The 72,089-nt window shown below is 42.4% G+C and overlaps 1 protein-coding gene and 1 long non-coding RNA gene across 3 annotated transcripts; one reads left to right on the top strand and one right to left on the bottom strand.

The window, feature by feature from the left end:
- Nucleotides 1-25,554: 25,554 nt before the first annotated feature.
- LOC117871021 lies at nt 25,555-30,160 on the bottom strand. Of its 2 annotated transcripts, none has more exons than XR_004644125.1 (3): nt 28,828-30,160; nt 28,257-28,490; nt 25,555-27,929 (listed from the first exon to the last, which is right to left on the bottom strand). It is a non-coding gene; the product is annotated as an uncharacterized LOC117871021 (long non-coding RNA). The 2 variants fall into 2 exon arrangements; XR_004644124.1 differs by having other exon boundaries at nt 25,555-27,908.
- An 11,657-nt stretch (nt 30,161-41,817) lies between these two features.
- Nucleotides 41,818-68,283, top strand: UFM1 (ubiquitin fold modifier 1). The gene is made up of 6 exons (XM_034758575.1): nt 41,818-41,893; nt 41,986-42,042; nt 45,402-45,459; nt 57,998-58,037; nt 58,472-58,504; nt 67,028-68,283. Coding segments are annotated over exons 1-6 (258 nt in total). The 5' UTR covers nt 41,818-41,891; the 3' UTR covers nt 67,096-68,283.
- The last annotated feature ends 3,806 nt before the right edge of the window (nt 68,284-72,089 follow it).

Below are 72,089 nucleotides of genomic sequence, written 5' to 3'. Positions count from 1 at the left end.
TCTCTCTCAATAGTGGAGGAACATAAGGGTCACCTAGTGAAGCAACTACCCTATCATGTGCTGAACTTCTCCCCTTCAAAATGCAAATTGTTTCAAAGATCTGTCAAGTTTTTGGAACATACAAACTCAGAAGACAGGATAAACAAAACAGCTGTGACAGAGGAACGGCTAAGGTTTATTATGTCCAGGATCTACTCTCCTTCTTGGGATTTGCCAGACACTACCTGTATTTTGCCCTGAAGTCTCCTACCATTGCAAAGCTGCTGAATGCCCTGCTGGAGGGACTAAGCTGTAAAACAAAAGGAAAAGGCCTGAGGAAGTGCATCAAGAAAGACATCATAGGTTTCTGGACAGTGGAATGCTAGCAGGCTTTCAATAAATACCTGGAAAATGAAGTTAATCTCTACACTAGCACAGGCATTTGGAAGTTGCCTTATCCTGCATACTGAGGCAAGTTTCCCAAGATTGGAAGCAGCATTTCTGTCAGATTCAAGAAAGCAAGTTTGCAAGTGTAAGACATGGGCTGATCTGAAGTGAGAAATTATACTGTCCAAAAGTTCAATTTCTTGCACAGAAATGGGGAGAGAAATTTCATGTCTTACCTATCTTATATGGTGTAGGATTTGAAGTAACCACTGACAACAGTTCACTAATATAAGTTCTCACGATAGTTGAGTCAGATGCAGTGTGCCATTAATCGCTAGCAGCATTCTCAGTTTTGTTTTGACATCCAATGAAAGGTTGGGATCCAGAATGGTGATTCAGAGAGTTTGTCAAAGATCCCACAGGGGATGTATGAAGATGACTATGACTCAAGAAAAGTGAAAGAGAGGCTATGAAGGATGATCACCACAGCTTGACGACACCAGGAGAACTATAAGACTATAATACCATCACCTTTTGTGGTTCTCATAGATTTAAGTGTGGTACGGGACAAAGTTTTGAGAGTGACAACCTAGGATCAGGGTTAGAAGAATTTCCCTGAAGGAAATACTATGCTAGAAGAATACTAAGCTCCAGAGAATAGCCAGATATCCTCTTTAGTTTACCTGAGACTCCATCTATTGAGTGAAGGCAATTCCAAAGGAAGGACAAATACATCTTAATTTTCAGTAATCTTGTTATTCTTGAAGTCCGGAAACAGATGAGAAATATGAACCCCGTGACATGCTCTTGTAGTGGAATGAGAGATGTTATACTGGATAGTCAGTGAGGTCCAACAATTTGGTCCAGCCAGTTGTGGTGCCTCCATATGCATTATAAACAAACCTTTTATGGAATCCATGATGCCACAGGCCATTAGTGGGTATCTCTTATCACCAAGAATTGTTGAGGTGAGGTTCTCTGAAATTCCACCCCCAATCTCAGTTTGGGGGTAATAAATGTTCAATCCAATGAGCCATTCTCCTTCAGTCAGCCAGGGAGGATCCTGCTTTTTGAAACCATTCCATTATTGTTGATTGCTATACAAGACAATCAGAGAGGATGGAGTCTGAGAGTCCACCACTGGCAGGGCTTCACAGAGACCAAGGCTAGAAGGGACTACTTTGATCATCTCTAGTCTAACCTAAGTATAACACAGGCTAGAGTATTTCCCCAAAAATAATTCCTTTTGAACTACTATCTTTTAGCAAAACATCTAATCTTGATTTTAAAAATGTCTGTTGGAGAATCAACCATGACCCTTGGCCAATTGTTCCAATGGTTAATTATCCTCACTGTTACAAAATTGCACTTTATTTCTAGTCTGAATCTGTCTAGTTTCAACTTCCAGCCATTGGATCATGTTCATAGAATCATAGGACTGGAAGGGATCTTGAGAGGTCATACAGGCCAGCCCCTGCCTCATGGCAGAACTAAGTATTATCTAGACCATTCCTGACAGGTGTTTGTCTAACCTGCTCTTAAAAATCTCCAATGATGGAGATTCCACAACCTCTCTGGGAAATTTATTCCAGTGCTTAACCACCCTGACAGTTAGGAAGTTTTTCCTAATTTCCAACCTAAACCTCCCTTGGTGCAATTTAAGCTTCTTGTCCTATCTTCAGAGGTTAAGAAAAACAATTTGTCTCCCTCCTCGTTGTAACAACCTTTTACGTACTTGAAAACTGTTATCATGTCCAGAGGCGTAGCGAGCGCCCTCCGTACCCTCCGACCGGAGGGGGCCCCGCAAGGAAGGGGGCCCCTAAAAGTTGCAAAAAAATGTAAGGTATAACTAGGTAAGTGGCATTTATTGACGCTATTGCACAATCCATGTCGGTTTTACTGACAAAACCGTGAAGTCATTATGATACATCATAATGCTATTGGCTACATCAATTGTCTGTCGGTCAGTTTCGAATTTTAGTTGGACCCATTCAAAGAATGTGTATTTGCGTTCATAATGGCGGTCGGTAGATAAATGTTATTAATTTAGTTGTTTAATTTTTTATTGTTTGAAACAATTCGTTTCCAACGCAGAAGTGTGCTTTGTGATGTCTAAGAGAACGTATAAGAGTGGACCTAGTAAATGAAAGGCAGCAAAAGATTCCGAGAAGGAACTTGAGAAAATTCCAAAGTTGTCAACGTATTTTGTGCTACAATCGTACAACATACAGGTACAGGCACGTGAAACGGACAGCGCTAGCAGCAACGAATCGTATCCAGAAGTATCCAGAAGTGCTTCAAGTGAGGTCGAAGGTGAAGCCAGTTGTTCTACCAAACAAACTGTGACAGATATTCCAGCTGCTGCCGGAAAAGAAGTATCTGAATCTGAACCACTGACTGATGATCCAGGAGATTGGCCATCTATAATATCGGACAGGCAAGTGTGTGACATTATTGCACGTGGCCCACCGCAGCAGAATGAACGTTACGAATTTCCATTTAACGAGGAAAGATGGAGGTTCACAAGTACTCATTTCTATCGAACCATGGCAAATGGCAAGAAAATAAGACGTTCATGGTTAATGTACTCAGTTCAGAAAGATGCCATTTTTTGTTTTTGTTGTAAATTATTTGGCACTGGCGACATACCGCTACATCGTGGAACATCTGCTTGGAAAGCACTGTCAAAAAGACTTCAGCAGCATGAAACAGGCAAAGGTCATCAAGACTGTATGGTGAAATGGTTTGACCTTCGGTCAGGCATAGTAAACCGTACATCTATTGACCAACTCGAATTGCAGGCTTTTCTGAAAGAAAGAGATTTCTGGAGAAATGTTGTCAAACGCATGGTTGATGTCGTTATTTTCTTGTCCGAAAGAAACTTGGCATTTTGAGGAAGTAATGAAAAGCTCGGCGATCCTTCAAATGGCAATTTTTTGGGACTGTTTGAATTGCTTGCAAAGTATGATACTGTCCTCAGCGAACTTTTACAGAGGATTAAGAAGGCAGAGACACATGTTCAGTACCTCAGTCCACAGATCCAAAACGAGCTGATTCAACTTGTTGCCAGTAACATTCAAGAGGCCAACATAGCGCAGCTTAAAAAAGCAAAATATTATTCAGTTATTTTGGACTGTACTCCCGACGTGTCACATGAAGAACAGATGTCTGTGGTGTTACACTTTGTTGAATGCAACAGTGAAGATGGTGTCAATATTCGTGAAGCGTTTGTTGGTTTTCTTAATGTTCATGATACAACTGGCGAGGGCTTATTGGAAGCATTTCTTGAAAAGGCAAACAACTTAGGAATAGACATTGCTGACATGAGAGGCCAAGCTTATGATAACAGCGCAAGTATGAGAGGAAAGAATGAAGGAGTTCAAGCCCGCAGGCTAGAAATAAATGGCCGTGCCTTGTATGTACCATGTGGAGCTCACACTTAAAATCTTGTGATCTCAGACGCGGCAAAGTCATCGAAATATGCCGTTGACATTTTCGGTCTGATTAACAGAATATACGTTATCTTTTCTTCTTCACCTTCACGTTGGGATATACTTCAAGAACATATGCCAATATCTGTTAAAGGGTTAGCGGACACTCGTTGGGAGTCGAGAATTGATGCTGTGAAGCCATTGCATTATCACCTTGAAGAATTGTGCAATGCTTTGTCATCTGTGCGAGAATATGCGCTCAAAAAGAAAGATGGCAATACAGCAACAGAAGCTGGTGCGCTTTTAGACCATGTTACTACGTGGCCTTTTGTTCTGACTGTGTACACGTGGTATGATATACTATTTCACGTCAATAAAAACAGCAAATTAATTCAGTCACCAGATGTGTCAATTGACGTACTGCAGGCAGAGGTCGGTGCTACAAAGAAGTTTTTGGAAGACTGTCGAAATACAGGATATATCTCTGTGGTCACAAATGCACGTGAAATAGCAGAGCATATGGGTATTGAGCAGGTGTTTCCAGAAACCAGGGTGCAACATAAGAAGAGAATGTTTGATTACAAATGTGCTGATGATTCGAGTCGTCTTTCTGCCGAAGAAAAATTCAAATCGCAGTTCTTTCTTGTTCTCACTGATCAGGCCATATCTTCTGTTTCGTCGCGATTTGACCAACTCGTGGAGTGGTATAAGTTGTTTGGATTTCTGTACAACGCTAACAGCCTGAAGCAGTGTCAGAGAGAAAATGAACTGGAGAATCACAGCAAAAATTTTGAAAGAAAAATGGGAGACATTGATGCCAACGAACTCATAATGGAATTGAATCGTTTTATTTATGTCCTCGAGAAAGAGAGAGGACTTGTCACGGCAAACAATTTTTAACGTACATATACAAGAACAGCCTTCAGGAGATATATCTGAATCTTTGCATTTGCATCAGAATTCTTCTGACCACACCAGTTACTGTCGCTGGTGCTGAAAGGAGCTTCAGAAGAATGAAACTGATCAAGAATATCCTGCGCTTAACCATGACAGATGACAGGCTTTCTGCACTTGCAGTTATCTCAATTGAAAACAAGATTGCCAGATGTCTGGACTATGATGCATTGATTAACCAATTTGCGGAGAACAAGGCTCAAAAGAAGCGCTTTGCGTAAATACGGAATACATGTACACTGTAGGCCTATGTATACATAATATGAACCCTGTATATTGTATAAAATAAATACCGCATTCCAGTTTCTGCATTGTAAGGGGCCCCGCCTGGACATATGTTCAGAGGGGGCCACGTTCTTTGTTGCTATGGCCCTGATCATGTCTCCCCTCAGTCTTCTCTTTTCCAGACTAAACAAACCCAACTTTTTCAATCTTCCCTCATAAATCATGTTTTCTAGACCTTTAATCATTTTTGTCGCTCTTCTCTGGACTTTTTCCAATTTGTCCACATCCTTCCTGAAATGTTATACATTTGTCTGTTACACTGAAGAGTCCATTATCAATTTTCAGTTCCCCATGTAGGTACTTATAGATTGTGATCTTAATCTTTTCTTTGTTAAACTAAATAAATTCAAGGTGCTCAATCTATCATAATAATGGAGGTTTTTCTAATCCTTTAATCATTCTCGTGGCTCTTTTTTGAACCCTCTCCAATCTATCAACATCCTTCTTGAATTGTGGATACCTGCCTCTGGAGATTTCCATTACTTGAAGAAGTGAGGTTCTTACCCACAAAAGCTTATGCTCCCAATACTTCTGTTAGTCTTAAAGGTGCCACAGGACCCTCTGTTGCTTTTTACAGTATTCCAGTAGTAGTCACACCAGTGCCAAATACAGAAGTTAAATAACCTCTCTACGCCTACTCGAGATTTCCCTGTTCATGCATCCAAAGATCACATTCGCCCTTTTCGCCACAGTGTTGCATTGGGAGCTCATGTTCAGTTACTTATCAACCATGATTCCCAAATCTCTTTCAGTCACTGCTTCACAGGATAGAGTCCTCCATCCTGTAAGTATGGCATACATTCTTTGTTCCTAGATGTATACATTTACTTTAGCCATATTAAAACATTGTTTGCTTGCACCCAGTTTACCAAGTGATCCAGATCGCTCCGTATCAGTGACCAACCCTCATTAATTGCCACTGTCCCAAGTTTTTTGTCATCTGCAAAATTTATTGGGGGTGATTTTATGTTTTCTTCCAGGTCATTGATAAAAAAGGCAAATAGGGTAGGGCCAAGAACTGTTCTCTGCAGGACCCCAATAGAAACATACCTGAAGTGAGTGACTTTGTAACGCTAAAATGTACCAATAATTAAGAAAATTTGCAGCCTCTTACATAGAGTTACATTTTAAAGAAAAATTTGTTGCACTATGAATAGCAATGTTATGACTGATGTAACTGATGCTTTAGTTGTCCTTCATATTTCTTACCCCCAAAACTAACTAGTGCATAAAATCTAATTCTCATTCAGCTAGATAAGGAAGTTAATGTAATAAGTCTTAGGTCTGGGTTGCGGAAGCATTGTTTAGCTTTCTCCTAAATTATGGTGCACCTACCATACTCACGCAATTGACACATACGTAACAGTATGAATCTAGGCTTAAATATATGGTTCTTGAGTTTGCAGAAGACGTAAGCAATGCCCCTGAGAGTAATACGTCACAAAACTGTGAGCCACAGTTTCTTGAACTCTTGTGATTAAATCCCATAAGGGTTCACAAGAACCCTTACTATAGTTGCCCCTTAGGTTAGTTCCTCACTGCACATCTCAAAACATCCATTAAAGAGCAAATATAAAATAAGCATCACAAAAAGAGTAATAATTCTGCAGATAAGGCTGCCTGGAGGGGAGGGAGAGAGAGCTTTTCCAACAGCCAGTAGAATTGTTGAAACTGAAAATAAGGTGAGTGGGGATGGGAGAACCAGTTCAGATAAAATAAGAACTGACCAGGACAGATTTTTTGAAGTTCAAAGAGGTCAGTAATGAACTTATTTTAAATTGATTTCCTTTTTGCATGCCTCAGCATTTCCTGGCTTCAGATGGAAATGAAAGTGCCAAAATTCCAACAAATAAATCTATTCTGGAGGTATAGCAGGAAGCAGGAAATCTAATGACTGAAAGCAGGAAATCTAATGATATAGCCAGTCTTCATGAGATTTTCATTTCAGTTTTGCATACCCAAAATGTTTATAGAAGCATGCAGGTCTTTATGTGCTTGAATGAACCAAACCTCTTGTGATACATACACACAGGAGGGCAGAGTGACATTGGGGCTTGTAATTGCCTTACTTTTGTGCACTTAATGCAACAAATGGGTGGTATTTGAATATAGATATGGCTGTTAACTTTGTTATCTAGGTCTTATTTAAGTTTTGCCTAAAAGGCATATGAAACTGTATGATGAATTCTAGAAAAAAGAGACTTATTATTATTAGACAGGAATGACAGTAATATACATTATAAAAAACGGTAAAGCAAAAAGACTTGCAGCATAAAAACTTTTACTATCTTTCATTTAATTGCATGTTTGGGGATCTGATCTTTCAATCATTTAAACATTAATATAGTAGTTGTGACTTAGATCTTCAGTGCCCACAGGGAGTTCAGTGTTCTCGCAAACCATCCCATATCTAAACATTCATCATTTGGAGTCATTACATGCTGCTGTATTATAAATGTGGACTGGAGAAAAGCCAAACTCCTACAGCAACTCACTTAAAGTCATCCCGGTTAACATTGTTTCATTGTTATGTTGCAGCTCAATTAGGGAACAAGCTCGTTTAAAGTTGTGCAATGCTCCCTTCTAACGTCGTTTGGCAGCTGCCTGCTTTGTCCACTGCTTGCAGGAAGAGCAGCCCATTGGAGCTAGCTGGTGGGGGGCTTGTAACCAGGGTGGACTGGCAGCCCCCCATCAGCTCCCCCATCAGCTCCCGCTCCTCTAAGTTCCCTGCGCTGCAGCCACGCAGCAGGCTAGCAATTGCCGGGCAGTTCAGCTGTCCCTCCCCACACTGCCGTGTGCTGCTCCTGCCCTCTGCCTTGAAGCTGCGCCCAGAGACTCCTGCTTGCTGTGCAGGGGAGGAAGGGGGGTTATGTTAGGGTGTCCCCCTCCCCCCTGTTCCTGCACCCTGCTTACCCCTCTCCATATAGACCAGGGAGGGGACACGGACGGAGAGAGACAGAGAGACCTTGGGGCAGCAGCTGCTGTCTCAACTTCCTGATCCACTTAAAAAGACAATGCACTTAAGAGTGGGTCAGCTTACTTAAAGGGGCAGTGTGCATCTCTCTGTCTCTCCCACACACAAGGTGTGTGTCTGTCTCTGTCTGCTATGCTGTCTCCCCTCCCTTGTGTTCATGCTGCCTTGATGAGAGGCTACATTAACAACGTGTTAACCCTTGAGTGCTCAGCCAAGTGCTAGTTCATCATTTAGCAGGAAGGCATTCCCTGGGAAATATCCCTCCCTCTTCCACCCTCTAACTTCACCACCTCAACCAAGCTTCACAATCATCATAGCTGTGAACAGTATTAAATTGTTTAAAATGTATATTGTGTGTATATCTATGTAATATATAGTTTTTTGTCTGGTGAAAAAAATTTCCGTAGAACCTAACCTCTCCCATTAACATTAATTCTTATGGGGAAATTGGATTCGCTTAACATCATTTCGCTTAAAGTCGCATTTTTCAGGAACATAACTACAATGTTAAGCGAGTAGTTACTGCATTTCCATTTTAGTAATGTGCACCTTTTAGATTAGCCCTCAACAAAATCGTGCCTCGTGCTTTAGTTATCTGAGAACTTTTTAAAATCTCTTAACCTAAACAAGTCTCTGAAATATCCAAACTAATAATCTTTCCTACTATTATTAACATTTATCCTCTAGTCAAATTAAATATTGTCAGTGATAAGGACACACCCATGTCGCTTTGTGGTTATATATTCAGCAAGCCTCTCAGCAGCATCATTTTTACTGATTCGTTCACAACTTAACACAACTGTCTTACCCATGTTCAGAAGTTTAGCCATAATCAAACTTTTTTAAAGGTACAAACAGCTCAATTCACTAAATGAATGGCTTTTGCCGCCACATTAAGAGTACAACTTCCACCTGCTTTTGTCTGTTTTGAACAGATGCATTTAATATTGTCACTTGCCAATCTATTTTGGATAAATCTAACTTGATGTGGGACACATTAATCCTTGTGTAGGAAGAAACCAGGTCTAAGAACCTAGTGGTCATACTTTTCAAAGTCTTAAAGGTAAATCCTGTAATGTTGAATTTGAGGTTGGAAGGATGCCAGTGAAGTTATGTATGAGACAGTGTCAGAGAAGAAGAATATTTTGGGTGCAATATTTTAAATAGACTGTAAAATTGAGAAATCACCATGGCATGGACCAGGATTGTAACCGATAAAACAAAGAGGAATGGGGTAGATTTTTATAATGTAAAGGTGCAGGATTTGGTGAGAGCTAGGACTACCAGGGAGGAGCAGTGAATGACAGAAAAGTCAGAGATGACCAAAGATGTGAATCTTCATGAGAGATAAGATAGTTCAATATTTAATGGTGACTGAGAAGGCATAGGAGATAAGGAAGCCCAGATTTGTTTTATTTAATCTGAAATAGCATTGGGTTATCAAAGCTGAGATACCTGAGAGGTGGCAAGTGCTGTGATAATGGTCAGATGCAGAACAATCCTAGGGAGAGCGCTAGATCCTTAAGTTGGCAGCAGGCTGTTGTAGTGGTAGAGGGGCTGAGATCATAGGAGTGGGCGAGATCACCAGAGGAATGGAGGTGAAAAGACAAGGATTGCCCCAACTTAAAATACAGTCCTAGTCTCACAAGTATCCCTAAAAATGTGGTGTTCCATATCTGCTATCCTCAGTGACTTCCATATTGAAATTTCTCAGCTGACAAGTAAAGAGATATTTAAAAAAATGTTCAACTCTTTGGTTAGCCTTATTTTGGTTGCATAGGTTTAACTGGGAGCATAATATGGTCTGCAGCAGCTTTATTCCTGATGATGATATGCAGGAATTAAAATGATAGTCATAAAAAATTTGACTTGCAGAGCCCAAGCCTAGTTTGCAAGGCTGGCATTTAAAATTATATTGTAAATTGAGAAAATTTGCTATGAAAATCATTGAGACACAACAAACATAGACTACCACAATACAAGTTTTATACACACTTTTGAGAGCCAGACTCTAATTTGTGTTACAGTTGTACACTGATGGCACACTACTCTTAAACTGAGTTTGATTCACTAATGTTGGTGAGTTCAGTGAAATAAAGTTATCATAAATTAGTAAGTCATTAGTCAGTACAATGCCTAGCAGTAACAGATCTGCCCCTCTGTATTCATAAGTGTCCAGCATGATTGAATATATGCAGTCTAGTACAACTAGATTAAAAATTAGAGTATTACATGTAATAAGCCTCCTGGGTAACTAATACATTTGCTAATGTTTGAGTCCTATTGTTTTAAATGACAGAATTTCCCAAAAGGTCTAATCCCCTGATGGATATTTAATTGGATGCCATTCATGGATTTTCTCAAAATATGTTGGACTATAATTTAATAACTGATTCTTGTGGGACTTAGTCTGACTCTCATAGAATACTAATTGTTATTTGCCGTGTAGCTGCAGCCATGTTAGTCCCAGAATATTAGAGAAACAAGGTGGGTGAGGGAATGTCTTTTATCAGACCAACTTCTGTCCGTGAAAGAGACAAGGTTTTGAGCTTATACAGAGCTCTTCTTCTTCAGAGTAAGCCCAAAAGCATGTCTCTTTCACCAAACAGAAGTTTGTTTAGTAAAAGATATTACCTCACCCAACTTTTCTCACAAATAGAATACTAAGTTTCTTGAAGATTTAGATGCTTTCTTTCAAGCAGATGTTTATCAAAGTGTTAGCCTGGAGTAGACTAAATAGCCTACTAATAATAATTATTTTATGTTATCATTCTATACAGTAGAACCTCAGAGTTCTGAACACCTCAGGAATAGAGGATGCCCATCACTCAGAAATGTTCATAACTCTGAACAAAACATTATGGTTGTTCTTTCAAAAGTTTACAACTAAACATTGACTTAATACAGCTTTGAAACTTTACTATATAGAAGAAAAATGTGACTTTCCCTTTATATTTTAGTAGTTTACATTTAATACAGTACTGTACTGTATTCACTTTTTCTTTTTTGTCTCTGCTGCTGCCTAATTGCATACTTCTGGCTCCAAATGAGGTGTGTGGATGACTGGTCAGTTTGTAACTCTGGTGTTTGTAACTCTGAGGTTCTACTGTATTGAGTTTCTGATACATTGACCCAAATTCATAAAAGAGGCAATTAGGTGTCTGAGGCCAGATTCTCAGCCCCTCTAATTCCTCTTTGCACCACTCCAGCAGTGCAAGGGAGACTTCAAGCTACTCTAAATGGGCAGTTGCAGAGACCCTGGAACGGGGAAATCCCCCAAATGGGATAAGGACAGTATAGCTGGCTCTGTGACACCCTATGGCACTGGCGTAGGGGATATGGGTGGAGTACACTTCACTTCAGCAATTGTCCCTCCTGTCATGGCCCTTAAAGAGCCATTAAAAGCAAGCACAACTTAATGCTGCTCTAAGTTGTAATGGGCCAAAAAGACACCTTTGCCCCAACCTACCAGTTCTGCTGATTGTGACTCTGATACAACTGATGAGCTGACGCGTGGCATTTGTGTCATGAGAATCAATACATGCCATTTCTACTTTCAGTTACTTTTGAATTTTCTTCTTTTATTTTACCAGCTATTGTAACACTAGGAATGCAAATCTCATGCTCAGTGACGTAAGTTAATATCCATTTATACTCAGTCACACCTACATATTTGCACAAATAAATATTTTGCTGTAGGTTTGACAGAACTCTTTTAATCCTCTCACAGGACTGCAAAATAACTTGGAAAAAACATAAGCTTAATCCCTCATCCAAAATAGAGTCGTCTCAGTAATATCCCACATATTCAATATCATCAAGTGGGAAAGGGGAAATTTCCAAATATAAAGATTTTGTTACGCGCTTAGGGGAGACTGATTCACTACTCATCCTGGAGTCTTAGAGCGAACTAACTTTTTATAGTCTTTAGTTTAAAATAAAGCAATGGAGGAAAAAAACCTGCAATTCCTACCTTATTTTTTAATATATTACAGTAAGGCTTAGAGACTACATGCAGGGTCTAGATCGTCATCATTCTAGGTGTCTAGAAACAGGTAGTGAAATAACAGTGCCTGCCCTAGAGCTTAGAATCTAGGTTATTGATGAAACCAAGAGGTAGGGGTGGGGATATGGAGGGGATAAGCATGACAAAGTAACAATCATATGACCACATTTTTAGGTAGACTAGCTGTGCACACACAATAGTCTACCATCTATCTAATTATCAACTGGCAGTGTTCTATAGGTATCAAAGTAGACATGAGTCTAAAGGAGGGATCTGATGGAAGATAAGGGCATGGCTTTATGGGGGAGGCTGTGCCTCACATAAGGGGCAGCATGGGAGAAAGCACAGAGATGTGTATAAGAGAAATGAGTCAATAGGCAGTAAAGGCTGGCAACACTGGCATATACAAACTAAATTAAAACAATAAAACACTAAAATAAAGCAAATAATTTTAAAGCTATTTCCCCTACCACTTTACGTAAGAATTAATAAACTGGACAACTCCCAAGTTTAAAAAGCTCAACTAGGGACATAATTAACTATATGAAAGTAATCTGTATAGTCAGTAAACTTGTACCTTGAGACTATAGAGTGACATTTTAAAAAAACTAAAGTGACAGTAAAAGCCACAGCTGCTGATTATGATTCAGAAGATCACTGCAACCAGATTCAAGTACCACAGACTAGAATGGGAGACTGGAATTGGCTATGTTGAGAGAAGGGTTGTTTGGCCTCAATTATTTTAAATTTCAGGCACCTGATATATTAGTTTGAAAAACTGCTGATATTGTATCTAAGCATTTTGACACAGTTTAGTATGAAAACACATTGTCTCATAATATAGCCAAATACGAAGCAGTGCTATAAAGCCCTTTTGGTGTGATGTGATGTGAAGACAGATGGAGAATGCTGTGTGCAGTTTTAGCCGGTGATATGCTATGCCCGCCAAAGTTCAGTAAGTAGCTTAGAACCATCGCAATAATAAATAAATCTCAGCGAGGCGAACAGCTTCCCCTCAGTCTTGTTATACCCCCTTCAACTTCTCAAATTTTAGAATGCCCCTTCCAACATTGTTTGATGTCCTCCATCCTGCAGCTCAGTAAAATAATCACAAAAAGGATTACTTGTTCCTCTTTACATTGAAATGTCGTCACTTGCTCTTTATTTTGACATTTTATTGAGCAATACAATGACATCACCAAAAGAAATTACTATCTTCATGTTTATTTCAGTTTATGTGTCAGAATTGTGAATAGTCTTGGTGAGAAGGTGGATCTAATAAGCTTAAGGCTGGGTGCATCAAACTTTTACTAGGAATTTGCTGGGTAGTGGAGTACACATTTGTCTTCTTTTTTTTTTTCCCCTAGCACCTCAACAGTGCTTTCCAACAGAAGGGACATAAAAATATATATAACTGCAAATTGGCACTGGCTCCGGTTTGGCTGATCACTTATTCCAACAACACATTTGTGTATGTCTTAGGACCCAGAGGGTAGTGTTCGGAAAGTGCATGTCTGCCCTCTGGGATCTCTTTTGGATAGCCAAAATGTCCTCTTATCTCATTGCTATGTAATGTATAATACAGGCATGATCAGTTGGCAAGAACAAATGGGACATATGCCCACTTTTGTCTAAAAAGTGGGGTATGGAGGAACGTGGGGGGGGGGCGAGCAGCAATGCCAGCCCCGCATGAGCGGGGGGGACAGCTTGAGTGGGGGGCAGGCAGGGCTCAGGCGAGCAGCAATGCTAGTCCTGTGCAGGGGGAGGGAGGGGCTCGGGCGAATGCTCGGGCCAGCCCCATGCGGTGTCCCATTTTTCCTTTGGGGTACATGGTCACCTTAGCTATGCCTTTCTCACCTCCAGCTTGGCTTACCATGATGGATTCTACTTCAGGCTACATTCAAAGACCATTTTGAAGTTTTAGGCAGCACAGGACATGGCTCCCCATTTTCAAACTGGGAGCATATAATATTTGTGCTCCATAGTCTGCACTGACTTCCAATTTCTATTTGTAAATTAAGATGTTAGTTTCCGTCTATAAATCTCTTTACAGTGTGAGTCCTGGGTACTTTTAGACACCAATCTTCTATCTGTGAGAAATGCATGATGTTGAAGTAAACCATGTGTGCCTAACCAATTGATGGTATTGTTCTCTAGCAGTTCAAAAATTGCTTCGCAATCCTGCCAAGGTCAGTGAGTCCTTAAAATATCTGCCAGTGAAGCCAGCCTGTAGATGAGGGGGAGGATACAACTCGATGTCTGAGATGACAGAATGGAAATCCAGTTCCTCTTGTAAAAATCTTTTACTCAAGCCCAATTAAAAAAAAAAAGCCAAATTGCACTCTCAAGACATTCAACTTTTTAAAATTTTGCATAATTGTGCTATATCTTTTCCCCCACCCTTGATCCATTGTCCTGCACTTTGTTTTCATTGTGTCTGTTCATAATATATATATATATATATATATATATACACACATAGCTATGCAAGACCCAAAGTTCAGGTTGCCATAGTCTCATTTTATCAGACAAGATGCATGTAATCTACTGCTTTTCCAATTTAACTATCTGTAAACAGAACATAAAATTCAGTCAGAATAAAGCCACAAAATTGTTATGCAGATAGTTGATTTAACTAGTCAGTATTTTTAAATGAATATTCACTACAATGGACGGTGGCACTGCATTGAGATGAGGCTTGCTTTGGGAAATGAGTGGTTGGAAGGAATTAGGTCCAATTAGAACAAATCTGCTTCCCTCTCCCACCCCCTTTGTTATGTGTCGTCTACACTTAATCTAGTAGGTAAATATTTTTTTTTGTTATATCCCCTGACCCAATGTTTTCCTTTCCTAGTGGTATGGTTTATATAGATGTTCAGCTCTTCCGGCTATCAGAGAAGTTACCATGCAGAAAACACAGTTTGTAGTAATGTGAAGAATCCATAATACAACGTTTCATTAAAATTCATATCAAAAGGCACATATTATGTTTGATTACCTTTCCATGTGTTAAAAATATCCTCAGGATGATTAATATGTTTTGGTTTAATCCAAAAAGGTTAGAATTAAAATCGTGTCCACATAAAATTAATCCCTTTCCCAAAATTCCCAGCTAAAGGTCCTTGCTTACAAGAAGAAAGACATGTTTTTGTCCAGTAGTTGGAGTAGTATCATTGGATAAATTTTATAGTAGTTAAACACACACTACTGTCCACTTATATGTAGGCATGTTTGGGAATCCCAAGTAGAACTGGGGAATTTCATTCTCTCTGGACATTTAACCTTGGCCCCTAATATGAAAGGAAAAGAAAGTTGGCAGGTAGGTTATGAATTGAATTACTCTGAATGAGATGTGAAAACTAGCCCAAGGATTTAGTGTCCATTAATTATATGCCAGGGTGTTGTCTCAAGGGGAAAGTCACAATGAATGGAATAAGATTAGGCACAAGAGGGAGTAATTTAAATGCCTAAGAATACATAACACTTACAAATGTTTAACTAGGCTATATCCACTTTATATACTCCTTTCCAATGTCAACAGCCAAGGAACTTTTTGAATAACAATACTATAAACTGCCACTTAGTTTGGGGCTAGATTGTACAGCCCTTATTCTCCTCCGTGCGCACTTACTCACACTGGAAACCCCACTGCCATCTTAAGTAAGGGATACACAATCTACTCCTCAGTGAACAGGAAATTAGCTATGCCATGTTTGGCTCTAGATTTACTTCAGGTCACGATTATGAGTGCAGTTACCAAATCTCTCTAGCTGCTTAATGATATTTCAACTGCACAGAATACAGAATGAGAATGGAAGGAAAAAATTATTTTTTTCTGATCATTCACCTAACGTGAAAGGGTAAATTCAAATTAGAAACAAAATTTGGCCCCTCTGTAGAGGAAATGAAATAATTTAGAGTAACATACAATAGTGTGAAGTTTTCCATCTAAATCATTTCTCCTTCAGAACATTAGCATTTACACAGTAATGCGTTTCATGAGCAAGCTGTTATATTGGTAAGCAGAGGCATGTGGTGAGATCAAAACAAATGAACATAGTCCATAAACACAGGAACATAGTAAATTGCTGCACAGGATGTTCAATCTCTCTTCTAAAATGTGGCACATTTTCCAAAATAAGCACAGTCCCTACCCTTCACTTTAAAATAGATACCGGTACTCAAAATTAAATAACAAATGTTTTGAAGCAGGGATGAAGGACCAGATTTTAAAAGGTATTTAGGTGCCTAAAAGATGAAGATAGGTGCCTACTGGGATTTTTAAAAGTGCCTAGGCACCCATTCACATCCTTAGGGACTGTGATGGGGTGTGCACCCCATACTGGCCCAGCAAGAACTGGGTGGGGCCAGATGGGCCCAAGCTACTAATTAGGCTGCAAGCCAGGAAGCTAGAGGAATGGGCTCACCTGGGCCAGAACAGGTGTGGTCTGTAGAAAGCCAGATATTTGGCTACAGGGCAAGGGGTGGATGCTAGGGAAGAACAGGCAATTCCTGGAAAGTAGGAGGAGTGTTTGAGGCTGCAGGAAGGCAGGTTGCACAGACTCCCTGAGAGGAGAAGCTGGTGAACCCAGACAGGGTGAGTCAGTTAGGTAAGGAAAAAAGCCCAGGGAAAACAGCAGCAAGGTCAAAGGCAGTATAGGCCTTGGCGGTGTGTTATAGGGTCCTTGGGCTGGAATCTAGTGTAGAGAGTGGGCCTGGATTCCCTTACCAGCCAGTGGGTCAAGATGCTGGAGGTGACAGCTGGTATGAAAAGACTGATTTCCCCAGAAGGTGAGGGACTTTGTGACCTGACTGGAGAGCCAAGCCATGGGCCAGAAGTGGCAAGAGCAGGAGAGGCCACATACACAGAGAAGATGGGTTGAGAGACTGAGCTAATCCCCAAAGTGACCAGGAGGAGGTGCTATGAATGGAGAGGAAACACCATCTCAGGTGCCCAAATATATTTACAAGCTTAGCCCCAGGTCTTTGTGTGTTTTTATACAGTGTCTAGCAGAATGAGGCCCTGATCCTTATTGGGACTTCTGAATGGCAAGATAATGTATTAAATTATTAAAATGTATTAAATAATTAAGAACATAAGAATGGCTATATTGAGTCAGAGCAACGTACCTGTCTTCTGACAATGGCCAATTCCAGGTGCTTCAGAGGGAATGAACAAACATGCAACCATCAAGTGATCCATTCCCTGTTGTTCACTCCCAGCTTCTGGCAAACAGAGGCTAGGGACACTCAGAGCATGGGGTTGCATCCCTACCCATCCTGTCTAATAGCCATTGATGGATCTAGCCTCCATGAATTTATCTAGTTCTTTTTTGAACCCTGTTATAGTTTTGGCCTTCGCAATATCCCCTAGCAATTGAGTTCCACAAGTTGACTGTGCATTGTGTGAAGAAATACTTCCTTTTATTTGTTTTAAACCTGCTGCCTATTAATTTCATTAGGTAATCCCTGGTTCTTGTGTTATATGAAGGAGTAAATAACACTTCCTTATTCACTTCCACCACACCAGTCATGATTGTATAGGCCTCTATCATATCTCCCATTAGTCGTCTCTTTTCCAAACTGAAAAGTCCTAGTCTTTTTAATCTCTCCTCATATGGAAGTTGTTCCATACCCCTAATCATTTTTGTGCCCTTCTCTGTACCTTTTCAATTCCAATATATCTTTTTTGAAGTAGGACAACCAGCTCTGCAATCAATATTCAAGATTTGGACATCAATCATGGATTTATACAGAGGCATTACGATATTTTCTGCATACACTCTATGCTGGCAGGAGAGAATTCTCCCACCAACATAATTAAAGCACCCCAATGAGCGGCAATATCTGTGTTGGTGGGAAAGCGTCTCCCGCTGACACACGAATATCCACACCAGCACTTGGGTCAGGGGGTGTATTTTTTTACACCCAACAGACAAAAGTTTTACTGACAAAATGCTAGTGTAGACAAAGCCTTAGGGTCTGATTTTCTGCTCCACTGCTGCACATTGACATAAGTGTTCTACCAGAGTGGAGAATCTGATTCTTACATTTAGCGAAGTACATTAGAGATCTTACATTTCAGCCCTTCTCAGTCTATTGTATTTCAGTACTTTTCTGTTATAGTGAAAGGTTCTTTTACTGAAATATGCAAGTTCTACAGTACTGTACAATACAATGCTAATATTCTGAAGAAAATAGTACAAAACAATGTATTACTGGATGGAGATACTTGGAATCAACTTGAAAATGTACATGTAATGGTAGATAATAGAGAACAAATAATTTACTCAACAATTTTAGACTGTTTTCAGTTCACAAAATGTCTACATGCAGATTGTGATGTCCTCTCATTTGTTCATTATTTGAATTAACTCAGATTTATTTTGAAAACTTATTTAATCTTATGGATCGGGTGTGTACAGGGTGTTGCCAGTAGTTAATATTTTATACTGTAAATTCAAATTGCGTTAATTGCAATTGGCCACATAAGACACGTGATGCCCTTTCTGTTTCCTGACTGGATGAATGTAATTCTTATAATCAAGACATCGCAACAAAGTCATGGGGCCTTTGTTTGGTGTATTCCTTACTCTCTCTCTAGTTGAGAAGTGTGTATATGTGGTTGCCTATATTGTAACTTAGAGGAATTCTTGGAGTTCTTGCAAATGTGTTCACAACCATTTTAATTGGGTATACCATACAAAAAAAGAAATCCGCCTTTCAAGCTGTACTCCAATAGAGGTATCTCACCCTCCCTGTTAGACAATGAACCCCGGCCTATTAGTTCCAAAAGAAGACAGGACAAAGCTATACCATTACTGTATGCTTTGATCTCACCAGGGAACCAGGTTTATAATTTATTTCCTGCTTTGATCAGCCAACCATTAAAAGGGGGCGGGGGGGACACGTTGTCTCTGAACAAGCATAGGAATCGTTATGGATATGGATGTTGAATACGCGTTGCAAAACTGAGCTGTTGCCAAAAGCAGGCTACAAAAAATAGTCCCCCCCCCCCCCCAAAAAAAAAGCAATTTGCAAATGTGAGGAGTACAGGATCAGTGTATTTTCAGTTTCTACTAAAACAGGCTGGTTGAACAGCACAGCTTAGCTTATGAAGCACAGTAATTTGAATTTCTTTTAAACTGAATTTACTACTATACGTGACTCAAAACTAAAAAGTATCTAGGGAAGCATCTCTCCCAGCTTAGTAAAGTCTATATTTAGCCTATCTTTCCCTCCTTCTAGCAAATGTTTGCTAGCTTGAAAATTAACTAAATGAATTCCCCCCTCCTGTACCTCTCTCACTCCTTTCTGTCAACCCTCATTATAAGCTATAGTGAGAAAAGTAATTGTGACTCTTTCATACTCTTCATTAGGTTACCATCAATTTTCTTACATTTGTCTTCTAGTATTACTGTCTGGCTTGAGGGTCTTTATTATACTGAGGCAGTAGAGACATCACATCTCACCTGTACTGAAGTGCTGAAGATTAGGAGTGATTTCACTGCAGAGTGTTGTGTGTGATCTCACTGTCAGTGTCTCTACTGGAATATGATGAAGTAATCTGTTTGAGAGGTGACATAGATGCCTATTATCTTTTTTTAAATCTGCTTAATGCTGTTCTCATTACATTAACACATACTGTTTAATCCTCTAAAAGTTCCATTCATACACTTCTGATTGCATAAGGGCTCTTCAAATGCAAACTTATTTTGAGCTTCTGGTCTGGTCCATAAAATGGGGACAACACACCATGAGGATTAATCTGCAAAGTGTACAAATCCCACCCCCACTCCCCAATGCCAAGCAGCTTCAGGAGAGATTGTGTTCCCTCTTTTTCCTTTATTTACAACTAAATCAGATTAGAAATACTCTTAATTGGAGATAAAATAAAAGGGCCCAATCTCATAAACCCTTAGTCAGTTCACCTATTCATTATCCTGGTAGGATGGGAGTGATTCAAGTGACATCTGCCTAACAAAACTGCAAACATGCTGAGAAAAACTACTATACTCAGTGGTAGAAATGCTTCAGCTCCTTATGCTTCTTCTCCTCCTTCCTCCATCCCCCAACGCAGAGGAGATGAATGGGACAGACATGCGGGATCACGTGCCTCCACAGATTTTCTGCTTGGCTTGTACTGAGCATGCTCAGTAACACCATTGAAGCCAGCCAGGGCCGGCTCCAGCTTTTTTGCCGCCCCAAGCAGCAAAGTGTGGGAAAAAAAAAAAGATAAAGCCGCGATCGGCGGCACTTCGGTGGCAGCTCAGCCACGCCGCTTCATTCTTCGGCGGCAATTTGGTGGCAGATCCTTTGCTCTGAGGGGGAATGAGGGACTCGCCGCCGAATTCCTGGATGTGCTGCCCCTTTCCATTGGCCGCCCCAAGCACCTGCTTCCTTTGCTGGTGCCTGGAGCCGGCCCTGAAGCCAGCTGCCCTCACTCTGCTCCCCCACTGCCCAACTGCTTTGCAGTCATTTCAATGAGATTAAGGCTGTGGCAAAGTACAGGTGAATGTGTTGCCCTGAAGAACACATGTATGCATTTCAATAACTGTGAATGCAGCTTCTCTTGCTTGAGCCTCACCATCTCTAGTCTTGTTAGGGGTGCAGTAGCTGTTAGCAACGTAGCTACAGTGAGAATGCATTGATAGGAACAACATTAACTTAAAGATCACATCTTTGGCTGATTCTTTTTACCTGTTATTTTTACAAGCAATGCCAAAGATTACCATAAAATGAACATAATCACAGAAGAGAAATTCTCTATTTTTCACCATTTTGTTTACTTTGTGCATCTGGCAATGTTGTGTATAGCAGTTTCACTCTTTCCCTCATGTAGATAGTTTTTGTTTCCATGGATTGATTATGGAACAGGTGACAGAAAAAATAAGAAAACTATATTGTAAATCCACAAATTGGGGCATCCAGAGCAGAGTTTCTTAAATGCGGCCACCAGGGGCTTTTCTTGCAACCACAGCCTTTTGGGTGGTTATTGGTGGGGGCGTGGCAAAGCAGTGGCCCCTCTCTGGGGATGCAAAAGCTGGAGGAACAGGCAGCCAGTGAGTTCTGCACCTTCCCAGAGGCAGTGTGATCAGGCTTCAGCCCTGGGGTGGCAAGTGGCAGGCTTCAGCCCCAGGGCTTTGGCCTCCGTTCCCCAAGCTCACCATCCCTCCCATCACTTCTGGCCCCTGCTGCCTTCCCTAGTGCCCCATTGCCCCTGGCTCCTGCTGCCTCCATATCCACCTCCCCATCCACAGCTCAATTTGTCCCCGGGGTTGCCAGGGCTGAGTTAGTCTGCTGTGAAAAGTGATATTAACAAACACACAAATATCACTTTTCACAGCAAACTTAGTAGCTAGCAAGTCTTTAAAAAAAGCAACCAAAAAAGTAAAAGAAACAATAAGAAAAAAGACATGAACGTGCTGGAAAAATTGTCTCAGGCCACCAAAATATGTGGTATGAGAACCCCTGAAAGAGTAGACACAGATAAAGGATAAAATGTGATGTAGCTTGAAAAAAAATAGGCATGGTGAACAAGAAAGGCAGCTGCCTGTATCCTGGGACTCAGAACTATGTTTATGCTTCAAGTGGGTGTTACTCCAAGAAGACCGCTAGAATTTCTAATCTAAATTTTAAAGTGTGTATGGCAAAGTTTGTACACAGACTTTGTTGAATCAGACTTGCAGTTTCACCTGAATTATTGTAGTTATCCAAAACAAGCTAATGTAGCCCAAGGTCGCAAATTCTCTCAATTATCTGATACCTTGCTTTTTCAGGACTTATTCATTGTCCTCTTTGTCAAAAAATGAAAATTACATCCCATTTTTTAATCAGATCTATAGTTCAATGAGAAAATTGAGGATGAACAATATCTTTTTGGTTAGACAATTCTGGCTTTTTAACCATTTTTACAGCCTCCTAAATATCAAGGGTGAAATCCTGGCTCTACTGAGGTCAATGGCAAAACTTCTATTGACTTCATTGGGGCCAGGATTCCTTCCTCTAGTCTCATGCAGTAGCACTGTCTTGAAGATTCTGTTTATATATGCAATGCTAACATATGATTTATGAGATTAAGAAGAATTTTCCTAAGTAACCTCTGGGCAATATCTATTCTGTTATAAAAATCACAAGTTTCTAAGCCCTGATAGATTAGAGAACCATTTAACAAAAGTAGAAAACTGCCCTACCATACACAATTTTTATCTAGCTCTTCAGTTTGCATCTTCTCTTCACCTTCCTACTGCCCTCTGGTTAATCATCCCAATTTTATTAATATGTTCAAGAATCTTTTGTGAATCTTTTTGCTTTCCTTAGTTACAGCAAACATTCTATTGAGACAAGCAGATATTTTAACAACATATATGCGCATATTGGAGTGTTCATAAACCACCTGTATGATTAAGAAAATTTAACAAATCTCTTCACTCAGCTAAAAATATATCCTCTAGGTCATAATTTTTGTTTTATATATGCTTCAAATGAGCTATAGTATACATTAATGTGTAAAATTCAGAGATATGTCTTATTACTGCTTCTCCTACAAATGACATGATTTATGGATATGAATAGAAGTGTTGCACATACTCAGTGTTGTTCCTTTGTATCACAATAACTCAGAGCATAAAGAACAGCAGCAATTAATTCTATAAATCTATAAAGAAAAATGAACAGTGCACAAGTAAGATCAATATAACATTTACTCCTCGGGGAATTCTGCACCCCAAAAAAAAAAAAATCTGTGCCAAAAAATTAAAAATAATGCAAAATTCTGCTGTATCTGTATCTCGGGGAATACCCTGCACCCCCATGTTCATCCTTATAATACAATTGTGTGGTATCCAATGCAAAGTTTGTCATGTTGGAAGTCTTTGGAAGGCTCATGATGCACTGAGCATTGTTGTTATAGTAATGTTATGTTATAGGTTGTAATTTCATGTATATAGTTATGAGGCTGAAAATGTCTCCTCATAGCTTAAAACAAACCCAAGCAAAACTCTCCGGGAACAGAGGGGCAGTTCACACCTCATCAGGACATGTATGGGACAAACCCAGCCCAGCCTCACAAGAACAAAAGACATTGGCCTAGGCAGTAACAAAGGATCTGTTGGACTCTCGAGTGAGTCACCCCCCTTCCTTTGGTTAGTTTAGGACTACGATGAGGTAATGCTCACCTGACCCTTAAGGGGAGGGAGTAAAACCAAGGGGGAAGAAAGAACATGATAAAAGGGAGAGACCTTTGCCATGCTCTTCCTCTCTCTTCTACGTACATCTACAAACACCACCACCAAGCGACTGAAGTGCTGATCAAAGGGAAGAGCCTGGCTGAAGGGCAACCAGCCAGCCTGTGGTGAGAAGCATCTAAGTTTGTAAGGGCACTGAAAGTGTTAAGATCAGCTTAGAATGCATTAATAAATTTGTTTGTTTATTCTACCTGAAGCAGTGCATTTGGTTTGAAGCATGTCAGAGACTTCTCTTGGGATAACAAGCCTGGTACATATCAATTTCTTTGTTAAATTGCTGAACTCATATAAGCTTGCAGCATCCAGCGGGCATAACTGGACACTGCAAGATGGAGGTTCCTAGGGTTGTGCTTGGGACTGGAGATATTGGCTAGTGTCATTCGGTTGCACAATCCAAGCAGCAGCTGGCCAAAAGTGCTCACTCACGTAGCTGGGAGCAGCTTACATGCCAGAGGCCCAGGAGTGGGGGTTCTCACAGTAGAGCAGGGTAAGGATGGCTCCCAGAGTCGAGGATTGGAGTGACCTAACAGATCACCGATCCAGATAACACCAGAGGGGAATGTCACATCTGCATATGTTGTCAAATAAAGCAATACAATCACGCCAGTCTCAATTATGTTGGTAATTTATTTACAAACAATACAGGAAAAAAAGGCACAATAACTATTTGGCATTTCCTAAACACATGAAAGTTAAGTTACAGATACTTGCTAGCCAATACCCTGCACTCCAGTTATAATCCTGGCTGGCTACTTTTGGAAGTGCTTGGTTCTACTGCCCTGACATTTTATCGATTGATTGATAAACATTTTATTTGCTCTCAAAGTCTTTTTTCTAATGGGTAAGTAAAATAGATCCTGAGCTGTAATCTAACCTCTTTGTGCCTCTCTGGCGCAGGAAAAATACAGGAAAGCACATAGATCATCCTAGCTGAGGATTCCCTTGCTGTCATTTACACCACTCTGGCAATGTAAAGGAACCCTAAAACTTTTAGACCTGTTTTATGCCCCTGGGGGAATTCACTAAGAATGGAAACAATTAACTAACAACAATAGGACCAATTAGACAGGCAGGCTGCTACATTTTCTGCTTTGCTTGCGGGGACAGAGCCTGCCTCGTGCTTACCTCCAAACACTGAAGCCCTACCGCTCCACGTTGGGTGCGCCACAATAGCGAGCAAGAGGGACAGTCTCTCTCGCTTACACATGCAGCTCCACCCCCAATGGTAACTGACATCTCCCCACGCACATCTCCACCAGCTATTGCGAGCACTCGAACAGACACGCCTGGGCTGCTGGGGAAGAGGCGCATGTCCTCCGCTGATTTCTTCGCTTCCCCATTTTTCTGTGGGGAAGCAAAGAAATATGTGGGGAAAGTGAATTCTGAGCACACTCAGTGGCGCAGAATTCCCCCAGGAGTAAACATTATGTCTACTATAATACACTGTAAATTACATGACTATTATATTCCCCAATTTACTCAGGATGAGAATGTTCCTTAAACACATTAGTATAATTCAACCTTCTAGTTCATGGCTAAAATGTTTAAGCTAATTTACTATGAAATCAAGAATTTTCATTGACACTTAAGGTTTTGTCTATAAAATTTAACAAAACAAGTTTTGGACTGTAACTACTTAACAGTGTCCCTGCAAGTTACACAGTGGTGGTAGTCTGCCAATCTATAGCTCTCATGCCTTGGATCATATTCAAATTAAGAGACAGTGGGGACACAGACAACAAAGGAGAGGTGATCCTGTAAAAATGAAAATCCATTGCCCAACAGAGAAAGTTTTATACATTCTCATGTCAAGAAGCTTTAAATTTTTAAGTTGATGCCCAGAGGTCACAACCAAGACCAGGGCCTCATTGTACTAGGCCCTGCACTAATACATGGTCCAAAGAACTTACCAGCCTACCTAGACAAGAGTGGGAGAAAGGAAGTGTCATTCCCACTATGCTGATGGAGAACAGAGGCACGGTGAGATTAAATGATTTGCCCAGGATCATATGGAAAGTCTGTGGCAGAGGCAAGAATTTAATCCAGAACTCCTGAATCCCAGTCCAGGGCCTAACCCCCAAACTTCTTTTCTAGCTTTTTGGAAATTGATTAGCCTAATTATTGTTTTCTGACTGCTGCCACATGAGCCTTTCTAATAAAAGCCATTGCCTCTAGTGTGGCAAATGGGGGCCATACTCTCAGCAACACTGACCCGAACAAATACTACACCCATGTGCCTATTATTTGCGGAAGCTTACCCCCACCAAATAGAACTCCTGGGTAAGGAGTTCCTAGCCATTAAGACATCCTTTGAGGAGTGGTGACATTATTAGGAAGGGGCTCACCATCCAGTCCAACTGTTCGCTGACCACAGAAACCTGGAATATGTGCTAAAGGCAAAGACATTAAATCAACGGCAACTCTGGTGGGCTCTATTCTTTTCATAGTTCAGCTTCACTATCATATGTTGCCCCAGAACTAGAAAAGCAAAGCTGACGCTTTGTCCAAGAGCTTTGATACTGAACCACATGGACCTAGCTGGGAACTGGCCCACATCCTCGAGCCCCACAACTTCCTGAATGCTGCTCCTTGCTAGGACCTAGTTGCACTGATTTGTTCTGCCTCTAACTCAGAAATTCTGTCCAGCGAACTAGCTGCCATCAACAGGGAATGACATAACACTCAGGAGGGGATCACGTCTGTGAATAATAGCATTTACATTCCTCCAGGTCAGGCTAGAGTGGCAGCCTTACAGTTATGACATGACTTCAACTGGCAGGACACGTGGGTTGCTTTGAAACTCAGCAATTGATACCTGGTCTTTTCTGGTGGCCTTAAATAAGCCCCAAAATACGGGCCATCATACCATCCTGTGATGTGGCTTGAGCCAAGATGTCATGCCACAAACCCTGCAGTATAAGTTTGACCTCTAGACACTCCATTCCGACCCTGGGCCACTATGGCATTGGAGATTATCGTGGAGCTCCCTGAGTCCAACAGGTTCATGATGATCTTGACAGTGGTAGACCACTTCAACACAATGGTCTATTGTGTGCCCTGCACCAGGTTACCTTCTACCAAAGAGACACCCAAGGTCACAATTTACAGCTCGAGTTTGGCGTGAGGCCCTACATTTTCTGGGGGTCCAGCCTCACTACTCCTCCACCTACTATCCTCAGTCTAATGGCCAGATGGAAAGGATCAATCAGATTTTAAAGCAATACCTACAATGTTATATTAACTACCATCAAGAGGATTGCTCCGCACTACTACCCTACGTGGAATTTGTGTACAATAACACAGATCACGCATCCACAGGAAAAAAAAACCCTTCTCTGCCAACTATGGGTTCCACCCCTGATTCTACCCACAATTACCTATGACCTCCCCTAACTCCATCACTTCAGATTTAGTGCAGATGATTCATCAAATTCAGGAAGTAAGGGGCCACCGTGAAAAAAAAAGTGAAAGCTAACTACAAGTGACATGCAGACCAATATCATCAACCAGGTCCCACCTATTCAGTGGTATAAAAAGTGTGGCTCTCAAAAGAACACCTCTGTATCAACAGACCCCCTCGCGCAAGTTGGACTTCCAGTACCTTGGCCCTTATGAAATCCATCAAGCTTATCAGGTCACCACTGAACTACACCTACCCCAATCTCTCAAGATTCACACGGTATTCCACATATCCCTCCTGAAACCCTATATCAAGAACTCATTTTCACACAGGACCCAACCACCTCCCTTGACAGTGTGTGTATAAGGCCTCAAAGAATGTCATACATGAGATCTTGGATTCTAAATGCCAGCAGGGTAAACTTTTACACCTTATTGATGGGAAGATTATGGTCCTGAGGAGCATATGTGGGAGCCAGGGAAATACATTCATACACCTGCTCTAATACAATAAGCCTTCAAGAAGAACCACCCTGAGAAGCCCAGACCCACAACACCCAGAGGGCACTCCTTGGAGGGAGGGGGTGATATCAGGCCCTGCAGGTCTGAAACCTGGGTGCATAGGTGTCCTGGGAGTCATCACATTCCAATTCTCCACCCAGCAGCTCACAGACAGCACCTAGGACTGAGGTCCATGAAGCCCAACTAGACCACAAGACTTGCCCCTACACTCTGATTGGGTGAGATCCAAAACTCCTTAATGGGCTGCAGCCTCTATTTAAGCCAGAGGAAGAAACGGGAAGTTTTCTGTACAACGGTCTCATCCTGCCATGGACTGCTAGTCTGGTGTTTACCTGTTCCTGCCTTCTGATCCTGACCTCCTGGATATTGACTGTCGATTCTGATCTCCTGATATTCCAACTTAGTCTCATTCCTGGTAATTGGCTTCTGGACCCTGAGCCCATGCCTGACACTAACCCCTAGGCCAGCCTGCCCATGCCCCAACCCTGACCACTAGATTAATAGATTATAAAGCCAGAGGTGACCAATGTGACCATCTAGTCTGACCACATGCAGAGAAGGTCTCTTTCTTCCCAGCAATCACTTTTTTCTTGATCCACAAAGAAGAGGAGTCTCCAGGTCCATCGCTGAGCTCCCAAAATATCAGTGTTCGCTCAGTGAGCTCTGAAGATGGTCACAGGGCTTACTTCGGAAGTGTCAACAGCAGGACACCCAGAGCATGAACCCTAATGTTAATAATGGTGCACCTGAGATTAATACATACTACATTTAGAAGTCCACACATTTTTAAAGCCTTGCCAAACCAAAGTGTGCAGAAAGTGGCAGAAAGTTGTCTTAACATGTAAACGTGTTATAGAAAGATTTCAGTTGAAAGCACGTACAAAATCAAAGGAATCATGTGGACTGAGTTTTAAACTAAAATATAATATAAAAATGCATATCTCAGGTTCTTCTCCGACATTAAAAGGCCACTTTCTACAGTTTTTTAGATATTATTTATTACCTTAAATTGTTTGTTACTCTTTAAAACTTAAAAAACATTCTCTGTGCCAGTATATTAAATTTCTACTTACCAAAAACATTTTAGCACTGTAGCATTGCATTAGAGGAGGTGACTCATTTGCAGACATGTTTCCCAATTCAGAACTTTTCCACTAAGCTTCTAACTCCTAATCCACAGAAAAGAGAGTTATGAGGAGTGGGTCTTGGCACTGTACTCAAAGAAATTAGAAGCTGAAGTCTGATAAATACACAGTCTTAAGAGTTTTTTTGATGTCTTCTGCTGCAACAGGTTAGAAAGACCTGTCCTGGATGAAGAAAATAAAAGATCATATTTATTTTGCTGCCAAACAAGGGCTTTAGCAATTGAAAACCTCAGATTTCACAAACACAATGCAGGTTTTCTCTGTAAATTGCAGACACATGCTCTATCCTATGCTGTCTCAGTAAATCTCTCTTTTACACTCTTCAGAAACACTAGATTACTGATCTGCATAACTTCACTTCCCTGACAGTGAAAACAGTCCTCCTGCAGCACCACTTGCAGACTTTACAAACCCTTTTCTGGGCTTGCCATCAAAGAACATAAAAAGAGGAATAGGAGAGTAATGAATGACAGAATAAAGGAAATGTACGCCCACTGACCTTTTTTAAAGTACTGTGATGGTTATTTTAACTGACATCTTGTATTCAGTCTGTCCTAATCAACCTTCCAGAAGCTGACATTAAATTCTTATTATATAGTCCAATTCCTGCTATTTCTTGAAGTAAGAAAATAAAACTAAATCAATATTAACTATGAAGTCATTACAATAAACTAAATTAACTGCAGTAGAAATGTAGTCCTAAAGCATAAGCACTTCATGAATAACTGAATTACAGCAACAGTAGAAATAGGGCCCATACTAGTTTCTCTATCATTGCCTTAGATTGAGAGTGAAATCTTGGTGCCACTGAAGTCAATGGCAAAATTCTCATGGACTGTGTGTTAGGGCCAGGATTTCACCCTGAATATACAGCAATGCTCTACCGAGAACCTGAAGTAGAAAAACTGTGAGAGGGTCCCATTAGTTAGTGTTAGAAATCAGGAAGCAACTTGGTCTGGAATAATGTTAATGTTTTCCAAAAACAGAAAGATACTCAGACTGCAATAAAAATGCACTCAGACTGAATTTAAATCTTTCTACCCTGTTTTGTTTTACTGTATGAGCCTGTAATGTCTGTGCACATTGCCTGATTCTCTGAGTCATCTTGTAAACAAGGTCATTTCATCTCCATTAACAAGCCAATCTACAATATTACAGTGTATAAATAAAGTCAATTATAGCATTACATGGCCTGATTATGGAAGTAGGGGAATCAACCCAGAGGCAAGCTTAATGGGTAAGGCATTCTGTATAACTGGATGAAACTACTTCCTTGAACTATGGAGTGTGATCATATAAGGATGATCTTTTGCATTTGCTGGTAACAGTAAATGACCCCAGCAGTAAAGAAATAAGCACCCATGCGATTAAATTGTACCAACAGAGCTACAATCATATCACAATTCAACAAAGCATGGGCACAAAGGGTAGGATTCATGAAAGGACTAAGGTGTTGCAATGCTGAGTGTCATGGCACCTAGAAAATTACAAGAACAGCACTGCAATCCACAAAGCCGAGTTAGGCGACTAGGTTCTCCATATAATGAATGAGGTGAGATAGGTGCCTAAAAATGTGATCCACAAAACCCAGCATCCTAGGCAGGAAGCCACCTAAGCCAGCCAATGGGGGATGCTGACAAGAGGTGGGTGTGCTAAGCCCTGATCCGCTCTTGGAGATAGGCACCTAAGTCTGGGCAGCAGGAAGATGCTTATCTCTGCTTAGCGATCCAGGAATAGGAACCTGATGCCTGGAGTCAGGCAGTTTAGGTCACTAAGGGGTTTCTTGTGAGACTTGGGGCTGGTCCACACTAACCCCCCACTTCAAACTAAGATACGCAACTTCAGCTACGTGAATAACTACGTGAGTATCTTAGTTTGAACTTACCGCGGGTCCACACACGGCAGGCAGGCTCCCCGGTCGACTCCGTGTACTCCTCTCGCGGAGCAGGAGTACCGGCGTCGACGGCGAGCACTTCTGGGATCGATCCGGGATCGATTTATCGCGTCTAGACAAGACATGATAAATCGATCCCAGAAGATCGATTGCTTAGTGCAGGACCAGGAGGTAAATATAGATGTACCCTAAGTAAGGAGCTAGCCATCAGTGGTTAACACATTCCCCTGGAATTTGAGAGACCTAGGTTCAATTTCCCTCTCTCTGTCAGAGGAGGAAAAAAGATTTGAACAGGGGTCTCCCACCTGTCAGGTGGCTACCCTGACTACAGAATCATTCATTCATATTCTCCCTTCCCCCATTCTTGACTACTTAAGTATTTACCAATTATGAAACAATCACTGGTGCCAGAGAGAAAATGACTGAGAGGTGGGAGATCTAGGATGCAGTCCCCCTGCTCCAATCATTCTTTCAATGTGCTTTTAATTAGGAATGCAATTCTACACTTGCATACAAAGTGGCATCCTTCATGTACATTCAGGAGCTGGACAGAATCACCCCACGGGCACAGCCAGCCCTGGGACATGCGAGGCATGCATTGTTTAGACAGATGGCACACCATTGCTCTTTCATTATGTATACACCGTGGAACAGTTTCAATAGGATTGAGGGAGCCCTCACATCAGCATATTCCATAGCTCAGTGATTAGAGCACTCTCCTGAGGTGGGAGATCCCCCTTTCTCTACCTTAGGTAGAAGCAGAAATTGAACCTGTGTCTCCCACATCCCAGGTGAGTGCTCTAACCACGGGAATAAAAGTTGTATAGTGAGCAGCAGCACCATCTCCTCCTCTGGCCTGATTTTGAATGACACCCAATCTGGTTGGCATGCCAGAGGTCACCTACCAGTTCGGGCCCTGCATGTGACTTAGGTGGCTAAATGCCTGTCTTTCCCTAGTTCATGAATTGCTCTGGGGCTTAGGTGGGAGACAGGCATCCAGATGCCGAGTGAGGCAGCAATGAGTATGCCCAGAGACAGAAACTGCGACACTGAAACCCCTTGGCAAAGAGTCTCCTGTTCTTTGCAAACTCCTCTCAGCTCATACCTGGCAAACTCACCACACCAAACATGTCTTACAGGATATTTATCCAGAAAGAGTATCATGTAAGGTATCTACAGAAATCTTGTAACTTGTCAAGATTCATAATCATTGTGAGGTGGAAGTACGGGCAATATTTAAGGAATTGTGTATTTATATTGAAGGTATGCTTTATGGACTTAGAATGAAAAATATTCACCAGGGATAATGTGTTTCACTGATGCCCAGCAAAGGAGAGTTGTCACCGCACCTTGGGGTTAGCCAGTGAAGTGTCTAGCCTTGCTTGCTCCCAAGATTATCAATTGAAAACCACCAGAAATAACTATAAATGATCGAAACCTCTAGGAGGTAAAAGAGGAACATTACAACAAGACAGGAGCTTGCCCTGTCTGTGAATAGAAACAAAAGATTGTTTTCAGTATAACATAGAGGAGGGAGAAGCACTCTGTATTCATTCACTCAGGAAAACCCCACATGGAGGGGGATGCTTTCATGAACTTTTGGATCCTGGTTTTTGTGAAACCAACCAGATCTGCAATAGCTGAATTTTGAGGGGAAAAAAAGCCTACTTTATTATATAGGAAAGGTAGGTATTGATAAGTGTAGAACCAGATTTACATTTTATGATTTTGTTTTGTTTTGTCATCAGTTGTTCCCATCACTTTCTCTCACTTCTAGGTAAAACTTTATTCTTAAAAAACCCACTTGTTTTATTATAAGTAAGGTTACAATTTAGTCATGGGTATTTTTAATAAAAGTCATGGGCAATAAACAAAAATTCACGGCCCATGACTTGTAATATAAATAAGCCTGACTAAATCTTAGCTGGGGGGCCACTGTCTGAAGGTTCTGGGGAGACGCTGCTGGGAGGGGACCCTGGGGGGAGCGGCTGCTCTGCGGGGCCTCAGAGGGACGCTGCTCGGGGGGGCGGGAGCTGATGCTCTGGACCATCCCCGGAAGCCACTGCTGGTGAGAAGGGGCTGCCCCTGGGACTGCTGCCAGGGGCCGTCAAGCTATGACTATTCCCGCTGCCCCCGAAGTCCCCAGGGCCAGCCACACCGGCCGTTGCTCAAGCGGTCCCCAGGGCTAATTACCTGGGGCCACCTGAGCAGTGGCTGAGCCATCTGGCCCTGAGGCAGCTCCAGCAGCAGCCAATGTGGCTGGCTGTGGGGCTGCCTGAGTGGCTGTCCCTGGGGCCTGCTGCTTGGGTGGCCCTGGGATCAGCCATGCTGGCCACTGCAGAAGCCATGGAGTTTGCGGAAAGCCATGGAATCCATGACTTCTGCAACCTCCATGACATGGAGACCTAATTATAAGTACTCACAAGTGCTGTTTAGTTTACAGTAGCCATGGTTTAATAATAAACTAGTAAGCAAGTATCCACTGCATCTCTGAGTGCAACAGATCTGGAATTTCTGTGAGTAGCCAGTGTCAGGAGCTTGATATCATAGGGGAAAGATTCAAAGGGACTTGAGTGTACCTACTGTTAACATGCCTGCCAGAGGAGAGTGCTTGAGCGGCTGAAGGGCTGGCAATGCCAGGGACCCGACACACAGATGTGACAAGAAAGCTTCCTTCTCCCTGGAAGCGGGGAGTAACAAGGTCACTGGCAGTCCTGGGCACCCCGAGAATTGTCTCAGAAACTCAGGCACCAAGTGACTTTAGGTGCCGACCACATTTGGCAAGAGTTTTGCATACCATTCATATGTTCATCTGTTTAAAAAACAAGCATTCATATATATATCAAAAGAAAATATTATGTACACTAAGTATCACTGTCAAAAATGTCATAGTGCTCATCATACATGAGAAAAGAAACATGAATCAATCTGGGACACCTGGAAAATTACACAAAATAAGTGACACTTCATAAAAATGCCCTGGTCCCTTTATACTCTTATGTTGGCTTTGTCCTTCCATTAGAGTTAAATTTCTGGTCCCAGGTCAAAGACATCACAAATGAGATCATAGGACTACAAGTTCCACTTGGTCCAGCCATTTTCCTTGTAGGATGCTAAATATCCTTCTGATTCATTTTTTAAAATCTCAGTAATCAACTTCTCTTAGCTAAAAAATGTTACTGGCCACATGTGGAAAAGAGGACCATCATCTACAACTGATGAATGCATTCAGTATTCTTGCTTTGGAAGAATGTAATTGTTTGCTTGGCAGCCAAGTATCAGAACTATATATCTATGTGGACCGCCCTTGTATCAATACATAGAAAAGAAATTTTGCAATGTATGAGACCTAGTCTATGGGTTTGTCTAACGCACAGCTGGCCTGTGGCAACTGACTTGGGGGCTGTTTAACTGCAATGTAGACATTCCACCTTGGGCTGCAGCCTGGGCTCTAGGGCCCGCAAGGGTCCCAGAGCTCAGGCTGCATCCCGAGCCTAAACATCTACACCACAACTGAACAGCCCCTTGGCCTGAATCCAGAGAGTCTAAATCAGATGGCATGAGCCACCACAGGTGTCTAATTGCAGTGCAGACACACACTAAGATTCTCCATTATGTGACCTTGGAAGGATTAGATTTTTATTGGTAAATGTCAGTTAACCTCGATTTCACTGTACGTGCACAAACCAATGAAAAAAACATTTTCATCAATAATTGAAATTTACAGATAAGCAAAGTAAGAAAAATGCTGCTTGATAACTTGTTAAAGTTTGATTTAAGGATATTTACTTTATATATTTTGACATGTGATGTCGACATTCTGTGTTTTAATGGTTATAAAGCTTTAATTTTTGAATCTTAATGTCTACTTTCATTAAATACTTGTCTGGCCCCTCTTACTGTCTGCCCCTACCATAATTTCCCACACCTATGAAAATGTAAATCAATGACCATAAAAATTCTTATAACCCCATTTTGCACAATTCTGTACATTTACATTGATAAAAATTAAAATAAATGTTCAAAAATAATTATTCATCAAAATAATTTAAAAAATTGAATTCTACCAACCCTAATTATGACTGATATGATCATTATGACTGTCTATTTTGTTTGATTTGACAAACTATTTTTGTACATTATTTCTAAATGGGAGAACTGTAAGGATAATTTTAATCATGTTTTGCTAAATAAAGATTACTGAGATGTATTCATTCATATAATTTTCCAAAATACGCAAATGAAACCATTGTGTTTGATCTTGTTTTGATTGTGTCTTATTTTGAAGAGACACAAACACTTTGTGCATGGCCATTTTTGTTTAACGTGCATATTTAAACATATATATACACACACTCACAGTTATATTGTATTTGCTGTGATCTTTCTCTGGAAGATGAGGGTAACGTTTTTGTCAACTGCGTCATCTTCTAGTACAGAAGAATGCCCAATTTTATAAAATAACTGGGGAATAAAATCAAACAGTTAATTAAACATCTCAGAAATACAGTAAATGTGGTGCATCACTTTCTTCTCGTCCTTCGAACCAATCCAAAGTGATTTAAGGCATCGAAATATGAGGAGATGTCGAGTTGTTCTTTAACCAACCTCACTTTCATTATGTGATTTATTTATTTTTCCATCAGGAAAAACAGTTCATATAACTGGTCATTCATAAGATTAGTGTTTGTAAAACTGAGGGTCTACTGTATAACAATGAATAAAATTAAAATTACACCCTTAAAAAAGGCATTTCTCATCAGCAACGGCAACAAAATATGAAGTTTCTAGGCCAATACATTTTAGACAGATCATGAGCTAAAAAACTGTTGGAAAACTTTTCAAAAAGAAAGCTACAGCTGCATTTTCAAAACTCCACACTATGGGCCAGATTCTTTCCTGTGGTCAAGCTCTGGTTAGTGCTAGAGTAATGGGGAGGAATTAGGGAGCTTATTATGACTTCCTGGTTCTGAAGATTGGTCTGCACCAGTCCTGACCTGAATTAGATCTTCTCTAATTTATGCCACTTGTGTAGCATTTTAAATGGACAACACACCAATGGACGATAGGTGTTGCAAAACTCTGCTACTCCATGTGTGATATGACTAATACACCCAGGTTGTGAAAGGAGATAGTGTAGCTGGTGCAGGTACAGCCTGTCAGTTTTGTGGGAGCATGGAGTTCTACACCAGGGAAATTCTCTGCTGGCCACTTACAGCTCAAATCTAGATCCATAATTAAAAAAACCCTTTAGGTGCAATTCTCCACTGCTTTGTACCTTGTGTAGACTTATTTCTGGGCAGCAAGTTTAAAATGCTACCAAATCAGAATAGTAACCTCTTACACCCACCTGGCACATGGGTAAATAATTAGTGGAGGATTGCAAACAAAGGATTGTTATAAGTTATGGGATTGGCTTCTGGCCTTAATGGCCAGCACGGAATTGCCTGAATGTAGGAGAAGGCCCGGGGGTCTGATTTATTGAACCAAACTTTCCAGAAAAAAATTTCACCCTGGGATGAGATGCAGCATGTAAAATTTCAGGAAGAACAGTTTCTTTTTGAGGGAGGGCGGGGCTGAAAATAATACAGCTCAGTGTAAGTTTTACATTAATAAGTAGATTTCAATAACGTAAAAACTTTGTACCTATCCTATTTTTATTCTACTTCCTTATTATCCTGTTTAATTTCCTTTTCAACACAGCAAAAACAGGCCTATTTGGGTGGATATCTTTATATTACAGACAAATTAGAAGAAAAGCGCCTTGTTTTGCAAGCTTTAGAAGTAGCCTCCCTCTTCCTGCTTATTTTTTCACACGTTAATTACAACTCCAATTATTATTTTAAAGTACTGCATTGTTTTTTTTTAATTCAAATATATTCACATCATGCTATTCAGAGGGGTATTTCTGTCGTTTTGTGGCGGGGTTTTTAAACTCTTCTGCCTAACACTTTCCAGTCTGCTGGTTTATTTCTATTTATTTGTTTGAATCTCTAATATTGCCTTCCAGTTGCTGTATTATAATTACACACTGCTAAAAATGATAGAAATGAGGCAGATAATTAACTATCACACAACACAGTCAATACCTCAATGGTGCGTAAATAAGAAATGCACAAAACAAATACAATAATGAACCCCCAAGTCTAGAATTGCTGCCCCAAGTCTCACTCATTTGGGGAAAGAGAGGAGACTTAGTTAGGGGTAGATTTTAGGAAGTTTTGTTTACATTATCTCTGGAAATGAGAAGGAATTTGCTGTGCATAATTAAATTAGACATGTAGCATTCAGCTCTAGTCCATCCCTTGCTGGATCTGTATATGGAACAACTCAATACTCCCTGGTTGGCAAATTCAGATAATATCCACAAGCACTTCTCTGAGAACACTTTAGGTCCTGAATCTAATTTTAAATATCCCAACTCTGGGGCTTGCAACAAATGAGAAGATTATGCCACAATATAATAGATTTCACTATGAAGTTATTTTGACATCTCAATGTTCCCTTTCTCAGTTTCACCCCATGAGCCCGGGTTCTTATACCTTTGTGTACCACAGTAAATTATCACCCCCTTGGTGTTTACATCTTTATAATCTGTTATCATGTCCCTCTCTTGTGTCACTGCTTAGCCAACTTGTACATATTTAACTCTTAATCTTTCCTTATACATCTCAGCCATGGTTAACCACCTCTCAAACAATTCATCCCAGTTTGTGCCAATGCTCCTGAAATACCCTTTCTCTTTAGTGGGATGCACTGTGAAAGCCATCTACCTTAAAATTGTGTATTACTGCCTACGACCATACCCAGTTGCCTTCTGAGCAAAATATATTAGCAATAGCAAGTTCATGGAATCTCTGGTTCTTAAATTTCCAGTTTATAGAAACTCTACTTGAGATAGGGGTTTTTTTGTTTTGTTTTGTTGATGTAGAGGGCGCAGAAAGGGACCACTTGATGCTATGAATGTTCTGGTTATGGTAGAAAAGATTTATAAACCAGAAAGCTTGCACAGTGTTTCCTAAAGGTGGTCAGATTTTAGAATCATCTAAATTCCTTCTCTGAAAGTTCATTCTCCATCCACAGTCTCTCAACTCTCTCTTATCTTGTTGAACCCTATCCTTGGCTGAAAACTTGAAGTGACCAGAGTGAATGAACAGTGGCAGAAAAAGATCATTTTAGTCTATAAACAGGCATGTAAAATTACTGTTGAAAACTCCCCCTAGGATGTAGTCAAACATATCAAACAGTTGTCTCAACTAAAAACTGACATTTAAGGGTTTTTTAGGCTTCAAGGGACGCTACAAAATGGTTTTACTAAAAGACAGAATTTTTTGAGGAAGTGTATATATAGATATGAACCACAAACTATTCTTTGGATGGGTTAATTTTGACAGGATAAAGTTGCCAACGTTTTTGGACAGGCTTTTCTGGGGAGCACCTAGTAACTTGTTTACACCTGGCAGGGAGCATTAGCCATCACCACATTTCTGATCCTGAAAGATTTTTTTCTTACCATCCAGACAAAGAGAAGGAATCAGAAGCCATTTCATGGCTGTGTCCTGAGCCACTCCTGAGATGTGAAGCTAGGGTCCATTTTTTCCACCTCCTCAACATGTCAGTTTCTTCTTTCACCTTATTTCTGCTACATCTCTTTTCTTTTTGCCTTCTAACTAATAAGATTACAATTCAGCAAGCTATGACAGATTTAATTTTGCAACACTTTTGCTGTGACCAGTTTGGAAAGCAATAAGCGATAACAAGCAGCCTAATCTGGAATGAAAAATGTACGTCTCATAAACCAGTGAGAGGAAAATAAAAGCAATTTAGCCAAAAATTTGCCACAAGAGAAAAGCCAAAATGCAGAAATGGCCAATTGGGTCCCAAGCTATAGCCTATGATCTTCTAACAACTGAACAACAAACACCAGAGACAAAAAAGCTGCATTTTCTTATGTTTTCCTACTCTTTCACAATTATTGTGTCAGTCTGTTTTGTCCCAAGAACAAAATGGATTGAATTTTTACAAACAAAAAAACCTGAGAGCTACTACCTAAAATTTATTCTCTTCTTCCAAGCAAGAGCATTTGAGACCATCCAGGAATGTCAGGCGAGGAGTTTACTTTTTCTATAGAGAGAACATGGGAATTGTTAAAATGAAGACTTAATTTTGAATTTTAAATGTTTTTAGTAGATTCTTTTTATTTTCTTCTCTTCTTTTGGGTTCATTTAATGAATGTTGAAAATTTATTTTTTGTTTGGGGAACAATCAAAACCAAGACCAAAGCAACCAAGACCAAATTACTGATAAAGTTTGCAAATGGCACAAAAATTTTAATGTTACCTGGGGTTCTTTCAACCCAAAGCTCTTGGTAACTTTTACTCTGTGCAAGGTGGTGTCAGGAAATAAATCAGGGGAGACACGGCTGGCCAACCGATAGATGGCTGGCACAAACAGGACAACACAAGAGTGGTTTCACTTAAAGCTCAACTTTACTTAGTCTCAAGCACTTACACACGTCCCCAACAGGTTAGTAAAACACCCCCAACCCTCAATAATTACTGAAGCTGAGCGTGGCTCTCGAGTGGCACAGCAGCAGCCTGTCTGACGGTGGGGAACACAAGATGCATCCAGAGGGAGTCCAGTCCCGAAGAGTCCCACTACTTCAAACTTTTCCCCGTTATTTAGTAATAGAATGCCATGTCCCTTAAAGAAAACTTGTTAAGCAAGCCATTTCAATGGTCAACCAGGAGGTTTTCTTCTGATTACTGATTAACCAGGTGTGTTTTTTTCCAGAGTTTGTAGCCTTCAGACCCTGTTAGACACATTCCTGAGGGCACATCCTGCTCTTCTAAAATGCATGCATCAGCAACTTCAACACAATTCTTATCAGGAAGGATGTGGGGTCAAGCTGCCCTTTCTGTGGCACCCAAAACCCCCTCCTCTCCTTCCTTGGATAAGCTAAGCCTGCTGACTTCGCTGCTTTTAGCAATAAGCAATAGTGGGTTCAGGCACTTTATTGGTTTGCTGACTTTTCCCCATACAGTAGTAGTAAATAATGAAGAGGAAATGTCACTGATTCAGAGCAATCTAGATTGCTTGGTAAACTGGGCACAAGCAAACAATACATCTTTTAATACAGCTAAATGTAAATGAATACATCTGAGAACAAAGAATGGAGGTCATACTTACAGGATGGGGAACTCTATGCTGGGAAGCATAAGAACAAGAGAACAACTATACTGGGTCAGACCAAAGGTCCATCTAACCCAGTATCCTGTTTTCCGACAGTGGCCAATGCCAGGTACCACAGAGGGAATGAACAGAATAAGGAATCATCAAGTGATCCATCCATTATCGCCCATTCCTAGCTTCTCTCAGAGGCTAGGGACACCATCCCTGTCCATCCTGGCTAATCTTCCACGTGTAGTGACTCTGAAAAAGATTTGGGGGTCATGGTGGATAATAAGCTGAACATCAGCTCCCAGCATGACACTGTGACCAAGAGCTAATGTGATCCTGGGATGATGAAACAAGGGAATCTCACGTAAAAGTAGGGAATCTCCATCACTTGGGATTTTTAAGAGCAGGTTGGACAAACACCTGTCAGGGATGGTCTAGATAATACTTAGTCTGGCCTTGAATGCAGGGGACTGGACTAGATGACCTCTCAAGGTCCCTTCCAGTTCTATGATTCTAATAGATAGAATATCAGGGTTGGAAGGGACCTCCAGAGGTCATCTAGTCCAACCCCCTGCTCAAAGCAGGACCATTCCCCAGACAGATTTTTTTCCCCAGATCCCTAAATGGCCCCCCTCAAAGACTCAACTCACAACCCTGGGTTCAGCAGGCCAATGCTCAAACCACTGAGCTATCCCTCCCCCTCCCTAAGTTATTCTGCAGCTCTATTTGGTACTGGTGCGACCGCTGCTGGAATACTGTGTCCAGTTCTGAAGTCCACAATTCAAGAAAGATGTTGATAAACTTCAACGGGTTCAGAGAAGAGCTATGAGAATGATTAAAGGATTAGAAAACATGCCACAGAGTGATAGATTGAGCTTCTTGAATCTATTTAGCTTAACAAAGAGAAGGTTAAGGGGTGACTTGATTACAGTCTAAAACTACCTATATAGGGAACAAATATTTAATTATGAGCTTAGCAAAAGAAGATATAGCATGATCCAATAGCTTGAAGCTAGACAAATTCAGACTGGAAATAAGCCACACATTTTTTAATGATAATAATAAAAACATGTGGATTCTCCCTCAGTACAATTTTAAAATCAAATTTGGATGTTTTTGTACAAGATATGTTCTAGGAATTATTTTGGGGAAGTTCTGTGACCTACATTATACAGTAGGTCAGACCAGATAAGCATAATGGTCCTTTCTGTCCTTGGAATTTATGAATTAATGTTGTGGAAGTGATAAGAGTAACAAGTAGGATAACAAGTTATAACATTCTTAGCTTTTTGTGAGGTTTTTTTTTTTAATTTATCTCCAATCTTGCAATATTCCTGCTATCCCTTCTTTCTGGAAATTAGCCTCTATTGAGGGCAAACACTGCCTGGTCCCCACCTCTCTCTCGGTTGGATCCTTTCAGACTCCTCTCTTCCTTTGCCAGGCTGCTAAATGAGCTATTGGGCTTCAGTCATCCTTTGATCTAGCCTTCCCGACTCTACACTACTTGGCCCATTGGTGGCTCCAGCTCTCACCTGCTTCTCTGCTCCACCATCCCCCCCCCGTGGACTCAGTCATAATCATAGAGCTTAAGGCCAGAAGGAACCACCCGTACAGAGGCCATTCGTCCAGTTATAAGCCAGACAGTCCAGAGTCCTCCTTTTGGGGTGGTTTGTCCCGCATGCGGTACCGAGATAAACCAGATGTGTGTTTGTCTGGTACCAGATGGGGCCCTCCATAAAGAGGGGCGCGCTGCCCCACCAGCACCTCACAGAGACCATGGTAGCGGCATGATCTGTGGTGCCCAATGGGGTCACACTGGCAGGGGCAGGCCCACCCCGTTCTGGAAGAACCAGACCGACCTCCCGCACCAGCACCTGCCCACTCAACCCCACGGCCAATTACAGCCAGGCGTCACCGCCCACAGGAGACAGACCCTTGTGCGCCACAGGCCGAGAACAGGCACCGAGGGGCCCCGCCGCCCCGGGCCCCGCCATGGCGCAGAAAGACTGAGACGCGCCCACAGCTGTCCCGGGCAAGAGACTCCCGCCCACAGGGAGGCGAAACCCCGCCCAAGGTCCCCGCCAGCCTGGGAAAGTCCTTCCCGCCCCCTCCGGGCGGCTCCTGCCGGTTCCTCGCCCCCCGCCCCGCGTGGCCTTGTCCCCAGTGCCGGGATTTGAACGGGCCCAGCAGCTCGGGCCCCCTGAGCCACCACGGGAACCGGGGAGGAGCCAGGCCCCGCCTCGCCTCCCAGCGGCAGGACCCAGGGTAGCTGCCCCGCCGCTGCCTGACGAGGACCCGCCCCTTGGCCCCGCCCCCGCCAGCGCAAGGTCTCGCTTGCTCCGTGGCGGTTTTGTTCAGGCGGCGGCCGGGCAGCTCGGGCGGGGCGGAAGCGGAGGCGAAGGACCCCCCGGCCGACCGGCCGGCCGGCGCAGCGGCGGCTGACGTGTGCCTAGGGGCGGCGGCGGCGGTTCCTGGGCCCAGACCGGATCATGTGAGTGACACGGACACTCTCCCCCCTCCCCTACGCGCCCGCGGCCTCGCCCTGCCCCGCCGGCTCTAACGCTCTGTCCTCTGCCTCCCCAGGTCGAAAGTCACCTTTAAAATCACGCTGACGTCGGACCCGCGGCTGCCCTACAAAGTGTGAGTGACACCCCCCCGCCGCCTTATGCCGTGTGCGCATGCGCTGCCACATTCATCCTCTCCCGCACCCACTGCGCGTCCTCCCAGGGGCACCACTGACTGCACGGGCACTGCCGCCCCACCCCACACACACCCTCTGCCCCCATCTACACTAGCCTCCTCCTGCTATCAACCCCCTATTAACTCCCCAGCTGCCCTACCCCTAGGCACTGACCCCTGTATGTCCCCATCCCGCCCATGGGCACCCCACACACCCTCTGACCCCATCCACCCCGCCCTGGGCACTGTCCTCTACACCAGCCTCCTCCTGCTACCAACCCCCCATTAATCCCCCAGCTGCCCCACCCCCAGGCACTGACCCCTGCATCCCAGCCCCCCTACCCTGCCCATGGGCATTGCCCCCCCCACCAGTCCCTTGCCACCGACCTCCCTGCTACCAACCCCTATGCCTTGTCCATGGGCACCACCCCACACCAGTCCTGCAATCACCCTGATGACGACAGGTACTGCTTTCCCACAGCAGCTCCTCCCACACCAAAGGCCACTGCTCCCTCACACGAGCCCCCTTGCCATTGACCCTCCCCACTCATGGGTATTGCCCCTCACCCCCCCCAACTCCTGCTGCCCTGCCCATGGGCGCTATGCCCCCTTTCACCGCCCTGTCCACAGACTGATCTGCCCCCGCCCACTGATACTGTGTGTAACACTCCCTGAGCTGTGCCCCAAACCCACCCATCTTGCCTACAGACACTGCCCATGAGCGCTGCTCCCTCCCACAGACTTTTCTGTCCAGACAGACACTGCCTCATGCCCATAGTCACAGAGTTTAAGGATAGAAGAGACAATCAGATCATGTAGTCTGATCTCGTCCTCATAGGTCACCAACACCACATACTAAACCCAACAACTGAAATTAGGTCAAAGTATTGCAGCCCACAGGAGACTAGACTAGACTGTTATATGCCACAGGCAGAGAACAGGAGGGACTGAACTGCACTGATGCCACAGGGCCCTGCAAAGGCAGAAAATTGATTGAGATATACCCAGGTAATCTCGGTAAGTGACCTGTACCCCATGCTGCACAGGAATGTGAAAACTCCCTAGATTCACTGATCTGGGGGGAAAATTCTTTCCCGACCCCATCTATGGTAGTCAGTTCAACCCTGAGTATGTGAGTATGTGAACAAGAGCAAGCCAGCAAAGCACATGAGAGTGAGTGCTCATGCCGCTTCAGCTTCCTTCTCTTTCCATGTGGGTATTGCCCCATGCTTATAGCTTCATTTTCATGTGGGCACTGCGCCTCATCTGCTGCTTCTTCTGTGGTTACTGCCCCACACCGACTCTTCTTGTGAACACTGCTCACCTAGCATGGCAAGATGAACTTGACAGGATGAGATTAAAATTAGTTAATGTATTGCTCTATAGAAAAGTCTAAAATAAATGATGCAGTCTATTACTCCTAGTCCAGAACTCTATACTAAAGATAGGGGCAAATGCAGTGATTTACAGCAATTCATAGGAAGTCCAATATAATCTGGAAATTTACAGCTCATATTTGGGCAAAATTTGGTGACACAGTGGGAGATTGATGAACCTCTTCCACATAAACTATTCCCAAAGAGCCTCTTGGCATTGTGTGAAATTCATTTTTTTAACATACATTTTTCTGTAATTTTGGTTTCAAGAACATTGGTTTCAAGTGTAGCACGGATAGAAATGGTATTCTTGTGGAGCTTGTTTGTTACATAGTTATTTTAATTGATGTTTTTGTGTAGTTTACTAAGGCCATATTCACACGACACAGTTTTGTCGATAAGACAGATGATGCTAAACTAACTACGGAGGTGTACACACTGCAGTGCTCCTGCCACTTTAACTTGCCTGCTACGCCTACATAATAAAACCACCTCGAGGAGAGACTAAAGCTTAGATTAACACAGTGTCAGTGTAAACACTGTGTTGCCTACGTCACCATAAATGGCCTCCAGGAGGCATCCCACAGTGCCCACCGTGACCGCTCTAGTCATCGTAGGTTACCAGGGCAGTTGAACAGCAGCTGGAAATCTAATAGGATGCCCATGGAATGATGGGTTTGTGAAACCTGCGTCATGTGATGCTGAACTTGCCACCATGAGGCATTGCAAACTCTTCCCCAAACACCCTGTGGTCAACAGCACAATGAGATAGCTACCCTCGATGTACTGCTTTCTGTGTCGATGTAAGAGCTGCTACTATGAATGCGCTCTGCTGACACAAGGAGCATCGTGTGGACATGCAACAGCGATTTAATTACAGCAGTGGCTGTACATTGACTTTGTAGTGTAGACATAGCCTAAGTAATAATAATTCATATATGGTCTAAAATGAGTGGTATTCCTTATAAATAAGTAAAGCTTTAAAATGTGCAGAATGAGGGTGTGGTTCAATGATACTTGGTTCTGATCTGGCTGAATTTAAATTGTTTTATTACTGTCACCTGGACAGTACTTTACAGATGCACAAAAGGGGAGCTCTTATCTTCCACATCATCCTGATGTGTTCTTTATAGATGGTATACAGCTTTATTCTGCTCCTGATCTATTTATCTAGGTATCATCACTATGGGCTGGAATGACACACAGGACTCCTCATTAATCTGTATGATGTAGCACTGAGGCCAGGTCTACACTACAAACTTACATGGGTATAACTACGTTATTCAGGGATGTGAAAAATGCACACCTCTCAGCAATATAGTTATACCGACTTAAACCCCAGTGTAGACAGCGCCCTTCGGTTGACATAGCTGCTGCCTCTTGAGGAGGTGGATTAACTATGCCAACAGGAGAAGCTCTTCCGTCAGTATAGTAGCGTCTTCACTAAAGCCCTGAGTTCGTAACTGTGGCCATATTGCTCATCGTGTTGGTACCACAATATGGTTTTTGAGGTCGTATCATTAAATCAGTGGTACTTCTCATGGTGTTAAACACCATCCCCCATAGTAAGCGTTTGCAAGATAAGGCTGTTGGTAGGGGAAAGTTGAATATGTAATCTCACATGCTCAAAAAGGTATGGAGACTAGATACTGGGAAGTCTTCCACAATTCTTATGTGGTAGACATGTTGACATCATTTCTTCTGGAATGCCTGTAATAATGTATTTAAAAATAAAAACTTCAGTTATTTTTTTGCAATGTACCAGTCTTTTTTCAGTGTTTTAGGCCCTGATCTAGCGGACCATATAAGTACATGCTTAACTTAAACTGCAGGAGCACTCCCATTGATTTCAGTGAAATTATAATCAATAACTTTAGGACCATTGGAATTGGTCTCTAATTTGGTCTAGAAATCATGTTTTCTATTAACTTTTCTTTGTTTCAGGTTAAGTGTGCCTGAAAATACACCTTTCACAGCCGTCTTGAAGTTTGCCGCAGAAGAAGTAAGTTTTGAATTGTGACAATGTTTACATCATTAACCAAAGAGTTAAATTACAAGACTCGTGTACATTTTTGTGTGAAATTATAGATGGCTGGGGCAAGAATGAATCAAGTTGGAAGTTTGTGTTTATTGAAAAAACTAATAGGAATTTCATCAAGGCAGTTACATATTTATTTAAAGTAATAAAAATATCTGATCCATACTTATAGCATGGGTGTAAAATGTGTGTGTGTATGATTTAAAAATATATAGAGATAGAAAATAGGAAGTAAACATTAAGTTAATGAAAGAGAGAAACCTGGAAAGCAGTAATGCTGAAATTCTGGTAGTGATTGTGGACGACAAAATTTTGGCTTTTTTGCTATAACACATTTAATTTGTTTTGGGCTGCATATGAGGAAGTGCCGCATCACAGTTTAGTGGGGAAATGGTGTATCTCTACTTGGCTTTGGTGAATCTATACCTGGAATATTATGATATTTTGAACATTTTCTTGTTCAAGGGAAAATGATAGTTTGGAAGGATTTCAGAGAAAGTAAAAATGACGAAGGGGCTGGAGGGATAAAAGAAGGAGCAAGAGAAATGTGTATAAATTGCTAAGTGATGACTAAGGTGGAGGCATAGCTTATAAATATTTGAAGGGTATAAATTACAAGGAGTAGTGAAGAAGGATGGTCCAGAGGTTAGGGTGTCAGGTTGAGATTTGGGAGACTTCTTGTATGATTTCGAGCAAGTTACTGATGGTTTGCCATTGTAGGAAAGTTTATACCAGTATAAAGTAAGATGTGAATTTAGGCTGTGTCTACACTGCCACTTTCAGTGCTAAAACTTTAGTCATTCAGGGGAGTGAAAAAATACTCCCCTAAGCAGCAAAAGTTTTAGGGCTGAAAAGCGCCAGTATGGATAGCGTTCCCAGCAATAAAGCTACCACCTCTCATTCGGGGTGTTTATTTTTTATTTCTGGGAGAGCTCTCCCCCTTAGACTAATATACCCTTAGGCCTGGTCCACACTAACCCCCCACTTCGAACTAAGATACGCAACTTCAGCTACGTGAATAACGTAGCTGAAGTCGAAGTACCTTAATTCGAACTTACCACGGGTCCAGATGCGGCAGGCAGGCTCCCCCGTCGATGCCGTGTACTCCTCTTGCTGAGCAGGAGTACCGGCATCGACGGCGAGCACTTCCAGGATCGATCCCAGAAGATCGATTGCTTACCGCCGGACCCGGAGGTAAGTATAGACCTATCCTTAGGGTACATCTACACTACAGCGGGGAGTCGATTTAAGATACGCAAATTCAGCTACGTGAATAGCGTAGCTGAATTCGACGTATTGCAGCCGACTTACTCCGTTGTGAGGACGGCGGCAAAATCGACTTCTGCCGCTTTTTGTCCGCGGCGCTTACTACCACCTCCGCTGGTGGAGTTAGAGCGCCGATTCGGGGATCGATTGTCGCGTCCCAACGGGACGCGATAAATCGATCCCCGAGAGGTCGATTTCTACCCGCCGATTCAGGCGGGTAGTATAGACCAGACCTTAGACTAATATAGTTATACCAGTATAACTCCCTGTGTGGACACTCTTATTTCTGAATAAGAGTGTCCACACAAGAAGCTATACTGGTATAATTATATCAGTTTAATTATACTGGTATAATTATATCAGTTTAATTATACTGGTAAAACATTCCTGTGTAGTCAAACCCTTATTCTCTCTCTATGTTAAATGGCTAAAAATAACAGTGTGGCTGCAGTGGCTCAGGCTAGCTGCTCAAGTACAATCCCACTTTACTCCTTGGAAAATGTACTAGAAGAAATAATAGTGTATTGGCAGAGGGAATGGACTTGATGACATAGGACGTTCCATATTAGAAAGGGTTTGCCAGTATAGCCGTTCAGGCAGATCCTCTTACTGGAGATGCAGTTTGCACCAGCAAAGAGTGCTTTTGCCAGTATAGCTTATACCAATTCCCCAATCAAAAAGCTATACTGGCAAAACGACTTTGTTGATGGTATAACTGCATCCAAAAAGTGTAGACCAGACTTTTATAGGTCTTTTCCATTTCTAAGGCTTTCATGTACCTAGCAGCCCATGCTTTAAAAACAGCCATGTTAGGAAAGGATTAGTTATTAAAATGGTCCCATTAAACAAGATACAGTTTCAACTAGTGTGTATTTATGTACTTTGGATCATGCTTTTTGAAATCAATGGGAGTCTTTCTGTTGACATCAGTGGGCTTTGAATCATCCCCTTTGTGTAGGTTTACAACCTAAAGGGATAATTATAGCTGTTTTCAGGAGGCTTAGTGGGAAAATGAAGAACAATTGTTGTAGTGGGCTCTTGTACCCCACATATCATTAGTGTTCAGTTATATAAATCCACTTAGCGCGCACACAAAAAAAACATTTTATTTTTAAAAGCTAGGTTATGATATTTTTATAGGGGTTTTTTTGGAGGCCAGCTATAATACAATATGACAATATTTAGCTCTTTCACACGCTGGTACAAGGATCTATTATGGGGAGGAGGAAATAGTGAAATGATCACTTTTCAAAATACTGCATTGTCTTTGGTTGTTGTTATTTATAATATTTATTTGTACTACAGTAGGGCCAACGAACTCTAGTCATGAAGACAAGACCCCAGTGTGCTAAGTGCTATACAAACATAGAATAAAAAGACTTTGCTTCCTTGCTTATTAGCTACATTCTTTGGGGAAGGGGAGAGGTGTAATTTAATTTTTAATTCAGACCACAGGTACTGCATGTATTTGGCATTGAAAAGAACAAGACCTGGTTTTTGGCTTTATAAATGGACTATACTCCTTGAACCACTTAGTTTAATGTTAACTCAATCATTTGAATAGATGAATCATTAATTTACTGTGGAGGGAATTTTTAAAGATAACATACAGAATATCTTGTAGCCCCTCAGAATAAACATGCTAGTGCTCTTTTAGAATGTAAAAAAAGCATTGTTTACGTGTTTCTAGAGGTAGAGAAGTAAATGATTTCTAAATTATGTTTTTACTTGGGCATGCCATCTGAAATATGTAGATATTTTGTTCAGTTTATTAAGATGTTATCAATTATTAAATATGGTATGAACAGGTTTCATATGAGTAATGTTTTTAATACTATACCTTTTAATATTATTACCCCTTTTGACTGAGCTGTTAGCCGAATTTGGGGTGTTGCAGGTAGGAGGAGAAATTGATGGCAGAGGCAGGTATTTTCTTTGATGCAAGCTTGTTTGTTTACAAAAAGTATACATAAAGTCCTTTTTTCCTGAATACAATAGGAATCAAACAGCAGGAGACAGTTTCTTTACTTGTACTTCCATACCTGTCTTGCCACCAGCACTCTGTGCCCAGATAGTTTTCTTTCTTAGCTTTCTATCAGGGCCACATTACCAGCACTTCTGTTACTTTTGGCTTTCTTGCTGCTTCGGTCTCTGTCCTACTTCTCACTCTCGCATGTGCACATACACACACACACACACACACACACACGCCCTTAAACAATGCCCAGCTGAGCCCCGGTCCACATAGTTCATGTTCTTTAGTAGCTTGGATGTGCCTTTGTTTTGGCTGGAGACATGGGCCTGTGTTTAGGGTGGAGTCAGCTTCATTGTTTCAGCCACCTGATTACAAAATAATTAAGTCCTAGGCCTGCGGTTGAAAAGGATCCTAAAAGGAGCAGGTAAGAACCCCTTGATAATCCTTCATGTAGGAACGAATGACACGGTTAGGTTCTCGTTAGAGAGAATCAAGGGAGATTATGCTAGGCTGGGGAAGACACTCAAGGAGATAGAGGCTCAGATTATCTTTAGTGGGATTCTGCCCGTTCCGAGGGAAGGGCAGCAAAGGGCTGATAGGATTGTGAGAATAAATAGTTGGCTAAGAGAGTGGTGCTATAAGGAGGGCTTTGGGATGTATGGCCACTGGGAGGCTTTCGGGGACAGAAACCTGTTCTCGCGGGATGGGCTTCACCTGAGTAGGGAAGGAAATAGACTTCTGGGAGGGAGGCTGGCTCATCTTATCAAAAGAGCTTTAAACTAGGAAGTTTGGGGAGAAGGTTGGGAGATGCACAGTTAATCTCCACGCCAGATTCCAGTATGGAAAAGGTGAGTAAAATGAGAGGAGACATAGCCAGGGAGATGAGATCGGACATAGGAAGGACAGGGGGGACGGACGCAAGGAGGCCCGCAACTTACAGTGCTACTAATGGGAGACAGGCTAAACGACATACATTAGGGTGTTTATACACCAATGCCAGAAGCCTAGGTAATAAAATGGAGGAATTGGAGCTCTTGGTCCAAGAGCTGAAACCAGATATCGTAGGAATAACAGAAACGTGGTGGAATGGCAGTCACGACTGGAACGCAGGTATGGAGGGGTATGCGCTGTTTAGGAAAGACCGGAACAAAGGTAAAGGTGGGGGGGTGGCATTGTATGTCAATAGTGAAATAAGCTGTAAAGAAATAATAGTTGATGGATTAGATAACACAGAGTCCGTCTGGGCAATACTCACACTGGGTAATAGGACTACTAGAGCCTCTCCGGGGATAGTGCTTGGAGTGTGCTATAGACCGCCGGGATCGACCCAGGATATGGATAAGGAACTATTTAATGTCTTTAGAGAAGTAATTACTAATAGAAACTGTGTAATTATGGGGGACTTTAACTTCCCGGATATAGATTGGGGCACAAACGCTAGTAGTAATAATAGGGCTCAGATGTTCCTAGATGTGCTTGCTGATCAATTCCTTCATCAAGTGGTAGCTGAACCGACGAGGGGGGAGGCCATTTTAGATTTGATTCTGGTAAGTAGTGAGGACCTCATTGAGGAAGTGGTAGTGGGGGACGATTTGGGCTCCAGTGATCATGAGCTAATTCGGTTTAAAATACATGGGAGGAGTAACAGAATTAAGTCAAAGACTAGGGTTTATAATTTTAAAAAGGCCAATTTTAACAAATTAAGGGGACTGGTAAGGGAAGTGGATTGGGCAAACGTATTAATGGATCTAAAGGCACAAGAAGCCTGGGATTACTTCAAGTTAAAGATGCATGAGCTGTCGGAGGCCTGCATTCCAAAAAAGGGAAAAAGATTACAAAGCAGGAGATTTAGACCGAGCTGGATGAGCGACCGACTCAAAGGGGCGATTAGGAAAAAACAGAAAGCGTACAAAGAGTGGAAGAGGGGAGGGATTAGTAAAGAAACTTACCTTAGCGAAGTCAGAGAATGTAGAGATAGAGTGAGAAAGGCCAAAGGCCGTGTAGAGTTGGACCTAGCGAGGTGAATTAAAAGCAATAGTAAGAGGTTTTACAGCCACATAAATAGGAAGAAAGCAAAGAAAGAAGAAGTGGGACCGCTGAAGACTATTGCCGGAGAGGAGATTAAAGACAATCTAGGCATGGCGCAATATCTCAATGAATATTTTGCATCGGTGTTCAATGAGGCCAATGAAGGTATTAGGGATACTAGCACCACTACAGAGGGGCATTCAGGATGGGGGATTACCGTATCCGAGGTAGAAACAAAACTTGAATGCCTTAATGGGGCTAAGTCGGGAGGACCGGACGATCTTCATCCGAGAATATTGAAGGAATTGGCGCGGGAAATAGCAGGCCCGTTAGCGATAATATTTAATGAATCTGTAAACTCGGGGGTGGTCCCGTTAGACTGGAGAATAGCTAATGTGGTTCCTATTTTCAAGAAAGGGAAAAAAAGTGATCCGGGTAACTACAGGCCTGTTAGTTTAACATCTGTAGTGTGCAAGGTGTTAGAGAAAATTCTGAAAGAGAAACTAGTTGAGGACCTGGAGGTTAGTGGCAATTGCGATAAATTACAACATGGTTTTATGAAGGGCAGATCGTGCCAAACGAATCTGATCTCCTTCTTTGAGAAAGTAACGGATTTAGTAGATAAGGGAAATGCGGTGGACCTAATATACCTGGATTTCAGTAAAGCGTTTGATACTGTACCCCATGAGGAATTATTGGTTAAACTGAAAAACATGGGGATCGATATGAAAATCCAGAGGTGGATAAGGAATTGGTTAATGGGGAGAATGCAGCGGGTCGTATTAAAGGGTGAACTGTCGGGTTGGAGGGAGGTTACTAGTGGAGTGCCTCAAGGTTCGGTTTTGGGACCCATTTTATTTAATCTATTTATAACTGACCTCGGAACTGATTGCAGAAGTGGGCTGATAAAGTTTGCGGATGATACGAAGGTGGGAGGCGTTGTAAATTCGGAGGAGGATAGGGATATCCTGCAGGGAGACTTGAATGAGCTTGTGAATTGGAGTATCAGAAATAGGATGAAATTTAATAGTAAAAAGTGTAAGGTGATGCATTTGGGGATGACTAATAACAATTTTAGTTACAAGATGGGGACGCATTGGTTAGAAGTAACGGAAGAGGAGAAGGACCTAGGGGTCCTCGTAGACCGCAGGATGACTATGAGTCGACAATGCGACGTGGCGGTGAAAAAAGCCAATGCTGTCTTGGGATGCATTAGGCGAGGTATATCTAGTAGGGATAAGGAGGTCCTGCTTCCGTTGTACAAGGCGCTGGTGAGACCTCATTTGGAGTACTGTGTGCAGTTCTGGTCTCCCATGTTTAAAAAAGATGAACTCAAACTGGAACGGGTGCAGAGAAGGGCCACTAGGATGATCAGAGGAATGGAAAACCTGTCGTATGAAAAGAGACTAGAGGAGCTTGGGTTGTTTAGTCTGACAAAGCGAAGGCTGAGGGGGGATATGATTGCTATCTTTAAATATATTAGAGGGATTAATACGAGGGAGGGAGAAGAATTATTCCAGCTCAGTACTAATGTGGATACGAGAACGAATGGATATAAACTGGCCGTGGGGAAGTTCAGGCTTGAAATTAGACGAAGGTTTCTGACCGTCAGAGGGGTGAAATATTGGAACGGCCTTCCGAGGGAAACGGTGGGGGCGACGGACCTGTCTGGTTTTAAGATTAAGTTAGATAAATTTATGGAGGGAATGGTTTAATGGTAAAACATAGTAGTCAAGGAAAACCAAGCAATGGTAGGCAAATTGTATAATGGCTGACAGGGGTCAGGCTGGAGACTCTTGCCTATATGCTCGGGGTCTTACTGATCGCCATATTTGGGGTCGGGAAGGAATTTTCCTCCAGGGCAGATTGGCTGAGCCTCTGGAGGTTTTTCGCCTTCCTCCGCAGCATGGGGCAGGGATCTCTAGCAGGAGGGTTTCTGCCGATTGAAGTCACCTATAACAGGATTGGGGACTTCAACAGCAGAGTCCAGGGAAGGGGTAGGGACGGTTTTATGGCCTGCAGCATGCAGGGGGTCAGACCAGATGATCATAATGGTCCCTTCTGACCTTAAAGTCTATGAGTCTATGAGTCTATGAGCATCTCAGCTTGGGCACCCAAAATTGGTGGGTACATTTTACCTTACTGTCTCTGTGCCTCAGCTCCCCATCTATAAAATGGAGATAATTCCACTCTGTCACCTCACAGGGGTGTTTGTGAAGATAAATTAATTTTATGAAGCACTCATATATGAGAGGGATGAGGGCCATAGAAAAATTCATGCAGATATCTTCAGAGCAGGGTTTGAATATTGTGTGTTTAATGAGGTCTGTGGCCACACCTTACATAAAAAAGATTAATACAAAGTATTGTATAGCTGTTCATCCAGTGCATTGAATGAGACAGGGATCTGATGGTAAAAAGAGTAGGTGATCATGTAATTAAAGGCTGTGTAGTAATGCATATGCACAAGGGGGCTCAATTAAGGTTACACTGGAAACTTTAATTGAGGCATTTCCTAACTGTTAAGTGTATGACTTTGCAATCTGAATGTTTTTTTAGTGTAGTTTTTGTGGGTGTGTGTAACTTCCTATCTTTTTAAACAAGCAAACTGAACAAACATAAATTCCATCATGTGGCATCATATGGACACTCAATGATTCATCAATCGGATTGAATACTTTAGATCCACCATGCCAATCTCTACCACCTGAGCTAACAAAGTAACCGATAGTAGTAATAAATTGTCATCCTCTGTGTGGGCCAGCAGTAAATGGGGATGAGACACTTTGCCAATAGGTTTCACACATACTTTCAGACAGCAGAGGACTGTTGGGATAGGAACCTTGGGTTCCATTTCAAGCTCTGGAAGGGAGTGTGCTCTAGTGGGAACAGACTCTTCTTGTTTCCCCAACGTGATCCCTTATACCCCTGCCCCTCCCCCTCCAACCTGTCCCTATCTTGTCTTTTCCCCATCCCTGGCTCATTGTCCCAGTCCCTCTTCTCTTGTTTGTCCAGTCCGTCTCTACTCCTCAGGCTTCTCATTCAAATTCCAGCTTCCTTGTCCAGTTGGTTCTAATCTACCCCTCTGGTCTTGCTATCCAATTTCCAAATATCCTCTCCAACATCCAGTCCCATTCTCCTTGCCAAGTCAGTCCTAGTCCAGCCCCAACCTTCCGATCCGATCTGTCTCTCTCCTCTCTCCTTCCACTGGCTCCCAGTTCTAGTCTCCCTCCTTGCATTCTTCATCCAATCCCAGTCTCTCACCTTCTCCCTAGTTCCTTTCCCAGTATCCCCCGCTGTCTTATCCCAGTCTCTTTGCCCAGAAAATCCAAGTTCTTTCCTCACAACCATCTCCTTGTCAGATCTGTCTCCCCTTCCCCCAACAAACACACTTTGGTTCCTAGATCCAGCCTCCTTGTTCAGCTTCCCTCCTCCCCCCACTTCCTCATCTCGTGTTATCTCAGTGTCTTCGCACCCCAGTTCCCAGTCATAGTCTCTTTGTCCAACCAGTTCCAAACTGCCCTTCCTTCCTATCCAACCAATTAAAGCCTTTCCTTTCCCTGCCTACCACAGTTTCCAGTTCAAGCTTCCTCTCCCTTTCATTCCCAGTCACCTCCCGCCCACCCTGTTCCCTTGCTCAGACAATTCTCGTTTTCTCTGCCCCCTCCAGCCATAGTCTTGCCAGACTACTTGTCCGAATCTCCTCTTTTCTCTCCCCAAGTCTGCCTTGTGTTTGCTCTGCTTTTGAGTTTGGCAGTTTCCACCTTCTTACTGGCTGAGTTCCAACAGAGGTGTCACTGAGAGCACAGGACAGACTGGCTTCTTGCTCTCAATTCCAGTGCCCAGCCACACTGCAGCCTCTAGCAGCCGTTACAGGGAAAGTCCGGCTTTTCCTCTGTAGCCTTGGGCTGAAAGGAAGCATGTTCAGTCATTCACTGGAGATGGAGCATATACAGACCAGTCATATAGGAGATGTGGGAAGATGGATGCTCAGTTGCTCTTTGGGGATAGCCAACAGTATCCTTTCCGTTACATACAGTTGGCGCATGAATTCAGGGGCTCCTTGGAACATTAGCAAATAATGAGTAACATTGGGAGCCCTATAAGCACTGATTACTGCTGCTTTCCCCTTTCATCCCATATATCATAGACTTAGGCCATGTCTACACTACCACTTATGTCGGCAAAACTTATGTTGCTCAGGGGTGTGAAGAAAACACCTCCCTGAGTGACATAAGTTTTGTGGCATAAGTGATAGTGTGCACAGTGCTATGTTGGTGGGAGAGCTTCTCCCGCCAACATAGCTACCATTGCTCATTGAGGTGGTTTTATTATGTTGACGGGAGAGCTATAGAATCATAGGGTTAGAAGGGACCGCAAGGGTCATGTAGTTCTGCATCTTGGCAAGGGGTTAGATTTGTTGTGTCTAAATCATCCAAGAATGATAGTTATCCAGCCTACTTTTGAAAACATCCAGTGAAGGAGCTTCCACGACCTCCCTAAACAGTCTGTTCCATTGTCCTGCTGTTCTTACAGTTTGGAAGTTTTTCTTGAGATTTAATCTAAATCTGCTCTGCTGTAGCTTGAACTCATTGTCACTTGTCCTGCCTTCTGTGGCAAGAGAGAACAACTTTTATTATGGCAGCCTTTCAGCTATTTGAAGACCGCTGTCATGTCCCCCTCTTAATCTTCTCTTTTCCAAACTAAACATACCCAGTTCCTCCAGCCTTTGCTCATATGGCTTGCATTCCATCCTTTTGATCATCTTTATCGCTTGCCTCTGGATCCTTTCCAGTTTCTCCATATCCTTTCTATACATAGGTGACCAAAATTGGACACAGTACTCCAGCTGAGGCCTAACCAGCGCCAAGTAGAGCAGTACTGCCACTTCCCGTGACTTACATGCAATGCCTCTGTAACAGCATCGCATTATTGGCTCATGTTGTGGTTGTGATCCACCACAACTTCCAGATCCTTCACAGCAGTGCTGCTACCAAACCGCTTATCCCCTATTCTGTATTTGTGCATTTGATTTTTCTTCTCTAATTGAAGCACCTTACATTTGTCTTTGTTGAATTTCATTTTGTTGTCTATAGCCCAGTTCTCCCGTTTATCAAAATCCCTTTGAATTTGAGCTCTATCCTGCAAAGTGTTCGCAGCCCTTCCCCTCCCTCCCCTCCCCAGCTTTGTGTCATCTGCCAATTTGAACAGGATGCTCTCTATTCCTACATCTAGGTCATTAATAAAGATGTTAAATAACTCTGGACCCAGAACAGATCCCTGTGGAATCCCTCTTGAGACCTCCTTCCAATCTGACATCATTCCATTCATAACTACTCTTTGTTTGTGGTTGTTTAACTAGTTATATATCCACTTAATGGCAGTTCCTCTGAGACCACATTTCTCCAGCTTACTTATTAGGCTGTCATGTGGGACTGTGTCAAAAGTCTTGCTAAAGTCCAGGTATATTAATGTCCACCGCTTTCCCCCTATCCACCAAACCAGTTACCCTGTAAAAGAAGGAAATCAAGCTGGTTTGGCATGATTTGTTCTTAATATATCCATGCTTGCTGCTAGTGATTACCCCTTCATCCTCCTGGTATTCACAAATTGAATGTTTTATACATTGCTCTAGTAGCTTCCCAGGTATCGAGGTCAGGCTGACTGTACAGATCCCTGGCTCCTCCTTTTTCCCCTTTTTAAAGATGGGCACTACGTTATCCCTTCTCCAGTTTTCTGGGACCTCTCCAGTCATTGATGCATTTGCAAATATTATTGTCTATGTTTACCTAAATTTTAAATGTTGACCAGGACTCAGATTAAAAAAAGAAAAGGGGGCTTGAATCAATGTGACTTTCTCTGGTAACAGTAACCCTTTGTCCACACCTACTATTTTCTCCTGTACCTGATGTTAAGCATGATATGCAGAAGACCATTTGAGTCCAGAAACAGAGCATACTGGGTCAGATCTTTCAAAGATTTAAGCTTGTGAGTAACTTTATGGACCTGTGTGTTTATAGGATCGGGATGTTAGATTGGAAGCTCTTTGAGGCAAGAACTATATTTTACTAGATCTTTGTACAGCACCTAGCACAATGAGGTCCAACTCTGGCTGGGACCTATGGACAGACTGTCACATAAAAATAATATCGGAGTCCATCAAAATTCATAACGATTTTCACTGTATTACCTTAATATAGCAAAATCAAGTAGCCTGAAGTGAGTGTTTCAATCCAAGAGACTTTTGAAAGACTTACTGAAAATATGGTCAGAAGTGCAGAGTAGAGACTATTTTCTATCTGGCCAGCTGTGACGTATTTGTGTGTGTGTGTGTGTGTGTGTTTTTTTTTAAAGGAGTTAGCAATTTATGAAACGGTTGTAAATTCCCCCACATAAATTGTCCCAGTAACAGACCATCCCTGCCTAGCCCCAAGTCAAGCCAAGCAGGAACTCTGCATTGTGATTCTGCTCATTGTGATCTTAATAAATGTTACTAAATATGCACACAAGTGATTTTACAGTTGCTCATGCACTGAAAAACACCATAGCTCTCAACACCAGGACTGTGTATGTGTCAGATTTCAGACTTCAGCCGTTTTTGCTATAGCCATGTCTCCAAAAAAAAAAAAAAAATCACCCTTACGCAAAGACCAAGGTTCCAGTCCTGCAAATGCTTTTGCACATGCTTAACTTTGTGCCCATGAATGATATTTGAGTAAATTCCATTAGATTGTTTATGTACATAAGTGTTTGAAGGCTTTATTTGGCCATTTTTATTCCAGAAGATTCTGGCATCTGTATTTGATCAATTTAAATGAAAGCAAATTATAAAACAAAATTGCAGAAATGTATGCAATTGAGTAGTTACTCATTTTCATCAACATTTTTGGTGCTGCTCCTTACTGTATTATCAGAATTATTTTTTTCTGAACTCTTCAGTTAGCATAATTTTGACATTATTTCCAGATATTTTTTTCCAGATGATTAGATCTAATCAACTGTTTTAACACTGTGTACTTTATGTTCCATATAACCTCTTAGTGAATAATAAGCTTTGATTGTAAACAATTATTTTAATAGTTCTATAAAATCTGAAGAGGATTTTTTTCCATAATTATTCTTCCTACAGGCCTAAGCAGCTAAAATTACAACAGAGTTTAAATGTTCACTGTAGTGTTTTCCACTTGGTTGTCTGTCTTTAAAATTAATTTGTCATACTTTTGTTTCATTTAGTTCAAAGTTCCTGCAGCAACAAGTGCTATTATAACAAATGGTAAGAAAATAGTTTTTATATTATTGATTCAGTTAAGCTGTATTCCAGAAAAGCATAAGCAGGTTTTCTCTATAATCTAACCAGCATACAAACTGATGAGTGTCAAAAGTAATGCCTCACTGTTCTACATAATGCTGGTGCATGGGGTTTTGCCATGAATATTGTATTGCTATTTGAGAGGTTTTATTCTACAGCATATCTTGTGGTTCACTATGCTGAAATTTTTATCATCAGCTGTAAGTAATAAAGCTGACTAGCAATACTTTTTGGCAATAGGAAATTAATAAAGATTTATATTTAATAATTATTACAGTATATTGTTTAGAACCTTGAATATTTTGCATTCCTTTTAATGTTGTAAGTTTACACTACTAGATACTTGGATCTGTTTTTGTTTTAGCCCCCAAAATTAATAACTTTTTTTTTTAACTTAGATGGAATAGGAATAAACCCTGCACAGACAGCGGGTAAGTACTTATTTGTAAAGTCCAATTAAGAAAAAAACTGAATTATTTTTTATTCAGTTACGATGCACCACAGTGAATGACTTATGTTCTCATCTAGTTTATCCAAGTTTTAACAGCTTTTCAAGAGACCCAGAAGTACTAAACAAAGCTGAAAACTGCATCCAAAGCCTCACGTCAAACATCATTAAGATCATATAATTATTGCTCAATATTTTGTTTATTTAGATCTGTGAAACAACAGTAAGCGCCTAGCTAATATTCCAGGGCCCTCTCATAAATACTTAATATGATAAAAAGAAATATCAACCCCATAATATATAATACTAAATAACCATGCAGGGAAAAAACAAAAACAAAAAAAACCTTAACTTCCTCTGTACATCACCCAGCAATATTTACTACTACTGCAGCCTTTCTAAAAAGATTTAGCAGTGTGCCCTGAAGGTCAACTGATTAAAGCTACTTTGGACTGGGTGAGAGAAACATTCCAAAGGAAAGGGATCTCTCACAGATTGCACTGCCAGCAGTCCCCTCTCACTCAGATCGAGGGGGACCCAGTTCTAGAACCTCTTCTGATCTCTACTGTGGCAATGTGCCACAGAGAGAGAGGTGGTCTCAAATAGGAAAGTTTGAAGTCATCTTAAAATCAGTATCTTAAACTGCACCCAGAAATACACAGGCAGCCAGTGCAGATTGTGGAGCCCTGATTGAGTATGCTCATGGAAAAACTCTGTTTACAAAGTAGGCTGCTGCATTCTGCCCTAGCTTCCCTTCCAAATAAATTTAAAGAGTAACCTTAAGAGAACATTGCAGTAGTCTAGTCTTCAAGTGACAAGACAAAATATGTTGTCAAGGTCCACTATGAAAAGAAATGGTCACAACCTTATAGCCAGACACAAATGATAAAAGTGGTCTTAGCTACTGCTGAACAGTGATCATCCAATGAGAATTAGGAATCTAACAAGACTCCTATGTTGCAAATATGAGCAACAATTGGTGGACACACACCTTCAGTAGATGGAATGTATGTGACTTTTGCCATATCTTCTGATTGCTTTCCCCAGCCTACCAATATCATCTCCTTCTTATCTGGATTGAGCCTCAGACAGATCTAACTCATCTGTGCCCCATTCTTCACCAAACATTGTGGAAGACACACAACCACTTTGTTGGGATCAAAAGAGAGAGAAAAATGAAGCTGGGCGTTTTCAGCACGTTGGAGATACACCCAGGGCCGGCTCCAGGCACCAGCTGAGCAAGCTGGTGCTTGGGGCAGCAGATTGTTGGAGGTGGCATTCTGCCCAATCCTAGGGCGGCATGGCCACTTTTTTTTTTTTTTTTTTCTTGTTCCGCTCCAGCCGCCCTGTAGGGGGCGGCAGCACGGAGAACCAGAGTGCCCTGCAGGGCAGTCCTCTTCCTTCCCTCCCCGCCGACCGGAGCGGAGCCCTCGCAGCAGGCGGCAGGAGGCGGCGCAGTGGGCGGGGCCGCGTGGCAGCGCTGTAGCCCTGGCCGCCCCCTTCTCTCTCTCCCACCCGCTCCCTCCCCCTCCCGTCCCCCCAGCCGGTCCCCCTGCACGCGCACTCCGGCTGCGCCGCAGTTTTTTTGCTTGGGGTGGCCAAAAAGACAGAGCCGGCCCTGGATACAGCAACTCTTTCTTTCCCACTAAGGCCCAGTCCCACAAAAGATTTAAGCACCTTGCTGAATCAGGGTCTAATCCACTAACATCCTCACACTGAATGAGAGGGAGGAGAGAGTAATAAGACTGGGACTTTTCAGCTTGGAAAATCAACGACTAAGGTGGAATATGATAAAGGTCTATAAAGTCATGACTGGTGTGGAGAAAGTAAATAAGGAAATGTTATTTATTCCTTACTACACCAAATGAAATTAATAGGCAGCAGGTTTAAAACTAAAGGTAGCATTTCTTCACACAACACACTGTCATCTAGTGGAACTCTTTGCCAGAGAATGTTGTGAAGGCCCAGACTATAACAGAGTTTAAAAAAAAAAAAAAACTAGATCAATTCATGGAGGATAGATCCATCAGTGGCTATTAGCTAAGATGAGCAGGGATGCAGCCCTATGCTCTGAGTGTCCCTAGCCTCTGTTTGCCAGAAGCTGGGAATGGGCGACAGGATGGATCAGTTGATTACCTGTTCTGTTCATTCCCTCTGGGGCACCTGGCATTGGCCACTGTTGGAAGACAGGATACTGAGCTAGATGGACCCAGTATGGCTGTTCTTATGAGAACAAGATAGCATCTTACAGAATCTAAGGCAGATGATAAATCTAATAATGCAGTATGGATACTCGAACTTCATCCATCACCACTAGAAAGTCATCTCGCAATGTTACAAGAGCAATAACATAATTGATAAGGGTCAAATAAATCAGAGGCATTTAGGTACCGAGAGTTCTCACCACAATCTTCTCATGATTCTTAGCTGCAAAAGGAAGATTAGACACAGGGTGATTGGAAGCCAGATTGTCAGCGTCAGGTGATGGTTTCTTAAATATGCATCGATGCTGCTAAGCAATGCTGGCACATTGCCCTTCTGAAAGTGTTGAAAGTCTTCACCAGCACTAGGCTCGGCACGTTCACTCATATTTAGTCCCCCATGCTTCAGTTGTGATGGGTCATACATTAACCTAGATGACTTATGTCAATAGATGTGGCATCGTGTACTACACCTGGGGGAATTCTATGCCACTGTACATGCACAGAATGTATTTCCCACGCAAATTTCTTTGCTTCCCCACAGAAAAATGACTTTCTGATGGGGAAGCAAAGGGAAGCCACAAGAGCAGTTATGCAACCCTCCCCAGCAATATGTTTCTGGTGCCAAAGGCAGCCAGCAGAGAGATAAATCACTGTGGTGCAGGAGGCAGGACTGGGGAAGACCCGGCTCCCTACCCTGTGCCAGACTCAGCTATTAGTCCTGGCTGGGCTCGGGAGGACGGGACTTCCTCTTGCCTTGCACGGCATCTGGGACTGGGTCAGACCCACCCCCAGATTTCTCCCCCAACCACAGGAAGCTCTGCAAACTCCCCAATCCTCCTGCCTCCTGCACTCATCGCTCCTCAGCTGCAGAGGGAGGGATCCCTGTACAGGGAGCAGCTCCTCCATCCATCCAATCCCCATGCATCCAGACCCTCTCATACTCAGACCCTCCCACCGATCCTCACTCCCCTGCACTCAGAACCCCCCCGATGAGCCCCACTCCCCCTGCATCTGGACCACCCCAATGAGACACCCGCACCCTGATCCCCACCCCACCGAGCCCCAATCAGCTGCTCCCCACAGCCAGACACACACACACACCCCCGAGCCCCAATCACTTCACCTGGAGCCACCCTGCAGAGTCCCATTACCATTGCACCCAGAACCCCCCAACAAGCCCCTGTACATCCAGATTCCTCCCGCACCCGGATCCCCCACTAAGCCGCCCGCACCCAGATTGCCTCACACAGAACCCTCTCAACCCATACCTGGAACCCCTCACACTAAGCCCCTCCACACTTGGATCCTGCGTTGCTGAGCCTGCCTGCCCACACCTAGTGCACCTGCACGGAGGGGGCCCAGTCCTTATGCTGTGTCAGGGTTGGGTACAGCCTCACCACTGAGTCCGGGGTGGGGGGGCTGCAGGGTGATCTCCCACCTCTGTGCACCCCGTGGCCTGTGCTCCCCAGTGCCATGCTCAAGCCTCTACATTTATCTGACACAAAAAATTGCAGAATTTTAAAATACTGTGCACTGAATTTCTTAATTTTTTAATGCAATATTTTAAATGTTTTGGCACAGAATGCCCTCAAGAGTAATCATGTACATACCTATTTACCGATATGCAAGAACTAGTGTTTTTGATATTTTCATTTAAAATGCTTTTAGTGCTTTAAAATCTCATTTGATAGAGCAATTGTTTCAGTCTACAAAAACCTCAGAACGTGAGGATCTATTGGAAAAAATGTAATGTTATCCCTGTGGATCTCAGGCATTCCATGAGAAGACACAGTCCTTCCATGCCGTTCCCTTGTCTCCCAACCCGAACAACAGTAATGTTATACTGCCAAAATATAATCTCTCCTCCATCACCCACATTGACTCTGCTACCTCCATTTTGGGAGGGGGAGGTAAAAGGTGCAGAGCAGGAGTTAAAGCGATCCAACCAGCATTAACTCCCATACAGATTTCTATTTGGAAGACTCTCTGGTTTGGGGGCAAGCATGCCGTACCTTTTTGAAGAAAACACTGTTGCATTAATGGTAGAGGCAGGAAGGGAGGGGCAGGAGTGAGTGATGTGTGCCTGGGGTTAAATGTGGGCCTGTTTAAATAACATTTGTACATTTTTTGTCGGGTGCATAGTGGCACCAAGTACATTTCATCCAGATTAGCAGGTTAGTCCTCAGGGTATCAGATTCATTGTTCAAGCCCTAATGTGTGTTGTATATAATCTGCTTTATCTTCGTGTCTCCTTGGCTTGGTGAGTAGCAGAAAATAATACAATAGCCATATAAAATCTTTTGGCTTTTTTATGCTTCAGCAATATATACTCCTGGCAAACCTCTTAAAAGTATATGCTTGTGGCAGGACACTCCAAGTGCGTGGATCTGCCAACCCTCGTTAGACTGGACAAATAGAATACTTTAAATCACAGCCACTGTGCCTAAAGTGTCCCTTAGTTTTAACTTCAAGGGAAAATGGTAAATTTTGCTCCACTGTAGTGATAACTTGGACAAGTGTTAGAGATTTTGGTCTGTCATGAAAGCAAGCACTTAGCAGAAGTGATGTTGAGGCTTCTGGGAGAGAACTTGTAACAGACATATTTTCACACATAAGTACCAAGGGATAAGTGCCTTAGATATTTGTCACATGTAGGTAGTTTTTTGGGGGGGATAGAGTTGAAATTTCTACAGGAAATATTCCCTAAATATTAGATATTTTTACTTAAAACTGCTTTTTCTTCCTTAAAAGCCTGTCACTACCAGCAGTATAGGCCTGCGATCCATTTAAATAGTGGTTAAGGTTATACAGAAGCTAGGTTTTGTTTGCTCAGTCATACTAGTACTTCTCAGTCTCAGGGCTTGTCTACTCTACTGTGTGGGGTTGATTTAAGAATAGCGTAGCTGAAGTCGACGTACTTAGATCTACTTACTGCTGTGTCTTCAGTGCGGTAAAGTTGACAGCTGGCGCTATCCCGTTGACTCCGCTTGCGCTTCTCGTTCTGGTGGAGTACCGGAGTTGATGGGAGAGCGCTCAGTGGTCGATTTATCGCGTCTACTAGACGTGATAAATCGACCCCCACTGGATCAATCGCTGCCCGGCGATCCTGCAGGTAGAGTAGTCAAGCCCTCAGTGTACTTGTGTTTTTTGTATTATCATTGGATTGGAACAGCTACCTAAGGATTGGACAGTGCTTCCGAAAATATGGGCTTACTCTCACCTCTTGTTTTTCAATGTTCTCTGTCTTCCTTTCGTTTTCTGTGTGGTCTCATCTCTTCACTACCGCTACCCTTTATGTCCCTTTATCAGTTACTCCCCCTCCACTCTCATTTTACTTTCTCTCTCATGTTATCTCATCTCCTTTCCACCTCCAACCTTGTGTTGTTGTTCTGTGTCATTCCCTGTCCAATCATTATTCTCTGTTTTATTCTCTCGCCTTACTTTGGTTTTCCTGATGCTTTGTTCCAACCTGTCCTGGTGTATTTGTGAGCATTAAAGTGAAATTTTACTAAATTCTATATCTCTGAAGTATACTGTCTGCAGGTTCTTAAGATATTGGAAAGTGGTCTTCATTTTGCTGCCCGCACAATACAATTGAAAGAGAGAAGGAGAAGGAAGGAATTAAGGAGGTGGAAAAGAGACAAGCAAAAATAGTATAGAATTTTCTGTTTTCAGAGGCAGAGATGAGGAACCACTGACAGGGCTAGAAGATTCATTTTTAGTATAATACATAAAAGTAGAGGAGTGCAACTGTGTTTTCTCTTCAATATCCTGCTCAGGAAAGAAATTAAAAAGTATTGCTGCAGAGATGTAGAGAGATGATTCTTATAAACTTATAACCACTGTAATATATATTTCTTAAGGATCCACTAGATTTCTTTCTTCGTTTCATTTACAGTTTGAGCTGGTCATAATTTTTTAAAATAAAAAAAATTGAAAAAGTTTTGACTAAATTTTCACATTCTCCTCCCCCGCCCCCCACCAACCAAATATAGAACTGGTCAAAATATTTGGAAAAAGGGCAACATTTCAATATTGACCTCTTTGCCCACCTTTTTTCCACTCCCCCACCCCTCAACATTTTTCATAGCTCTATTTACGAACCAGGAAAACAAGATGACTTATCACTTTTTAATTTTTGTTTTCAGATATATATTTTAATCGCCGTTTCTAACAGACAATTTGATTGACATTCATATCTGGGAGATTAAACATCCAATCAAGAAAGCTTTATTCATTTGAGGCTTTATTCCCTGATATGCAAATACCTGTGAACAGTAGTAACATATATAAGATATGTTGACAATAGGGTAGCAAATTTTGAAGGAAATCTGAGTTTAGTGATGTTTGGCTGATATGAGGTTCGTAGAGCACAGAATGGGTAACATTTAAGTTAATTTAGGGCTATGTTTTGACATTACAAACTCCCCAGTGTAAGAAACAGGAGTCTGGAGGAGTTGAAAATCTACTTTCCAGCCTCCTGGCTGCTCCAGATTAGCCTAAACTGTATCAAGTCTATACCCAGTGCTGTGGAATCTCCCTGATGTACAGCACCACCAAAGTTCATTTGGGTGTGTGGGAAAGAGCAGAGCCAAGATTCCACCCACTCCGCCTCCCCCACCCCTTCTGTGTACCTCTAGGAAAGGGTGGAAGTAGCAACTCTGCTGAACCTGCTTCTCCCTCCATGTTGCTTCCCATGATGTGGGTAGCTGGTACAGAGTTTAAGGGCACCTTGTGCCCTTGTACATCCACCAAGAGATGTGTGTCTGTATATAAATTCATAGTAAGATCACCTTAGGCTTGGAGAACTTTAAAAACCAGTAAGAAGACTCAATTCATTAGACACCTGTGAAAAAAGTTCTTCAAAACACAAGCTAATGAGGGAGGAGTTGACTTTTCCTGCTTCAATTTTATTCAGGCAAGATAGTACATTTATATTCAAAGATACAAAATATGTTGAGATAGTTAAGGTTGAGAGTATATATCAGTGATGGTTAGGATTGCCAGGTATCCAATTTTTCACTGGAACATCCAGTCAAAAAGAGATCCTGACGGTTCCGATCTGCACCGCTGACCAGGCCTTTAAAAATCCGGTTGGCATGGGGCTGGCGGGCTCCCTACTCGGCTCCGCGCGGCTCCCAGGAAGCAGTCTGCATGTCCTTCCAGCTCCTAGGCATAAGGGTGGCCATGGGGGCTCCACATGCTGCCCCCACCCCGAGCGCCGGCTCCGCAGTTCCCATTGGCTGGGAACCTGCCCCAGCCCTGAGCCCCCTCCTTGCACTCCAAACCCCATCCCGCATCCCTGCGCCAGCCCTCATCCCCTCCCCCACCCCCCCCGCACCCCAAACTCCCTCCCAGAGCCTGCACTCCCTCCCGTGCCCCAGCTCAGAACTCCTTCCTGCACCCAAATTCCCTCCCGGATCCCCTACCCCCTCCCGCACTCCAGTCCCCAGCCCATAGTCCCCTTCCACATAGCAACCCCCATGCTGGAGCCCACACCCCCACCTGGAGCCCTCATACACACCCCGTACTCCAACTCCCTGCCCCAGCCAGGTGCCCCCTCCCGCACCTGGAACTCCTCATTTCTGCCCTTACCCCAGAGCCCACACCCCCAGACGGAGCCCCTCTCCACTCCCGCACCCTAACCCTCTGCCCCAGCCCAGTGAAAAATGAGTGAGTGAGTGAGGGTGGGGGAGAGCGAGCAATGGAGGGAGGGAGAGGGAGGGGATGGAGTGAGCTGGGGCGGGGCAGAACAAGGGGGTTCGGTTTTGAGCACTTTGTTTAATTTTTGTGACAGCCAGCTAGACTATGCAACTTGATCCAGACTGTTAAAAACTCACTACCATGCACAATATATGGGATGAACAAAACACATATAGCAGGCTGTACATAATGCTGGGAGGCCTTGAAAGCATATTGTATTTGCAATATCTTTGCTTTTTATTCTTTCCTTGAATTTTTGTTGATGTCATGTTTAAAATCATGGTGAAACTATTAATTTATATTGTTAACTAATGAGCTTAATATGTAATCTTGTGCCTGGCTTTTTTGTTTTAATTGCTAAGTGTTCATTAGACTGTGCATATATGAGAGGAACTGGAAAATATATTACGAAGCATACAGTCAGTTTCTCATGCATGAGAGAAATTTCGACTATGTAATTGAAAACTGAAACATGATGATATTATTGTTCCTAAGATCACACTTACACTTTTTGGTAACTGATTTCCTTGAAGAGCTCTTATTGATAACACATACCTGTATTTAACCTATAGGTGAACAACTTTCTCTTTTTTGTTTAGGAAATGTTTTCCTAAAGCATGGTTCAGAACTACGGATTATTCCCAGAGATCGTGTTGGGAGCTGTTAATATCTACTGAGTGGTTTTGGAATAAGTGAAATCACCATGCTAAAGAGTAAATGGTCGTATTTATTTTGGATTTCTACAGTACAACTAATGAATCAGCCTGTTATAAAATTACTTACAATGACTACCTGGGATTTAAAAATTAATTAAAAGCGGAGTTTTCATTTTCTTTCCCTGTTAGCATTTAGCAAATCATAAGCTAGCCTGGCCCTTCATCTACTAACAGAAGGATGGTCTGATGTAATGCTATATTCTTGAAAGCAGGATGGACCTCTTTCTTTTTAGTAACAGATCCTCTTAGGAAATGTTATTGAAAACAAAAGGGCAAACCTTGTCAGTAGAAACATACAACTGTGATTGATAGATTAATAACAGAATCCTGTATTTAGAAGTTCATTTTGTGGAAGGAGAAGCTGTATTTGATTTTTTAAAAAGGAGACCATTAGGAGAAAATTCTTTCCTACTGAAAGCTAAAAAACATTAGTCTAATCCCTGAATTATGTATAGTGTACATTGTCAAACTCAAAGAAACAATTTTCCTCGCAGTTAAAATTTTCAATCCAAATAGAAGGGGTATCTTGAAAACTTCAGACTCTTGTTACTGAAGTATGCAGAAAACTTCTAAGAAATGTAAATACTTGGCTATAATCATAAGGTACTGGAAAATTTTTAATTAAAGAAAAATAAATGTACTTTTGTTAAATCTTCATTTGAGCTTCATTGGTCAAACTAGCTTTTACAAATTTTCACTGATACTGGATTTAACATTAAATAAAGTGCCCTCAACTGAAAGGTGTTGTAAAATCACAAATCATGGGAATCCCATGCGCTGTATGATAGGGATTTATCAGTTGAATACTACATTCCTTTATCAGCAAACATATTTATTTGAGGAAAATGTCTTAGTTTGTTGCTACTGTATGTTACTTGGGAAACAGTGGTGGAATCACTTGCATGTTTGTATGTTCAGAAATTAAGCATTTTGTTTATAAATTGTCTGAAGTTAAATTGTTACATCAACCATGGACCTACATTGGAGAAACCAGTATGTCTTGTTTTGACACACAATGATATACTGTAGTTTCAAGATAGTATGCATTTTGCCAAACAAATCATCATTGTGTTTTATCTGTCCTCATACATTTAATTTATTGAGGTTACAAAAAATGGAACAATAAACGATAATACTTCTTAAAAACGAGTATTTGTCATGTATGTCTTTATCTCATTCAGAAAACAAACCCAGAGGGGACTCAGAAAGGTGTGATGGTGGCTAATGCTATGCACAGGCACATGAGTCCCCTTCTTAGTGGAGATAAAGAAATGTGCATGTGGAGGCCCCCTACGTGTTCACATGTGAAGGAGGCATACAGGCTCCTGCATTTTTCAGCTCTGTCTGAACTGCTTGTATTTTGGTTTCCCTTTAGCAGAGTAAACAGTGTCCAGGAAGGAAGGGAGGGAGAAAAGAAAGAGTTGAAGCAACCTGTGTTCATCATTTTCCTAATTAGATTGTGGTAATAAATTAGAAATTGTGCCCTTACACCTTTTAATCAATATACTCTGAAATTCATTATAATCGGAGAGATCCCTATTACAATAAATGTTATGGTATGTTGATTTAAAGGGCAAAGTGCATAATTTCTATTAATCCGTTGCCACGATATAATTAAAATGAACAGAATTAATTGCTTCTAATTTTTGTTCTCAAGACTGTTTGGCTGGATAGCTGAAAACCACTTGCCATCAGAGCATAAAAAACAAACATATGGCGTTTCTCTAATCAAGAAGTTTTCTTGTCTGTACAAAGTGCTATACATCTTAAAGCCTATCAGATTTTAAGGTCACTTGAAAATCTTCAAATACACTCAAGTAATACCTTGACTATTTCAATAAACAGATTTGACATATTTCAAATTGTAAGTAAGAAAATTGAGTAAATACTGTGAAAAGGATCTCAGCAACTTGAAACAATGAATGATCACTTAGTATTGCATGTGTGTATTCTTGCAGTACATTTTTTTAAACCTGGGCATAACTCTCCTTACCATTAAAGCAAATGATGTGTTTGCTTCAGTAGTAAAAGACTTTTTGAACTCTTTGTGGGTGTGCAATCTGATCTGACGTGATTTTCCATTTTGTTATGATGAGCATTCATAGTTGAGGTGAGATTTTCAAAGGAGCTCTGTATAGAGCTCAGCATCCACAGTGGTGCGCACTTTTGCAATCTGGCTACTTATGGAAATTGAACTCTTCATAAAATCTGGCTCTGATTGTGAGTGTTGAGCTCTTTTTGAAAATCTGCCCCTTAGGGTCTGATCCAAAGCTTACTGAAGTACTCTCCTTGACTTTAGTATGTGTTAGATCACTCCTTTGGTGAACAGACACATGAAGCCAATTCTTGGGCTGGTTTGTGCATTGAGTAGGTCTCAAATATTCTGGCAACTAATTTTTCAATGTAAAAAGTGTGATTTGTCACCCTCCCCACCGCCCAAAAAAGTCAGTATTTGCATGTAAGAGCCAATGTTATAATCCATGAAAACCTCTCCACAAAAGATGTAAAAGAGCTTTGGTCAGTCCTTAGATTTGTAAATTGATGCAGAACATGTATTCCTAGGGCACATACATTACTAAAGCTCTTATCAAAGAAATTTGCTTGGGAGTGAACTGCACAGAGACTGGTAGATTATGGGAGAGTTGAGCAATTCTAATCTGCTGTTAAAATTACTGTCAGTAGTATCTCAGGGTATGTCTACACTACGAAATTAGTTCGAATTTATAGAAGCCGGTTTTATTGAAATCGGTTGTATACAGCCGATTGTGTATGTCCACACAATAAAATGCTCTAGGTGCTCTAGTCGGCAGACCGCGTCCACAGTACGAGGCTAGCGTCGACTTCCGGAGCATTGCACTATGGGTAGCTATCCCACAGCTATCCCACAGTTCCCGCAGTCTCTGCCGCCCCTTGGAATTCTGGGTTGAGATCCCAATGCCCGGATGATGCAAAACAGTGTCGCGGGCGGTTCTGGGTACATGTCGTCAGGCCCCTCCCCCCTCGTCACAGCAACGGCAGACAATAGATTCGCGCCTTTTTACCTGGGTTACCTGTGCAGACAACATACCACGGCAAGCATGGAGCCCGCTCAGCTCAGCTGAGCTCACCGTCACCATATGTCCTCTGGGTGCCGGCAGACGTGGGACTGCATTGCTACACAGCAGCAGCTGCTAACTGCCTTTTGGCGGTAGACGGTGTAGCATGAGTGATAGCCGTGGGGCTGGCAGCCGTAGTGCTGCATTGCACCAGCCCCTTGCAGGCGATGGTATATTATGACTGGTACCCGTCGTCGTCGTACTGGTATGGCTGTCAATCATGGCCACCTGGGCAGACATGCTACTGTTTCGATGATGACGGTTACCAGTCATAATATACTATTTTCTGCCAATTGCCCAATATTGTCTGCTAAGCACCCAGAAGAGGCCGAGGGCGATGCTGGGTGCTGGCGGACGTGGGGCTGGCAGACGTGGGGCTGCATTGCTACACAGCAGCAGCCCCTTGCCTTTTGGCAGATGATGGCATATTATGATTGGTATCCGTCATCGTCATACTGGTATGGCTGTCACTCATGCTGCAGCGTCGGCTGCCACCTTAAGATGTAAAAAATAGATTTGTTCTGTGTTCATTTGCTTCCCCTTCCTCCGTGAAATCAACGGCCTGCTAAGCCCAGGGTTTCCAGTTTAATCTTTGGGGGGACCATTCTGTGTGACAGTTGTTTGTGTTTCTCCCTGTTCCTGTACCTGTACGCCATGTCGTCACTCGGCCCTCCCTCCCTCCCGCCCTCCTTCTCCTGGTCCATCAGATACTACTTTCGCGCCTTTTTTCTGACCAGGCGCCATAGCTAGCACTGGGATCATGGAGCCCGCTCAGATCACCGCGGCAATTATGAGCACTATGAACACCACGCGCATTGTCCTGGAGTACATGCAGAGCCAGAACATGCCAAGGCGAAACCCGGACCAGGCGAGGAGGCGATTGCAGCGCGGCGACGAGAGTGATGAGGAAATTGACATGGCCATAGACCTCTCACAAGGCACAGGCCCCAGCAATGTGGAAATCATGGTGTTACTGGGGCAGGTTGATACCGTGGAACGCCGATTCTGGGCCCGGGAAACAAGCACAGACTGGTGGGACCGCATCGTGCTGCAGGTATGGGACGATTCCCAGTGGCTGCGAAACTTTCGCATGCGTAAGGGCACTTTCATGGAACTTTGTGACTTGCTTTCCCCTGCCCTGAAACGCCAGGATACCAAGATGAGAGCAGCCCTCACAGTTGAGAAGCGAGTGGCAATAGCCCTGTGGAAGCTTGCAACGCCAGACAGCTACCGGTCAGTCGGGAATCAATTTGGAGTGGGCAAATCTACTGTGGGGGCTGCTGTGATCCAATTTGCCAGGGCAATGAAAGACCTGGTGATAGCAAGGGTAGTGACTCTGGGCAACGTGCAGTCAATAGTGGATGGTTTTGCTGAAATGGGATTCCCAAACTGTGGCGGGGCCATAGACGGAACCCATATCCCTATCTTGTCACCGGAGCACCAAGCCACCGACTACATAAACCGCAAGGGGTACTTTTCAATGCTGCTGCAAGCCCTGGTGGATCACAAGGGACGTTTCACCAACATCAACGTGGGATGGCCGGGAAAGGTACATGATGCTCGCGTCTTCAGGAACTCTGCTCTGTTTCGAAAGCTGGAGGAAGGGACTTTCTTCCCGGACCAGAAAGTGACCATTGGGGATGTTGAAATGCCTATCGTGATCCTTGGGGACCCAGCCTACCCCTTAATGCCATGGCTCATGAAGCCATACACAGGCAGCCTGGACAGGAGTCAGGACCTGTTCAACTACAGGCTGAGCAAGTGCCGAATGGTGGTGGAATGTGCATTTGGACGTTTAAAAGCGCGCTGGCGCAGCTTACTGACTCGCTCAGACCTCAGCGAAAAGAATA

The sequence above is a fragment of the Trachemys scripta genome, chromosome 1 (assembly GCF_013100865.1).
Source record: "Trachemys scripta elegans isolate TJP31775 chromosome 1, CAS_Tse_1.0, whole genome shotgun sequence".
Classification (NCBI taxonomy): domain Eukaryota; kingdom Metazoa; phylum Chordata; order Testudines; family Emydidae; genus Trachemys; species Trachemys scripta.
This window is presented reverse-complemented; position numbering and strand designations above follow the sequence as displayed.

Bases quoted from the DNA above. Each gene is read 5' to 3' on its own strand.
- UFM1 (XM_034758575.1), top strand. The intron at 42,043-45,401 runs GTGAGTGACACC...TCTTTGTTTCAG, and splicing joins CCGCGGCTGCCCTACAAAGT to GTTAAGTGTGCCTGAAAATA. The intron at 45,460-57,997 runs GTAAGTTTTGAA...TGTTTCATTTAG, and splicing joins TGAAGTTTGCCGCAGAAGAA to TTCAAAGTTCCTGCAGCAAC.